Source organism: Gossypium hirsutum, chromosome D11 (genome assembly GCF_007990345.1).
Source record: "Gossypium hirsutum isolate 1008001.06 chromosome D11, Gossypium_hirsutum_v2.1, whole genome shotgun sequence".
Lineage (NCBI taxonomy): Eukaryota > Viridiplantae > Streptophyta > Magnoliopsida > Malvales > Malvaceae > Gossypium > Gossypium hirsutum.
In genome coordinates, this window is record NC_053447.1 from 66,799,505 (window position 1) to 66,871,593 (window position 72,089).

A 72,089-nucleotide genomic window follows, 5' to 3' on the forward strand; every position below is an offset into this window, starting at 1 on the left:
ACCACACTGAAAATAAACACCTATCCAAACAAAAATATAACAGCTTCGACTTCTTATGAGCTTATCCTTCTACATATTAAGGGTGATTCAAAAGGACCCTTTATCTCTCTTATAGGTTCAAGTTGTAGGTAGATCTACTTTATTTCTCTTTATGGAGTTTTTTTTTTTTAATACAATACCAACACTTTGGTTAAATATGAAGCCAACAGTCTAATTCGGTCACTTCAAAATTAACAGTAGAATGAAGCAAAATGAAAAAGAGAAAAATGGAGATGCTGAGGGAAAATCAAGCAGGATAGAGAATAATATTAAATGATAATGCAATTTTCTTTTTATTTAATATTAAAATTTTAAAAATATATATTTAATGAAAATACCCCATGGGAAGTTGTCACTAAACACTCAACTCTCAAAAGTGATTATATATTATTATTTATTGTCAACTATCATTTTTTAATTTTATATATTTTAAAATTTATTATTATATTTTTTGAAAATATTTATGTATTTTATATATTTCTTTGAATATTTTAAAATTATGACTAAATTGATATAATATGTAAAAGTTGAGGGTTAAATTTATTATTATACTAATTTTTTGCGTCGTATTAGGTAAAAAAAGTGTTGTGATAGGGTTGTTTTGTTGTAGTGTGTGTTCACTTCCGTTAACCATTTAACGGAGAGTGATCAAAATAAAAATAAACTATGAAGTTGAAAATTTATATAATCGAATGACTAATTATATAGTTTTTCCTAAAAAAAGACCTAACATGATTCCTCAATAACTAGTCCTAACTCTTAAGTATAGCTTGGGATGCATCTAAAAAGAGCCATAATATATACAGAAAATATTTTAAAGAAAATACCTTGGAGATGACCATCCTAGTCACGAAGAATGCATCCACAGCGCGCTGGACATGGTTTGCCCCAAGCCGATCCATCGGCATCAAATTTCAACTTACTGACAGGAGGAGGGGTCCAAGAAACCTAGTTGCGATGAATTATTTTAGGAGTCGAACGAGGTTCTTCAAAGGGATGCATCCACCAATCAAGTTCAGTAACAGATTCGTGATCAGATACCTTAATCCAAGCAAAGGATCAAAGTTTACAGAGGTTTAATAAAGAACCAACATCCCACGATTATTCTTGAAGACCGTCTAGAAGTTTAACACCTTTCGCTGGGCAAACTATGGAGCCAACCCCCATATCAAAGCAATCTCACAATGAAAATTGCCCTTTTTGGGATAATGCCACTTTCTCTTCTCCAGCCAGTTTCCTGCACATCAGCTATAACTGTTGAGAGTATACGTCTGTTATAGTAGCATTTATGTACAGTTAGTTATTAGTTAACAAACGTATAATTAGCAGTAGGGTTAGTTATGCTGCAGTAGGGTTAGTTACAGTCATGTGTATATATATTTACTACTTTTCTACTTGAATGAAGCAATCCTATCATTAATCTTACATTCATTTTCTTAACATGGTATCAGCCTAAGATCATCTTCTTGATTCTCTTCGATCCAGTTTTTGCAAATGGCTAATCCTTCCTCTTTTCTCTGCCATTTAGTCATCCTCTTTTTTTGCATCCTTCTGATATGCCAGGGATGATTTTAGTTTCCCATCAGCTTACTGGTAATGACAATTATTGTGTTTGGAGCAGGTCCATGCGGATTGCACTACTTTCCAAGAATAAGCTAGGGTTTATTGATGGGTCATGCGTTCGTGATAGCTTTGATGAAGATCTTAAGCCTCATTGGGATCGGTGTAATGCTCTCGTCCTTTCTTGGATTCTCAATACTGTCACTTAAGAATTATCTGTAGGTATCGTTTTCGCATCCAATGCTGCCATTGTTTGGAAGGATCTTCAAGAACGATATGATAAGGTTGATGGTTCTCGTATTTACTATCTTCATCGTGCCATTACTACCCATACACAAGGAACTTCTTCTGTTTCTACTTATTTTACTAAGATCCGATTACTGTGGGACGAATATGATGTTCTTGTTCCTTCTCCTACTTGCGATTGTGATTTTACTCGACGTAATACTCACCTTCAACAACAACGTCTTTTTCAATTTTTGATGGGTTTGAATGAGACTTACTCTAATGTTCATTCTCAAGTACTTTTGATGCAACCTTTACCTACAGTTAACCAGGCTTACTCACTGGTTATGCGTGATGAGACTCAACGAGAACTTGCATCTCCATCACCTATCTCTAAGCCGACTGCTCTTCTTAGTCAGCACCCGTCCAGTTCTTCTGCTCTCAAGCGGCGTTCTGATTTGATCTGTTCTCATTGCCAAAAGAAGGGTCATATTCGAGCAGACTGTTATCGGCTTAATGGTTTTCCTGTTGATTTCAAGTTTACAAAAAAGAGATCACCAACTGCAAACAATGTTGTTGTTTCTTCCTCTGATTCATCTGCTTTACCTGCATCTTCATCATCTGTTATTTCTGCTCCAACATTTACTGTCGAACAGTATCAACAGTTATTGAATCTATTAAACAAGGAATCCTCCGTGCAAGCTGTTGCCCAAATGGCAGGTACATCCTCTAATTCGAGTCTGATTCATTGGATCCTGGATACTGGTGCTTCCAATCATATGACTCATGCTTTTAATTCTTTAATTCATCCTATTGCATGTGCTAACAACTCTTTTGTCAAGTTGCCTACTGGTCATACAGCCACTGTCACTCATGTTGGTAACTATAACCTTACACCTCACCATACCCTCAGAGACGTTCTTTATGTACCTTCTTTTCATTTCAACCTCCTCTCCATTTCAAAGCTTACCAAGGATCTTAATTGTTTTGTTTCTTTTTATCCAACCTTTTGTATTTTGCAGGACCTTTGCAGTGGAAGGATGATGGGGATTGGTAAGGAGCACGATGGCCTCTATATACTTTTACCTCAACCATCCTCACCTCACATTTCATCACTAGTATCTTTTCCTGTAAAATCTTTTGCTTCTATCTCTAAGCATGTTGATTATTCTTTGTGGCATGCTAGACTTGGTCACACATCTTTTTCGACAATGAATAAAATTTCTTTTTTACAACATGGTTCTTTGAACTCTCATAGCATTACTACTTGTCCTGTGTGTCCATTAGCTAAACAAACCCGATTACCATTTCCACATAGTAATTCCCGGCAATCAACCCCTTTCCCTTATTCATGTTGATCTTTGGGGTCCTTATCGCATTTCTACTCACTCTGGTCACAGATATTTTCTAACAATTGTCGATGATTACACTAGAATGACATGGATTTTTCTCTTAAAACTCAAAAGTGATGCCTTTCTTTATCTCAAACAATTCATCACAATGGCTAAGACACAGTTTTCTGGAGTTGTTAAGGTTGTTCGCAGTGACAACGGTCATGAGTTTTTTACTAAAGAAGGATCTCTTTTTTTTCACTCCCTTGGAATTGTTCATCAATCCTCTTGTGTTCACACACCACAACAAAATGGTGTGGCTGAACGCAAACACCGTCACCTTCTAGAGCTTGCGCGAGCTTTGAAGTTCCAGTCTCAAGTCCCGATTAAGTTTTGGGGAGAATGTGTTCTCACTGCATGCTATTTGATTAATAGATTGCCTGTTGGTGCAAGAGGCAGCAGCAGACTGCTTTACAATCTTGCTTGTATGGCAAGCCTCGAGCCTTGCTAGAGAAGCAAACTCAGAAGCAAGAACAGAAACACATGCAAATGGAAAACAAAGAGATTGAGAGAGTAATTTTGAATGAAAAAAGCTGATATTTCATTCATATTTTTTTAGAAGGCATAATGCCAATACATATATGAAATTACAAGAGCAAAAACAAACAAGTTATCACCTAATAACTTACCTAACACCACTAATTTGCCTAGTAACTTGGTAAACTTGTTTGAATACATAAACAGCTACCTAAACTTGTCATTCATCACTTAGTTACATCAAAATGTAGCTACCAACTAAGTTTGATCCTAACTAAATACAAAACATCCAATTAAGGAAACTAAATGGATAGCTTCAGCTTGCTGCACCAGTTTTGCTGTTGAAGCACGTTCTTTGCATGGCCACCTTTGCTGCTACATGGGAGCTGACTTCAACACTCCTCCTCAGCTTCTATGCAGCAGACTCCTAGCTCCCTCTTTAGGCTTAGAAATCTTGATACACCAAGAGGCTTTGTGAAGATATCAGCAATCTGATTTTCAGAACTGCAATGTATTAGCTCGATCTCTCGAGCTTGTTCCATTTCTCTTATCACATGGAGTTTGATGTTGAAATGTTTTGTCCTACCATGGAAGACAGGATTTTTTGCAATAGCAACTGCTGACTTGTTGTCACAATGTATCACAGTTACTTCATTCTGCTGTAGATTCAAGTCGCTCAAGATTTTTCTCAGCCACATAGCTTGATTAACAGCATTGGCAGCTGCTACATACTCTGCTTCTGCTGTCGATTGAGCCACCATTGTTTGTTTTCTTGAGCTCCAACAAATCATAGCTGAGCCAAGTGTAAAAGCATAGCCAGAAGTGCTCTTCATATCATCCTTTGAACCAGCCCAATCGCTATCAGTGTAGCCAATCAGTTTCAACTCTTCAGCCCTTCTAAACTGTATTCCATGGTTTAAGGTACCTTTGATGTACCTCAGAACCCTTTTTCCTGCTTTATAATGCTGCTGATTACAGCAATGCATGAATCGTGACAGCATGCTCACAGCAAATAGAATGTCAGGTCTTGTTGCTGTCAAATACAATAAACAGCCAACAAGACTTCTATAATCTGTTTCACAGACAGATTCATGTTCCTCCTGGCTCGATAGCTTTATGCCAATAGCCATTGGTGTGCTCACTGGTTTACAGTTCTTCATTGAGAATTTAGCCAGGACTTTCAAGGCGAATGTCTTTTGTTTCAAGAAGATTCCTCCTTCTACTTGATTGACTTCCATTCCTAGGAAATATGTCATCAATCCCAGGTCTGACATTTCAAACATTTCCTTCATTCTTGCTTTGAAATCAGCCATCATAAACTTGTCTCCTCCAGTCACTAGAAGATCATCAACATATAGTGACACAATAAGCTGTGTTTCAGCTCCATTCTTCTTAACATAGAGTGTTGGCTCACTAGCACTCCTTTCAAATCCCAAACTGACCAAGTATGAGTCAATTCGAGCATACCAGGCTCGAGGGGCCTGCTTTAGGCCATACAAGGCCTTTCTTAGCCTATACACCAAATGTTCCTTACCAGGCATTATAAAACCTGGGGGTTGCTCGATGTATATCTCTTCTTCTAGGAATCCATTGAGGAATGCAGACTTGACATCCATTTGGTGGATTGTCCACTGGTTTTGAGTAGCAACTGCAATCAGTAATCTGATTGTATCGAGCCTGGCTACAGGAGCAAATGTTTTCATGTAGTCCAGACCATACCTTTGACTGAAGACCTTTACAACTAGCCTGGCTTTTAGCTTGTTTAAACTTCCATCTGTATTGTGCTTCACTCTATAGACCCATTTTACACCGATAGTCTTTCTGTTGGCAGGCTTTTCAACCAACTCCCATGTCTGATTCTTTACAATCATGTTGATTTCATCAACCATAGCTTGTTTCCAACCTTCATCTGCCTCAGCCTCTTCAAAACTGCTAGGTTCTACTATTGCAACCTGTGCTCTTTCATAAATATCTTCCAGGGGCCTTGTGCCTCTCACAGGCACATCATCAACATCCATTTCAGGTCCTAGCTGCTCAAGTTCAGCTTGATTAGGCACTAGGTCTTCTGAAATTGCTTCTGGCTCATTTTTCTCCCAATTCCAGCAGGCTTTTTCATCAAAGATGACATCTCTGCTCACCTGGACTTTGTTTGTCAAGAAATCCAGAACCCTGTAGCCCTTCTTGACTGAGCTGTAGCCTACTAGAACACCTGGTTGAGCCCTTTTAAAGAGCTTGTCTCTCTTTGCTGCTGGTATTTGTGCATAACACAGGCAACCAAACACCTTTAGATGTGCCAAGGAAGGTTTGAAACTGAACCAAGCCTCGAAAGGTGTCTCGGATGTGAGAGCTTTAGTAGGAAGCCTGTTCTGAAGGTAAACAGCAGTGTTTACTGCCTCAGCCCACATAATCTTGGGCAGTTTCTTCTCAAACAGCAGACATCTGGCCATATCCATCAGACTTCTATTCTTCCTTTCAGCTACCCCATTCTACTGAGGTGTGTAGACATTTGTAAGCTGATGTTTAATACCAGCATCATTGCAAATGGCTTGAAACTGAGCTGAAGTGTACTCAGTGCCATTGTCAGTCCTTATCGATTTCTGCTTGCAACCTGTTTCTGTTTCTACAGCATTTTTAAACTTCACAAACACTTGAGCTACCTCAGACTTGTGTTTTAAAAAGAAAATCCAGCAAAACCTTGTAAGGTCATCAATAAAGAGGATGAAATACCTGTTTTTGCTGAGTGAATCAGTCCTCATCGGGCCACATACATCAGAGTGCACCAGCTGCAGTCTTTCAGTAGCTCTCCAAGCTGAATTTGTAGGAAATGGCAATCTTGCCTGTTTCCCCATTTGGTAAACTTCACACACATCATCATGCTCCACTGAGTTGATGAAGTTCTCTGCCAAGCCCTCTTGGGCCAATCGAGCCATTGATCTGAAGTTGGCATGTCCAAGCCTTTGATGCCAAAGCTTGGAGTCTTCAACAGAGGCTGTGTATGCTGAGTTTGAGTCATTTGCCCAGTGAACCTCAAAGCATTTATCAGTCATTGTGACTGTCATAAGGCTTGATCCACTTGGATCAGTAATGTGGCATTGTTTATCCTTGAACACAACAGAATAACCTTTCTCGAGCAGTTGAGCTATGCTGAGAAGGTTTCTGTCAATTTGAGGTACCAACAGCACATTTGGAATGATCTTGTTGCCTGTGGGAGTACATATCAGCACTTCTCCTCTTCCTTCAGCCCTTATAAACTGACCATTTCCAACCTTGACCTTGGTTTTATAACTTCTGTCCAAGGTTTTAAACAAAGAGGCATCTGGTGACATGTGGTTAGTGCAACCACTGTCCAGCAACCAGCCTTTTGAGCATTTTTTCTCAGCAGCTAAACAGGAAACAGCAAAGACCTGTTCTTCTTGGTCACTACTGTCCTCAGCTACTCGAGCTTCAACCTTGACCTGCTGAAATTGATTCTGCCTTGGTTTACTCCTGTTTTTGCAGACCCTTTCAACATGGCCCTTCTTCTTACAGTGTTGGCATACTGCATCTGGCCTAAACCAGCATCTGTCTTCTGGATGGCCAGGCTTCTTGGAATATCTGCAGGGCTGGTCATTGCTCCTTGCAGCATCAGGCTTAGGCCTATTTTTCCAAGGCTTTTTGCCTCTTTGAGCATTGGTGCTCGAGGCTTCTCTGACCTTGGCTTGAAATGCACCTTTTTGGTGATCTTCAGCTCTGCTAGCTCTCCTTTGTTCCTGAGCATAGAAGGTGTTGATTAACTCAGTCAAAGAGATGCTAGCAAGGTCTCTTGAGTCCTCTAGGGAGGATATCTTGGCCTCATATCTCTCAGGCAAAGTGGAGAGGACTTTCTCCACAATTCTTGCCTCATCAAAGTGCTCACCTAGGAGCCTTATACTGTTAACCACTGCCATGATTCTGTCTGCATACTGTTTCACTGTTTCTTCTTCCTTCATCTTCAGATTCTCGAAATCCCTTCTCAAGTTTAACAGCTGCTGTTGCCTTGTTCTCTCAGTGCCTTGAAACTCCTCCTTGAGCTTATCCCAGGCCTGTTTTGGAGTCTCACAGGCCATGATTCTGGTGAAGATGACATCTGACACACAGTTCTGGATGCAGGACATGGCTTTGTGCCTTTTGGTCCTCTCATCAGCATGTTGCCTCATCTGAGCTACTGTGGGATTAGCCCTCAGTGGTGCTGGCTCAGTATCTGTGTTGACAACTTCCCACAGATCGAAGGCCTGTAGGTAAGTCTTCATCTTGACCAGCCATATGTGAAAGCCTTCTCCATTGAAGACTGGTGGGGCTGCTGGTGAAAATCCTGAAGAAGCCATCAAGTTCTTTGTTTTAAAGCAACAGGTCCACTAAGACAAGAGCTCTCGATACCAATTGTTGGTGTAAGAGGCAGCAGCAGACTGCTTTACAATCTTGCTTGTATGGCAAGCCTCGAGCCTTGCTAGAGAAGCAAACTCAGAAGCAAGAACAGAAACACATGCAAATGGAAAACAAAGAGATTGAGAGAGTAATTTTGAATGAAAAAAGCTGATATTTCATTCATATTTTTTTAGAAGGCATAATGCCAATACATATATGAAATTACAAGAGCAAAAACAAACAAGTTATCACCTAATAACTTACCTAACACCACTAATTTGCCTAGTAACTTGGTAAACTTGTTTGAATACATAAACAGCTACCTAAACTTGTCATTCATCACTTAGTTACATCAAAATGCAGCTACCAACTAAGTTTGATCCTAACTAAATACAAAACATCCAATTAAGGAAACTAAATGGATAGCTTCAGCTTGCTGCACCAGTTTTGCTGTTGAAGCACGTTCTTTGCATGGCCACCTTTGCTGCTACATGGGAGCTGACTTCAACATTGCCCTATGCTGTGCTTGACTGGAAGACACCTTTTGAGTTATTGCATCACAAGCCACCAAACCTTTCGCACCTTAGAATATTTGGTTGTCTTTGTTACGCTACAGTCACCGCTTCTCATGACAAATTTTCTCCAAGAGCCACACCATCTATTTTTATGGGATATTCTCAGGTACAAAAAGGTTACATTTTGTTTAATCCCATGTCACATAAATTTTTTGTTAGTCGCGATGTTATCTTTCAAGAATCTATTTTTCCCTTTAAAACACCACCCAAAGATCAACCCCTTTTTCCTTTGGACGTGCATGCTTTTGGTCTTTTGCATGATCCTGACTTTCTACTTATTCCTCCATCCAGTACACCACCACCACCTTCCTCTTCTATTCCTTCTATTTCTCTTGCACCATCTCGCCATAGCACCCGAACCTCTCGGCCACCTGCCTGGATGCAGGATTATATTTGCTCCACTTCATCCCGATCTTCATCATCTTCTACTACTGCACAAGGTCAGTATTCTATCTCTAACTTTCTCACTTATCATCATCTACCCTTCTCTACTCAATGTTTTGCTGCCTCTATTTCTCATTTTTCTGAACCGCGTACCTACCAAGAGGCAATTAAACATCATTGTTGGAAAGCTGCTATGCAACAGGAAATTGAAGCTTTAGAAGCTAACTCTACTTGGGAGATTGTTCCCCTCCCACCGGGCAAGCATCCCATTGGCTGCAAATGGGTTTTTCGCATCAAATATAATTCCGATGGGTCCATTGAACGCCACAAGGCCCGGTTAGTAGCTAAAGGCTATAATCAAAAGGAAGCCATTGACTTTCAAGATACTTTTTCTCCGGTTGTAAAGCAGGTTACAGTCAAAGTTATTGTTGCTCTTGCTGCTCTCTATGATTGGTCTCTCATTCAGATGAATGTTTACAACGCCTTTCTTCAAGGTGACCTTCATGAAGAGGTTTACATGTATTTACCTCAGGGTTTTGACACTCCAGGGAGCAATCATGTCTGTCGGCTGCTCAAATCTCTTTATGGATTAAAACAGGCTTCCCGACAATGGAATTTGAAACTCAGTGAGGCTTTCATCAACACTGGTTATATTCAGAGCCGGTATGATTACTCCATGTTCGTTAAAACATCCGGCAACAAGATTGTAATCATGCTTATCTATGTTGATGATCTCTTGATCACTGGGAATGATAACTCCATGATTGAAGACTTGCAAGTTACTCTCCATCAGAATTTTAAAATGAAGAACTTGGGTACTCTTAAGTACTTTCTTGGAATTGAAATTGCTAGATCAAAAGCAGGTATCATCATGAATCAACGGAAATATGCTCTGGAACTTATTGCTGATATTGGTTTACTCGATGCAAAACCAGCGCATACACCCTTGGAGCAGAATTTAAAGCTGACAAGCTTGGAGTATGATGCTGCACTGGATATTCATGATACTAGTACAGAATTAACGGATGCGAGCGTCTATCAACGACTCATTGGGAGACTCTTATATCTCACCAACACTAGACCAGATATTGCTTTTGGGGTCCAACATCTTAGTCAGTTTATGCAAAAGCCAAAACGGGAACATTATGAAGCTGCTTTACGTATTGTGCGATACCTTAAAAAAAGTCCAGGTCAAGGTATTTTTCTTTCCTCTGAAGGCACCACTGACATCCAAGCCTACTGTGATTCTGATTGGGCCTCTTGCCCCATGACTCGCAAGTCCGTCACCGGATATTGCGTTAAACTAGGCAATTCCCTGGTTTCCTGGAAATCAAAAAAACAGACCACTGTGTCTCGCTCATCTGCAGAAGCCGAATACCGAAGCATGGCCACTACTGTCACAGAGTTGGTCTGGTTAAAGGGTTTATTAGCTGAGTTGGGTTTTCACGTTTCCAAACCTATGTTGCTACACTGTGATAATCAGGCTGCCCTTCAAATAGCTTCGAATCCTATCTTTCATGAACGGACCAAGCATATCGACATTGATTGTCACTTTGTTCGTGAAAAAATTCAAACGGGCGACGTCGTCACACACCATATTTCTACAAATGAGCAAGTGGCTGATTTGCTTACCAAAGGCTTAGGAATTTCTCAGCATCAATACTTAGTGTCCAAGTTGGGACTGAAAGATATTTTTCATCCGCCAACTTGAGGGGGCATGTTGAGAGTATACGTCTGTTATAGTAGCATTTATGTACAGTTAGTTATTAGTTAACAAACGTATAATTAGCAGTAGGGTTAGTTATGCTGCAGTAGGGTTAGTTACAGTCATGTGTATATATATTTACTACTCTTCTACTTGAATGAAGCAATCCTATCATTAATCTTACATTCATTTTCTTAACAATAACATGAAAGAAAATGAGAAAGAAAAAAAAAATTAAAAAACCATTCATACATACATAGGTAGAAGTACCATGGACGCCCTATATTAAGAGTCGGATTACATTTTGCCCATTTTACTAAAAACATGAGCAAATTAATCCCTGTACCATAGATCAAAGAGCAAACTGATTATTTAATTTTATTAAAAATTTCATCAATCTATACTGTTATAGCTATTGAAAAAAAGCTAGATAAGGTAGATTAAGCTTTAGCCAATAGTTATGCCGAATGAATTGTTGAATAAAATTATTCAATGAGTGAGACTTCACAAATGTAATATTGATGAATTCAAATTGCGCTAACAAATATAGTATGTTGTTTTTTCTTTTTCACTTTATCGCTTTGACTCATGTTTTAAATTTGTGTTTATTTCTCTCTTTGCTTTGTTTATTGCATTGATGTGGTTAAATGGTGCTGTCGAAATCTAATATTTTATGAACAAATTAAACTTTCACCCATTAATTCCATAAACTCCATATCCGAAGTTTTAGTGCAATTACACTTAGCAGCACGACATAGACGTGACTGTGAGAAAAACTTATTTCTCCATAATTTAATATGTGACATCATAAGGCACCAAGCAGCCATCCAGTCAAGGGCAGAACGCACCCTGTAATTGGTCCCACCAGGGCAAGTAAATGTGCAAGTTTGATCATCTTTAGGGTAACTATAAACATCGAGGCATCTTGCCTTGAACAACATGGACAAAGTTAGAATTTTTTTTGGTCGAAATTAAATTATATATTTTTATAATAATAAAATGTAATTTTTTCATTTTAATAGTTTATATCTTTATAACTTTTAGAAGATTAAATCAAAATTTTATCATTTTTAAGAGAGCCAAAATACAATTTTATCATTACTAATTTAAAATTTTATAAATTATAAAAATTTAAATAGAAAATTTTTCGTTTTAGGAGAACCAGACTGCTAACCCCTAGATTCATCCCTGTTGAATAACCTAAAATAACCCGTTGGGCCACAATTCCCTGAATTGCAACAATATTGATCGGCTTTGTAGATAGTGCAAGGGTTATTGCACACACCTGAGGCTTTCCAAAGATTATAAATTCCGAACCTGCTAAAAAAATATCAGAATTTGAATTTGCCCCTTCTAAATTGGAACATTTTCTTATTAACCAACCAAAGGGAATGGTTGAACAATGCTGAATTGCCTAAGTCAAGGTCTTTTCAGTTTGCTAAGGCATTGATTGAATACTAACAAAGAATCTCTGTTATTCTCTCATTTTCCCTTTGAAATGATGGATTAAGTCTATATACGTGGAATAACTGGTAATTTATACCATTTCTTTTAATTTTTATGCTTAGTTTTTACTTAATTAATGTTTAAGATAAGATTTGAATCCTTGTAACTTGTCTGAGTGGATTTGCTTCAAGTTACATCGGGTTTCAATAAAGGGTGTAAGGAAGGGGTAGATCGAGTCTCAACATCCTTCACTTCTACATTGTTTTCAATTTTTAGAACTTCTAGTATTTTTTTAATTAAAAATTGGGAAAAAAATTATTTTGAGCCTCAAAAAATTTATAAAAATATAAAATTTAGACAGTGACATTCGTATCTATCTGTAGTATGGACGAAATAGCTAATGAAAAGAGAGAGGAACCTTTGATCGTAACAAAAAGAAAAATACTATTTATTCATACAACACATATGGTAGAGACATGTATATATGCACATAATCTTATGCAATAAGAATCTTTGATTCCTTGGGTTCCTAAGTAAGAAGCAAAGCCCTAAAGAGTGAAAAATATGGCCAATACTTTGATTTAGAATCTTCAATCAACTAAGTTAAATTTCGGATTTAGAACCTTCGATTTCATTGGATTCCTTTTTCTCTTATTTATTATCATCAAGATATTGTTGGTAGATATAAAAATCAAAGACCCAAAGAGTGAACAACATTGCCCATACCTTAATTGCATCCATTTTCTCCTTATAAAACAGAACACCAACAACTGGAACAAATGGCAAACTAAGCATACTCACAGCATTTGAGAACAAAGATGACACCAAATACATCAATCCCACTACTCCCATTGTACAAATCTGCCATGCCAAATCTGTTCCAATCAAACTCACTACATAAATCACCTTCCCTTGTTCAAATTTCTCCATTTCGAACTTTAACTCCATGAAATCCAAACTGAAAAAACAACATGAACAAACAAACAAAACTCGAAACCAATGAAGTGTAAATCTGCATTTCAAACACAACACTAAATGTGCCCTTTTTCAGTATTTTGTCAAATAAGAAATGTGTTAGAGACAACAATAAAGCATAGCATGCTGAAGCACCAACTATTGCTATAAACCCAATGGTGTGTTCATTCTTTCCTACTGGATTTTTCTCATCTCTTTTGGTCTCAAAACTATCGAGATGAATTGCAACCATTGAAGCTTGTTGGAATTTCGATGTTAAGAAAGGGAAAATTACAGAGAAGAAACGAGTAATTTAGCAACAAAACTGTCTGCTAAAGTTTTCATCTATTTTCACTCAAATTTTGAACAATGAAACAAGAGCTATTTATAACAAGAAAAACTCCTACATATGGAAAGAAATAAAAAATATTTTATGCTAATAAATATAAAATATATTATACTAATAAATACTAAACATCCTAAAAAATTAGAAAACATAATCTAAAAACATAACTTGCACGCAAGTTCTTTAAATCCAATTGCTAATTCGCAGCTTCATGCTTCAAACTGCTCACATCTTTATAGCAACCCTAGTTCGCATTTTACCCATGACCCCAATTCGCATTTTAAATCTAGTTCACCAAAGTAATCAACTCACGAATTACTGTTCATTTGTAAGAGCTCGCCACTTAATGTTCATTTGAGGTAGCTTCCCAATCTTAAAGGGTTTGCCAATCCTGCATGTTGCATGAATGGTCATCTCGCAACACTCCTCCTTGACCTTCATATTGCGAACACTAATTTTATCTCTCATCTTCTCAAACATTGTCTTTCCAAGTGCTGACATTTCAAACATATTCTCCATTTGCAACTTAAACTCCTTTACTAAATAATTGATGCTTCCAATCACAAACAGATCGTCAACATATAATGAAATAATCAGCGAAGTGACTTCGCTAGTTTTCTTCACATACATGGTGGGTTCGCTAGGACACTTTTCAAATCTCAAGCTCGTAAAGTGCTCGTCTATCCTCGCATACTAGGCTGGCAGAGCCTGTTTCAATCCGTATAAGGTTTTCTTAAGTCTATATATCTTATTTTCTTTTCCTCTAACTGAAAACTCAGGAGGTTGCTCCACATAGATTTCTTCCTACAAGTATTCAGAAAAGTTGATTTAACATCCAGTTGATTTTCCAAATCATTTATGCTGCCAAGGCTAATAATAATCTAATCGTGTCCAGTCTTGCTACTGGTGCAAAAGTCTCCCAGTAATCAATGTCATATTGTTGCCTAAAACCTTTCACAACAAATCTCACCTTCAACCTATTGAGTGAAACATCAGCATTGAGTTTGGTTTTGAATACCCACTTGACGTCAATAACCTTTTTGTGCGATGGTTTGTTAACAAGCTCCCAAGTCTGGTTCTTGTGAATCATATTCAACTTCTCCCACATGGCTTCTTTCCAGCCTTCTATGGTTTCAGCTTCTTCAAAGCTCGTAGGTTCAAGTAGTGCTATGTCAGCTCAATGATAGATCTCATCAATTGATCGCGTTCCCCTTACCGAAGTTCTGTCAAAGTCTGCTTCAATTAGATCATCACCAAATTGCGATCCCAACTTACTTCCATCATTATAATGTTGCAAACCTTATTCGCACTTCATTTGTTCAAGTATTCAACTTTAGTAGAATCCTAATTCTATGCTTTTCCTTCTTCGAACACAATATCCCTGCTCACAAAAATTTTATTAGAGGAATGATCATAAATTCTATAACCCTTTTTATTGCTGCTATACCCAACGAAAATACCTTACTGCAACCTCCTCTCTAACTTGCTTATTTTCACATGTTGCATATAAATAAAACAAACGCAACCAAAAACTTCCAAGTGAGAAACATAGGGTTTATTCCCAAACCATTATTCGAATGGAGTCTTCTTTTTTACAGCCTTGGTTGGTAGCCTGTTCAACAAATAAATTGACGTGTTCACTACCTCAGCCCAAAATTCTTTTGGTAACTTGTTTTCAAACAACAGACATCTCAATATGTCCATTACTATCCTATTTTTCCTTTCGCACACCTCATTTTGCCGCAGAATGTAAATGTTGGTGAGCTGATGATGGATTCCAACTTCTTTATAGTAGCTTTCGAATTTATCAGAGGTGTACTCAGTTCCATTATCAGACCTGATCTTCTTCAGCTTGCTTTCGGTTTGGTTCCGAACTTGTACTTTAAATTTCCAAAATACTTCAGCTACGTCAGTTTTTTGTTTCAAAATATAAACCCAACAATACCTGGTACAATCGTGTTAAGTTTAGTTCCCATGCAAAGGTGGCCATGCACGACATGCAAAGGTGGTCATGCTTCAGGAATCGCAGCAGGCAGTGGTGCCATGGTGTGCAGCAAGCTGAAGCTATCCATTTAGTTTCCTTAATTGAATGTTTTGTATTTAGTTAGGATCAAACTTAGTTGGTAGCTGCATTTTGATGTAATTAGGTGCTGAATGACAAGTTTAGGTAGAAGCTTTTTGTTCTTCAATCAAGTTTACCAAGTTACTAGGCAATTTAGTGGTGTTAGGTATGTTATTAGGTGATTACTTGTTTGTTTTACTTGTTGACTGATATATGTAATGGCTTAATGCCTTGTTGGCTTGCTTAATGAAAGATATCAGCTCATTTTCATTCAATCTTTTTCTCTCTTTTTCTGTTTTCACTTGCTAGCTTCATCTTTCTGTTTTCTGCTTCCGAGTTTGCTTCTTCACCAAGCCTCGAGGCTTACTACTCAAGCAAGACTAGAAACAGCTTGCTGCTGCCTCTTGCACCAACAATTGGTATCGAGAGCTCTTGTCTTAGTGGACCTGTTGTTTAAAAACAAAGAACTTGATGGCTTCTTCAGGATTTTCACCAGCAGCCCCACCAGTCTTCAATGGAGAAGGCTTTCACATATGGCTGGTCAAGATGAAGACTTACCTACAGGCCTTCGATCTGTGGGAAGTTGTCAACACAGATACTGAGCCAGCACCACTGAGGGCTAATCCCACAGTAGCTCAGATTAGGCAACATGCTGATGAGAGGACCAAAAGGCACAAAGCCATGTCCTGCATCCAGAACTGTGTGTCAGATGTCATCTTCACCAGAATTATGGCCTGTGAGACTCCAAAACAGGCCTGGGATAAGCTCAAGGAGGAGTTTCAAGGCACTGAGAGAACAAGGCAACAGCAGCTGTTAAACTTGAGAAGGGATTTCGAGAATTTGAAGATGAAGGAAGAAGAAACAGTGAAGCAGTACTCAGATAGAATTATGGCAGTGGTTAACAGCATAAGGCTCCTAGGTGAGCACTTTGATGAGGCAAGAATTGTGGAGAAAGTCCTCTCCACCTTGCCTGAGAGATATGAGGCCAAGATATCCTCTCTAGAGGACTCAAGAGACCTTGCTAGCATCTCTTTGACTGAGCTAATCAACACCTTTTATGCTCAGGAACAAAGAAGAGCTAGCAGAGGTGAAGATCACCAAGAAGGTGCATTTCAAGCCAAGGCCAGAGAAACCTCGAGCACTAATGCTCAAAGAGGCAAAAGGCCTTGGAAAAACAGGCCTAAGCCTGATGCTGCAAGGAGCAATGACCAGCCCTGCAGATATTGCAAGAAGCCTGGCCATCCAGAAGACAGATGCTGGTTTAGGCCAGATGCAGTATGCCAACACTGCAAGAAGAAGGGCCACGTTGAAAGGGTCTGCAAAAACAGAAGTAAGCCAAGGCAGAATCAATTTCAACAGTCAAAGGTTGAAGCTCGAGTAGCTGAGGACAGTAGTGACCAAGAAAAACAGGTCTTTGCTGTTTCCTGTGTAGCTTCTGAGAAGAAATGCTCTAAAGGCTGGTTGCTGGACAGTGGTTGCACTAACCACATGTCACCAGATGCCTCCTTGTTTAAAACCTTGGACAAAAGTTATAAAACCAAGGTCAAGGTTGGAAATGGTCAGTTTATAAGGGCTGAAGGAAGAGGAGAAGTGCTGATATGTACTCCCACAGGCAACAAGATCATTCCAAATGTGTTGTTGGTACCACAGATTGACAGAAACCTTCTCAGCATAGCTCAACTGCTCGAGAAAGGTTATTCTGTTGTGTTCAAGGATAAACAATGCCATATTACTGATCCAAGTGGATCAAGCCTCATGACAGTCACAATGACTGATAAATGCTTTGAGGTTCACTGGACAAATGACTCAAATTCAGCATACACAGCCTCTGTTAAAGACTCCAAGCTTTGGCATCAAAGGCTTGGACATGCCAACTTCATATCAATAGCTCGATTGGCCAAAGAGGGCTTGGCAGAGAACTTCATCAGCTCAGTGGAGCATGATGATGTGTGTGAAGTTTGCCAAATGGGGAAACAGGCAAGACTGCCATTTCCTACAAATTCAACCTGGAGAGCTACTGAAAGACTGCAGCTGGTGCACTCTGATGTATGTGGCCCGATGAGGACTGAATCACTCAGCAAAAATAGGTATTTCATCCTCTTTATTGATGACCTTACAAGGTTTTGCTGGATTTTCTTTTTAAAACACAAGTCTGAGGTAGCTCAAGTGTTTGTGAAGTTTAAAAATGCTGTAGAAACAGAAACAGGTTGCAAGCTGAAATCGATAAGGACTGATAATGGCACTGAGTACACTTCAGCTCAGTTTCAAGCCATTTGCAATGATGCTGGTATCAAACATCAGCTTACAAATGTCTACACACCTCAGCAGAATGGGGTAGCTGAAAGAAAGAAAAGAAGTCTGATGGATATGGCCAGATGTCTGCTGTTTGAGAAGAAACTGCCCAAGACCATGTGGGCTGAGGCAGTAAACACTGCTGTTTACCTTCAGAACAGGCTTCCTACAAAAGCTCTTGCATCCGAGACACCTTTCGAGGCTTGGTCTGGTTTCAAGCCTTCCTTAGCACATCTGAAGGTGTTTGGTTGCCTGTGTTATGCACAAATACCAGCAGCAAAGAGAGACAAGCTCTCTAAAAGGGCTCAACCAGGTGTTCTAGTAGGCTACAGCTCAGTCAAGAAGGGCTACAGGGTTCTGGATCCCTTGATAAACAAAGTCCAGGTGAGCAGAGATGTCATCTTTGATGAAAAAGCCTGCTGGAATTGGGAGAAAAATGAGCCAGAAGCAGTTTCAGAAGACCTAGTGCCTAACCAAGCTGAACTTGAGCAGCTAGGACCTGAAATGGATGTTGATGATGTGCCTGTGAGAGGCACAAGGCCCCTAGATGATATTTATGAAAGGGCACAGGTTGCAATAGCAGAACCTAGCAGCTTTGAAGAGGCTGAGGCAGATGAAGGCTGGAAACTAGCTATGATCAATGAAATCAACATGATTGAAAAGAACCAGACATGGGAGCTTGTTGATAAACCTGCTGAAAAGAAGACCATTGGAGTAAAATGGGTCTATCGAGTAAAACAGAATGCAGATGGCAGTCTGAACAAGCTAAAAGCCAGGCTTTTTGTCAAAGGATTTAGCCAAAGGTATGGTCTGGACTACCTGGAGACATTTGCACCAGTAGCCAGGCTTGACACAGTTAGAATGATAGTTGCCTTGGCTGCTCAATATCAGTGGACCATTCATCAGCTTGATGTTAAGTCTGCATTTCTCAATGGCTTCCTGGAAGAAGAGATCTACATCGAGCAGCCTCAAGGATTTGTGATCACTGGCAAAGAACACATGGTGTACAGACTGAAAAAGGCTTTATATGGCCTGAAACAGGCTCCTCGAGCCTGGTATGCTCGAATTGACTCTTACTTGCTCAGTTTGGAATTTGAAAGAAGTCCCAGTGAACCAACACTGTATGTGAAGAAGAACCAAGCTCAAACTCAGCTTATTCTGTCACTCTATGTTGATGATCTACTGATAACTGGAGGAGATGGAAGAATGCTGGAAGATTTCAAAAGAAAAATGATGGAAATGTTTGAAATGTCTGATTTAGGCAGAATGAACTACTTCCTTGGAATGGAAGTGAACCAAACAGAAAAGGGAATCTTTCTTTGTCAGAGTTCTTTTACTATGAAGATCCTGGACAAGTTCTCTATGAAGAACTGCAAGCCAACAAGCACACCAATGGCTGTTGGAGTGAAGCTTTCGAGGCAAGGGAGTGGTGAACCAATTTGTGAGACCATGTACAAGAGTCTCATTGGCAGTCTGTTGTATTTGACTGCCACAAGGCCCGATATCATGTTTGCTGTTAGTATGCTATCAAGATACATGAATTGCTGCAATGATCAGCACTTTCGAGCAGCTAAAAGAGTGCTGAGATACATCAAAGGCACCATTGGTCATGGTGTATTGTTCAAAAGGGCCAAAAACATGAAGTTAATAGGCTATGTTGATAGTGACTGGGCTGGATCAAGTGATGACATGAGAAGCACATCCGGATATGCATTCAGTCTTGGCTCAGGTATGTTTTGCTGGAGTTCTAAGAAACAAAGTCTGGTGGCACAGTTAACAGCAGAAGCTGAATATGTTGCTGCTGCATCTGCTGTGAACCAAGCCATATGGCTTAGAAAAATCTTGACTGATTTAAACCAAAACCAAAAGGAGGCAACAGAGATTTATTGTGACAACAAATCTGCTGTTACAATTGCAAAAAATCCCATTTTTCATGGCAGAACCAAGCACTTCAATATTAAGTTGCATGTTATAAGGGAGATGGAACAAGCTCATGAAATTGAGCTGATTCATTGCAATTCAGAAGTGCAAATTGCTGATATCTTCACAAAGGCACTCAATGTGTCTAAATTTGTTAAATTCAAAAGGGAATTAGGTGTTACTAGCATGGAAACTAAGGAGGAGTGTTAAGTTTAGTTCCCATGCAAAGGTGGCCATGCACGACATGCAAAGGTGGTCATGCTTCAGGAATCGCAGCAGGCAGTGGTGCCATGGTGTGCAGCAAGCTGAAGCTATCCATTTAGTTTCCTTAATTGAATGTTTTGTATTTAGTTAGGATCAAACTTAGTTGGTAGCTGCATTTTGATGTAATTAGGTGCTGAATGACAAGTTTAGGTAGAAGCTTTTTGTTCTTCAATCAAGTTTACCAAGTTACTAGGCAATTTAGTGGTGTTAGGTATGTTATTAGGTGATTACTTGTTTGTTTTACTTGTTGACTGATATATGTAATGGCTTAATGCCTTGTGGGCTTGCTTAATGAAAGATATCAGCTCATTTTCATTCAATCTTTTTCTCTCTTTTTCTGTTTTCACTTGCTAGCTTCATCTTTCTGTTTTCTGCTTCCGAGTTTGCTTCTTCACCAAGCCTCGAGGCTTACTACTCAAGCAAGACTAGAAACAGCTTGCTGCTGCCTCTTGCACCAACAAATCGCCAATGAACAAGACAAAGTATCTACACTCTTTTAATGATGATATTTTCATAGGTTTGCATACATCAGAATGAACCAACTATAACTTTTCATGAGCTCGCCAAGTTTTGTTTGTTGGGAATGGTAACCTTGTCTGCTTCCCAAGTTGACATACTTCGCAGATGCCACTTTGCTCCTCAATACTGATTATTTCTTCAACCCAACTTGCCTCACACGTTCAACTTAGGGACTTATAGTTCACATGTCCCCATATTTTGTGCCAAAGGTTCACGTCATCTACAGAACTGGTATCGGTTTTTGGGTTCGCCAAATTCCAGTCTAACATAATTTCTATTTTTCATCGAACCTGTTACAACTTCCTATCCCAATAAATCAAATATACTGCAACCACAATTTTTAAAAGCCACGTTATAATTTTTCTTAAGTAGTTGACCAATGCTAAGGAGATTTTGATCTATTGCAAGTACTCATAGAACATCTAAAATTACTTTAGTACCTTATGGCAAGCTAATCACCACTTCGCCTTTGTCCTTAAGTTCTAAGAGTTCGTCATTACCAATCCTCACCTTAAGATCACAACTTCTGTCAATTTTCTTGAAGATGATTTCATCTGAGGCCATATGGTTGGTACATCCACTATCAATCAACCAATCTTTCGCGAATCTATTTTTTGATGCAGAATATGTGGCTGTGAACACTTGCTACCCCTGAATATGATCTCTTTTAGCTGTGAGTGTGCACATTTTATTACCTTTTCTTTTTGCATACCTTCTGCACGTGTCTCAATTGCTTGCATGATATGCATTTTATATCTGGTTTGAACCAAAAATATTTCTCAAGGTGAGTTTTTCTCTTGCAGCGCGAGCATGGACGATATTTCTTTTTCCACCATCTTGCATCAACTTCTATTTCATCTTTGTCCAACCTTTCTTACTCTTATGTTTCTAGGGTTTCACACTTTCAATACTCAAGGCTAGTAATGCTTCTTTTGTGTGTTCCTCTTGCCTTGATGCTCTTATTTGCTCTTGAACATATAGGGCATTTATCTACTTTGGAAAATAAGTGGCTAATAGGTCCCTTAAGTATTCAATTGAGAAAATCTTAGATTCATACCCCTCAGGAAGTGTTGTAATGGCCTTCCCAACGACAATGCTATCTGCGGATTGTTCCCCAAGTAACTTGATGTTATTAACTACCAACATAATTTTGTTTGCATATTACTTCACTGTTTCAACCTCCTCCATCTTCAAATTCTCGAAATCTCTCTTGAGATTAATGAGTTGTTGCTGTTTGGTCTTGTTTGAAGCTCCCTTTTAGCTTATTTCAACCTTGTTTTAGAGTCTCGCGTGCCATAATACGTGTGAATATTACATTTGAGAAGTCATTCTGAACGCAGGACATTGCCTTTTTAGCTTGCTCGTCACTTTGGTGCTTGATTTGAGCGACTATTACATTGTCCCTTAATAGTGCGAGCTTGATATCAATATTCACAACCTCTTACAAGTCATAAGCTTGCAGGTAGGTCTTCATCTTAACAACTCATATATTGTAGTTTTCACCATTAAAGACTAACAGTGAAGGTGGACAAAAACTTGCAGAATGCATGTTTAATTAAGAAAGAAGCAACGATTACCCTTAAGAATAGAAGTTCTGATACCAATTATTGAAATTTCGATGTTAAGAAAGAAAGAATTGCAGAAAAGAAACAAGTAATTTAGCAACAAAATTATCTACTAAAGTTTCTATTTATTTTCACTCATTTTTTGAACAATGAAACATGAGCATTTATAACAAAAAAAAAAATCTTAAATATGAAAAGAAAGAACAAAAATTTGATGCTAATAAATATAAAATATATTGTACTAATAAATACTAAATCTCCTCCAAAGCTGGAAAACATAACTTGCAAACAAGTTATTTAAATCCAATTGCTTCGTAACTTCATGCTTCAGTTTGCTGCATCTTTACCATGACCCTAGTTCACATTTTAATTCTAGTTAGCCAAAGCAATGAGCTTGCCAATCACTATTTATTTGTAACAGCTTGCCACTTACTGTTCATTTGAGGTTGAACTTGAAGGTTGTTTTGTGATATCAAATTCCAAGCTATCATTCCCTCGTCTATCAATCTCTTTGCCATTTTTATTTGATGCCTTAGAGTAGGCAACAACTTTTTCAATTAGCAAAAGGAAAAGAAAATTCAACAATACTCGATATAGATCTCAAGAACAATTGACAGTGTTGTATATTTTCCCTATATTCACAATGTAGAGATACCATGATAGGTACTATTACATTCCTCGTTATAACCAAGCATGAATACAATGATCACTAACAACGATGTCTGAAAGCAAAGCATTGTAAATTACCTATGGTGAGAACATCCGGAGTACATGGAAACCTGCTCTACTAATCCTGAAATTTCTTCATCCGAAACAGTTGTTGAAATTTCCATGAGCAAAAGAGACCTATCAGTCAAGCCCCCGGGCAGTACCTAAAAATTGTTACATCCGGAGCTGAATGTCCCCTGCATGACACAGTTATTAAAGCAGAACCTCGGGCCCCAGTGCTCTCTGAATCGGATAGGGAAGTATTCATTTCTTCAAAATTCTCAGGCCTTGCCTCCAATCTGACCCAAAACCATTCTCAACCAGATTGTAAATGATGATGCAGTTGTTTATAGTTCAAAAGTGATTTAAGATCCTCTCGTATTCATGGTCAATAAAAACATAACATGATGTTATGAGAAAAGAAAAAGGAGAGGAATCTCTATATATACCTGATTCTGCTTCGAGGCAAGAGAATTGCATTCATTCTTCACTGTGTTGGTCAACTGCAGAAATCTTTGCTTCTCCCAATCTAACCCTCTTTGATGTTGGACTGAGTTTTGCTTCATGTACAGTATTGTGTTTAGATTCACAAGACCTATCATCTAAGCCAAATGGTTGAGATCCATTGACTGGATGAACTGCAGAGATTTTTTTCCAAATAATAGTAGGTATCCTTGGAGTACCATCGCGAGAGATGCACCGAATTGAAGGGGAGAAGTCCTCAAGGAAACAATATCCCTCCAACTTGATATACCAAACTTAAAGCAGAACTGCCTATTATCATGCTTGGACGAGAGCTGAGATAACATCAGAAGCAGACCATGGTGAATCCAATATGTGAATTGATAACAAAAAAACCCGAAAACGTTACAGAAAGTCAAATTCTCGTAGCATTTATACAATTAAATATGTTATGTTTACATTATACTTTGCGTAAACTACATTTAAGGTCACTCTAAAATAAAGTTTGTTCTATTTTGGTAACTCTAAATTTTTTCTCAATTTAGATAAAAACTTTGCGGACCTTTCTATAATTAATCCAAAATATTTCTTTTCCTTCTCTGCTCTCTGTAACTCAAAATGGAGAAACCAAAACAGGGCATCACAAAGCTACCTGTCTTTCACCATTTTCTCAACAATAAATCTGCGGCAACTACCAATGATAACCCATCATACATCCTCAAATAATTAAAGAAGAATAAACATATATAAGTAAGAATTGAATGAAGATGTTTTCAAAGATTTATCATTGAATTGGTTCAATCGACTCGCCCAAATTATAAATGCTAAAGAAATAAATTACAAACAATTGAACGAAGATGGTTTCAAAGAAAAGACACGACCTATGCTACCCTCCATGAATGTTGACCAACACCATAAGAATTCACTCTTAATCGCCACGAATGTTCAACCCTTTACGAAAGTTGTTTCAATTTATGTAATTAGATAATATTTTACACAAAACATCAACAAAATTCCTAATGATTTATATAATTAAATAATATTTTGTCTAATTAAAGCTTAGTGAAAGCTTATTTTAGAAATTACATCCTAGGACTCCACTATTTTTGTGACTTAGAATTGTATTTTTACTAGATTTGGGGCTACGTTTTGCTGTGGCTTTTTATAAGCATATTTGAAACAGAAACATATAAATATGAATGGTGGATGAACTTGAAAGGAATTTATGCAATGATAATTGCTGTCGAAACCTTTTTGAGATCGTTTTGAAATTGACTTTTTATTTTAAAAAAATGAGAATGGAGTCGCCACCAATCACTTTCAGGAGGTGTGATCGGGCCACCTCGTATTTTGATCGTTTTAATAAGAGGTTTGATTTACTAAAAAAATGTTTTTCGGTCTACAAAAATCCAGAAAATGGGTTCAGGAGTTTGTTATGCACGAGGAAGGATTAGCACCCTCGTTACCCCCAAAATTGGTACCCAATTGATTACTTGATGTCTTAATGTCGAAAATTGAAAATTTGAAGAGAATTTAAAATACTATCCCTTTGTATTAAGATATTTTAATATAAAGGACTTTATTTTGAATTAATCGAGAAGAAGGATCATGCCCAGTGAGTTAGGCCATGACGCCTTTAGTTTTCGAAAACCAGAATAATTATCGTTCAAATCGTTGCTTAAATCTCGTTTTTATATTTTTGAAATGGATATTCGACTATTTTGGTTTTAGAAAGAAGCCATATCCCGTAAGTTAGGAGCACGACTCTTCTAATTTCAAAAATAATGAACATTGCTATGGTTTAAAAATTTTATTTTTTATGCGTCGTGCGAATAAACAAACATAACACTTAAAATGATATGCATTTAACTTATTTGGGCATAATATACACATGGATAAATGCTTAAACTTAATGTATGATATAGTGATAATGAAATAATTTAAAATGATTATGTGGGTAAAATGATAAATAATAAGTAAATAAAGGAATATAATAATAATGACATAATTATAATAATATTAATAATCATATTATAGTAATAATAAATAAATGAAGTAATTTAAGATAAATAAAAATGGAAAATGCATGATTAAAAAGATAAATGTACATGACATGGAAGTGCCGAAAATAATAACAGAAATAATAAAATAACAAGAACACACTAAAAATAAAATAATAAATGACAATAATAAACAAAAATTGTACCAATAAAAGCATGTATACAATCTAATTTTTAAGGATGTATAAAAAATAAAGAGGTAATAAATAAATAGATAAATAGATAATAATAAAATAGTAATAATAATAATAAAGACACAAAAGAAGAAAACAAAAGAAATAAATAATCGATAAAAGAAAATAAAAAATATAATAAATAAATGAATAAAAGGATTAAAATAAAAAATAACTGAATAATATATAAATAGATAAGTATATGAGTAAATAAATGAATAACGTAAAAGGAATAATGAATAAATAAATAAGCGAATAAGTAAATAAATGAATAAAAGAATTAAAATAAAAAAGGACTTAATTGCAACTTAAATGAAATTAAAATTGTAAATCGGGATAAAATAAATAATAAGGGGATAAACTGTAATAAAATAAATGAATAAATAAAGGACTAAATCAAAATTAAATGAAATTTAGGGGGCTAAATTGTAAATAAAAATAATAAAACAGAATAAAGGACCAAAATGAAATGTACGAAAAGAAATAGGGACTAAATGGGAAAATATCCCAAACCTTATTAAACCCACTGTTTCTTTGGCAAATCGAGGGGAAATAGGACCAATTGAAAGGCATTTAAAAATGGAAGGACTAAACCGACAAATATCCCCCATACAAAACATGCGGATCCTAGGGATGGTTCTGGTCAAGTCAATGGATTGACTAAAACGACATCGTTTCAGGTACCCACCTCTTTAAATGGTCTAAGGACCAAAATGAAAATAAAATAAAATAAAGTGAAAAATAAAAAAAATAAAAAATAAAAAATAAGATATGACTAGATTGAAACAAACCGCAAAAGCGGAAGGACCAAGGCAGAAATTAGACCCCCTTTTAAAAACACGCGGATCCTAGTAGGGTCGGGTTAGTGGTTTTTGGCTTCAAAACGACGTCGTTTTGGGGCACGCCGGCCAAAACGATGTTGTTTAACCTAGCCTATATAAACAAAAAAATTATTAAAAAATTCATTCTTTGTTTACTATTTTTTTTAAAAAAAACTTTGAAAACGTTTTTTCTTTTTTTTTCTTTGAAAGGGGTCTGGGTTCGGCCATTGGAGCCACCCGCCGCGGCCACCGGCCATCAGCAATGGTGACTGCCATCTTCGATGGCTGAAAAAATCCAGAAAATCCCTGTTTAATCCCCTTTTTTTCTTAAAAACCTCATTTTGGGAAAAAAGGTCAAAACATTAGAGAAATTGGGCCGATGGTCACGAAACCTTTCGGTTTCTCTTCCCTCCGGCGAAGCCTTCAATTGAGCCCTAGGGGGACTCTAAGGCTTCTCGAGCCGGACACGGGCCTCCGACGACCGAAAACAGGTAAGAAATCTCTCTTTTTTATTTTTAATCTTATTTATTACGAAAAAATAAAAAATAAAAAAATCGAAAAATTACCTTTTAACTTTTCTTTTCTTTTTTTTATTGCTTTTTCGTCTCACGGAGGCAGTTGACGGTGGCAGACCTCGAGGCGCGAGCGTGCTGACGTGGGTGCGGCGCCAAAGGGGGCTAGGGTTTCTATTTTTTTTAAACTGTTTAGGTTTTTGGGCCATTTGGGCTATTAGGGTTTTTATTGTTTTGGGCCATTTAGGCCTGTAAATTTGGGCTTGACATTTTCTGTAATTGGATTGTTTTTTTTAGTTTGGACTTTTTTGTATCATTTTTGTTTAATTTTTCGTTTTATTTGTTTGTAATCTGGGCCTGGGCTAAATTGGGCCTTTACAATTGCAAAAGAAAGGACCTAAGTAGAACAAATTAAGTTTATTCACTTATAACATTCATAGTGTATATTACCTTAACCCTGAATGGATGATGGGTTATATATGTGTGACTTGTTTATTTTGATTTAAATGAAAGCTTGAATTCTAATTATAGATAAGCAACTAAAAGTTGATGCGTTGGGTGTATACTTCTACATTATATAGCTTCTTCCACAATAGTGGAATTTATAACCAAATAAATGGATCCTCTTATTGACATTACATGATAGATAGAAAGTAATGTGGTCATGAGTCATTTGTCTTAATTATAAATGACTTAATTACCATTTGTTAGTAATTATCTTTTCATGAAGGAAGATATAATAGTTATCATTAGGTAAAATAAGATCGAAGAGCTAAGTCATGATATTTTAGTAGTTTGTAATTAATAGATAAAGAGTCGAAATTTAATTACAAATTATTTGAACTCATATTATAAATGTCCAGTCAATTCCCTAGTAGCTTGAGACAACCAGAAACGATAAATTACATAAACTTTTACCCATTAATTCCATAAACTCCATATTTGAAGTTTTAATACAATTTCACTTAGCTGCACGGCATACACGTGCTTGTGAAAAAAACTTATTTCTCCATTATTTAATATGTAACTTCATAAGGCACCAAGCAGCCATTCAGTCAAGGGCAGAACACAACCCTGTAATTGGTCCCACCAGGGCAAGTAAATAGGCTTGTTTGATCATCTTTAGGGTAACTGTAAGCATCGGGGCATCTTGCCTTGAAGAACCTCGAAAAATCCGTTGGGACACAATTCCCTGAATTGCAACAATATTGATCCGTTTTGTAGACCGTGCAAGGGTTATTGCACCCACCTGGGGCTTTCAACTCATTAGGGCACTGACCTATGATATCAGCTGTGCATCGAATACCCCTGCTGCACCGGCCAGATGTCGGACTAAATTCCATGGGAACATTAAATCCATCAACCAGAGAGATATCAAAGAAATCCAAGTTGTTGAACTGGTTTAATGCGAATTCAGCCAAGGTGTTTGGGGCTACACCATAGGCGTTGCACTGAAGTAGGCCCCCACAGTCACCGGTTTGGCATCTGCCTCGTCCGGCTCTGTCAAATTGGCAATTGGTTCGACCCCAGATACGGGCTCCTGTAGTGCCAGGATTCACTTTCAGATTCCAAACTCCGCCTTTGCTCAGCTCTCTGCCACCACCAGGAACGGCTGCTGCCCAGACCTTGTAAGGACAGTTGTTTCGAATGTCAAAACTGGCAGCACTGGCCACCGTGAAGCAGAGAGCAATAAAAGAGATTGAAAATAGAGAGAGGCTTTTGAAGTTCATCTTTTATATTAGCTTTCTACTTGTATGTAGTGTGTTAGGAAATGGTGGATTTATAGAGTTGTGAATGCGGTTCAGACCAATAGCTAATGTAATCATATAAATGTTGGTGGAGGTAGGAAATTATCGTTGTATTGGCATTAGAGGTAAAAGTCATATAGGAAATTGTATTGGCATTATAAGTATATTGGTGGTCCATTTGTAAGTGTAATTAATGTGAATTCTATTAATTTTTTTACTTAAAAATATCAATTTTATTTTCTTTTTTTAATCTATGTATCTTAAAATCTTATTTTAAAAAATAAAATATGACTTTTTTAAGGAAAACAAAATATGAAAATTAAACTTTAGGTTAACTTTTTTTTTTTCAATCACATGATTTTATCTTTACGATATAATGAAAGGAAAAGATAATATAAAGTTTAAATCCATATCATCTAAATACCAAATGAAAATTCATATCATTACTCTAAACAAGTCTTCACCAATCAAATCATTTTATTATAACCATATTTGATAAACTTTTTTTTAAAACTCTTATAATTGATAAACTTTTATAATGTACAAAGTAATAAATGAAAAAAAAAATGTTGTCCTAATATCCAATGACTTCACGAGTTCTAACTAGTATCAAGAAAAACAAGCTTTCAAAAAGACATAAGTTATGGATAAAAAATTATTTGAAGGGTAGCTCTCTTTTCTACTAAATCGTCCATTTTAGGGGGAAGGGGGGGGGTTCATGTTCTTCAACACCTCACCTTTGTAATCAAATTTAAACCCATTAATGATGAATATCCATTTCGTGGTGATTCATTTTTTAGGAAATCGAATCTGATTCAAATGAAGACTTAATATAGGAACCAAGGTGAAGGGTTTGATGGGAGGGAATACCAGGACAAATGGTGTCCTCTAGCTCTTTGGAGTGAAAGATTATTAAGGTTGATTCAAAGGTACCCTTTATTTCTCTTATAGGGTTCAAGTTTTAGATCCACTTTATTTCTCTTTAATGGGTTTTCTTATTTTTGAATACAATGATTTTTTGTGCATTTTTCCATCTCCATCCAATAATCATCTGAAGAGCCACAATTCAGCTTCACCAGACTCCAAAATACCCAAATTCACGAGGAGAGGGCCATACAGTCCCCAACCTAGGTCCCACCCCTTTCGAACACGGCACACACAATCTAGGATTCATCCACCATTGGGATTCAGTCACAATCCACCCTTCCTTGGATGCTTTTACAAAGAGAACGAAGCTTAGCAAGAAACAATTTTTTTTTAAATTTATTATTTTTATATATTTTTGTTGAATTGTTTAGATTTAGGATCAAATTGAGAACACTTGTAAATTTTGAGGGCTAATTTTTTAAAATCATGACTAAATTGATATAATATGTAAAAGTTGTGGGCTAAATGATTGAACTATACAATGTGGGTGCTTATTATTTTGGGTGCCTAAAATAAAAAAAATTTGATAGTTGGGTGACTATCAATGCAGTTTCCCATATTATTATCAATAATATATAAATAACTTTAAAATATAAACCCTGAATTTTTTTTAAATGAAAAAACTTTAAAGAGCTTATGAAAATAATGATCTACTCTTATTTATAAGGTAAGTGTGAGCTATGATAATATTTTAGTTAATGTGGGATTGAAATTAATCTTTTAATTTTGTAAAATGCATATGAGAGTATGTATATTTTTTATTTTATTAATTTATTTGTAAATTAAAAAACCCTCAATTTGTAATAAAAAAAATTATTGAGGATAAATTACATAATAATTTTTATTTAAGAAAAAAAAAGAGCAAACGTTAATGCTTATAAAAAAAATTTAGATAAAAAAATAAACGGTTAAAATATATTTTTTTACTCATAAATATTCTTTTTAACTAATCATAAAAATTAAAGAAATATTAATTAATTTAAAATATAAATAATTCATGTGGAAAATTTGGGTTTTCCACATCAATTAGGAGCCTAAGACCTTCTAATATATAATATATAGGATATATTTATATTTTAAGAATATTATATTATATTTCAAATTTCTTATTTATAAATTTTATAAAATTAGGTTAACAAGTGCGTAAGGGACATGAACCTCTTTCAGAACATGGTGCAATATCCATATTTCATAAATAATTCAAAACAAGACCTCTATGGTTTAAGAAGAAATTCAAATTAACTAAGTCATTCGTTGCATATTTGGGTAGTCCAAAATCAAAGTGATATGGGGGTAACATCCAATCTAAGGTAATTAATAGATCAAAGCAAAAAAAAATGTTTTGGATTAATCATAGAGAGGTCCCTAAAAAAATGTTTTGGATTAATCATAGAAAGGTCCCTAAGTTTTTGTCACAAGTTAAAAGAAAGTGCCATGTGTCATCAATCAATTGGCTAATAGGTCATATAAAGAATCCGTTAGTAGATTAATGAAAATTTTAATGACAGTGACTAATTTGAACAATTATATTAATTAGAGTAACCAAATTGAGAAAAAAACCCTATTTTAGAATGATCTTAGGTGTAGTTTACCCTTATACTTTTATGTGTGTCTAAAATTACTAATTTTTTTAGAAAAAATAAATTCATTAATGAGAAAGTCACAAAACAAAAGCAAACACAAAGAGGAGTCGGACTACTAAACCCGAGCCAACAGGCTCACCCCATACACCCGATCTTACCGTCCGCAATCCTCACTTGTATCAACATAAAACATAATTTCAACATTATTCAAAGAAGATGCCATGTGGTTTGCATATAACAAAGCCACTCACGCAAGTGAGTGGGCTGCCCTATTGGCCTTTCAGCACCAAACAATCATGTAGCAGTGAGCCTAGCTCAGATGCATCAATTGTACATGCTTTTTTTCCATCAAACTACATACCCATAGTAGCCCAAAACACATGCAGTTTACCACATATGTGGTCCAACTTCCGATAGTACGCAATCCTCCAAGATCTAATGAAAAACAAGGGAGCCACTACACCCCAAAATCCCATTACAAAGCCAAGAACTATACTGACATAAAGCCAATTCACTTTACTTCCTTCATTGCTACTTCCATTATTTGCAACATCAGTTGGAATACCTTTTGAGGTGCAGTTCTTAGAGAGAGGAGGTCCGCAAAGATGATTGCCCACATAAGACAAGTTTTCAAAGCTTTGAAGTTGAGTGCTTGTTGGGATTTGTCCTGTCAAGTTGTTGTAGGACACATTGAAGTGATTCAAGAAATTTAAATTGGAGAAACTTGGAGGGATTTCACCATTTAGTCGATTCATGGACAAATCAAGAGATTCCATTAACTCCATGTTGCCAATGCTGTTTGGTATATTTCCTGTTAGGAGATTCCCTGAAAAATTTAAAGACAATAGTCCAACGAGACTACCAATTTTTTTGGGGATCTCTCCTGTGAGACTGTTAGCTGAAAGGTCCATGCTCGTAACAAGTCCTAATGTGCTACCATATTCATCCTCTCGTCCTTTCAACACCAATAATGCTTTCAAATAAAATTTGTAAAAATTTGAAAGCGACAAAGAAAATTCATTATTGGTTTTGATTTTTGTGGCCATTGCACTTAAATTATTGAAACATTTTGGAATAACTCCTGAAATGTTGTTGTTGGCAAGGTCCAAGTTTTGAAGAAATTGAAGATCACAAATTTTGTGAGGAATATGACCATCAAAGTTATTTGATCGAAGGCTTAGAACCACAAGGTTCGAGAGCTTATCACCAATCCATGCTGGTACACTTCCACTGAAATGATTTTCACTAAGATCAAGCATAACTAAACTCCAAGAATTTCGCAATGTGTAGGGTAATTCTCCAAACATGCTATTATTTCGAAGGTTTATCAAAAAAGGATATGTATATCCCAAAGTAGGTGGGATTTTCCCTGTCAAATTGTTGTTTGCTAAATTTAAATAAGCTAAAATCTCCCAATGATTCCAACAATCTGGAATTTCTCCAATGAGTAGATTTGTATCAAGGTAAAGAGCTACCATTCCCGTTAATGATGGATTACAAATTAATTCGGAAAGGGATCCTGAAAATGAATTATTTGACAAATGTAAAATACATAAAGTTGAGATTACTCTTGGCAATGGACCTGTAAAGCGGTTTGAACTCAAGTCAACAGAGTCTCTCACATTCAAATATGAAATCTCTCCTGTAAGTTGATTCGAGGAAAGATTTAAATATTCAAATTGAGTGGGAAGGTTTAAAAACCAAGTGGGCATGACATCTGAAATTCCTACATGGAAGATATCCAAATAAGACAATTTCTTTTGAAATTTTAACCACTGGGGAAACTTTGGGCCAAGATGCCAATGACCCAATTCGATTCTTTCACATTGAAATGGGGGAATCCAATTTGAGTTTGGTTCAAATCTAAGCCTATTATCAGATGCCTTTAGAGTTGTCAATCTCGTGAGATTAAAAAAATGGGCTTCGAATACAACTCCTTCCAATAGATTATGCCCAAAATCCAGTGTTTCCAAAGATGATAACTCCCCTATCGATGATGGAATGGGACCAGAAATTTTGTTTTGAGCAAGGGACAAGTAAGATAGATTTTTAAATTGTCCAAGTTGATCAGTTAAATGACCAGAAAGTTGGTTATTGGTCATATCCAATGACTCTAAGGAATCCAAACAACATCTAGACAAACTCTGTAGGATTTCTGATATTCCACCTTCAATTTTATTATTCGAAAGATCAAGGTGAGTAACAGAGCTCAAGTTTCCAATGGCACTCGAGATTGTTCCTTGTAACTGGTTTGAACTAAGACTAAGGAACTGAAGACGGTTTAGACTATACAAGGAATTGAGTATGGATGAATTGAGATGATTCCAACTAAGATCAAGAACTTCAAGAAACGAGGTGTTCCCAAAGTAATCTGGAATTGGGCCTTCCAAAAAACAAAAGCTAAGATCAATGGACACAAGACCATGGAGACTAGATATCCACTTAGGTACTGAAGAAAAGTGGTTGGAAGAAAGATCAAGAACAACCAGTGATTTTGTAGAATTAACACTAATCGGCGATGGATAATCTTCTAAGCCACAAGCTGACAAGTGCAACTCTAATAAAGAAGGAAGTTTGAGTGTTACCTGTACCCAATCATTTGCTTTGTGAAGATCCGCAGAACTCAAATCAAGGTACTCCAAGGAAGAAAGTCCAGAAACCCATTGAAGACTTTTTGGTTTGAGATAATTACCACCAAGATCAAGATAATGCAACTTTGAGAGATTCCCAAGGTTATGAGGAATTGCTCCCTGGAATTGTGCATTAGAGAGATTAAGATATGTTAAACTCTCCAGCATACCCAAAAATTTTGGTATCGGTATGCTACCAAAATTGTTATTGCTTAAGTCCAGAAAACTGAGATGCTTCAACTCCAACAGTGAAGGATTTATGGCCGACTGGTCGTAAGATGAAAGAGCAGCCAAGTGCAGTTGGTGGACGTGGCCTGTTGAGTTATGGCAGACGACACCAATCCATTTACAGCAATCCCCTCCTTCAACCCATGAAGATAGGCTGTTTGAAGGATCAATAAGATGATTCTTGAATTTCAAAAGAGCTTCTCTCTCACTTGGAATGCAAAGTAGGTTGGAATTGGCATGACAAATGGTAAAACAGATAGCGGGAATGAGAAGAAGAGAAGGGAAAAAGGAAATTGGAAGAGTAGTCATGGTTGCAATTGCATGCTACCAACCATTGCTCACAACTCCAAATATAAACTATACGCAACATCATACTAAAATATAATTTGTCTTATTTTGACCACGTTAATTTTGTATTTCAATTTAGTTATTGTTGTTAAAATAATTGTTCAAAGTAGTTAATCTTGTTAAAATAACTCATTTTTCACTAACAGATTATTGATATAGCATATTAGCCCATTGATTGACAACACATGATACTTTTTTTGTTAATTTTTGACTAAACTTTAGATACCTTTTTCTAATTAATCAAAAACATTTTAAAAAAAACTATATTAAAACAAAAAAATTAAAATATAATTTTTTATCAAATCCATACATATTTTCCCGTCAACTTTGACTTCAATGTCACTACCACCCCAAGACGACAATGATACCTGCAAAAATAATAAATGAAGGATTCGGGCTTTAATTATGGAAGAACCAACTCAACCAAGTAGCTGCTTTTGCTTGCTTACACTGTGGTCTGTGGCTAAGACAACGAGGGTTGTAGTCGCAGTTGTAGTTATAGACACAAGGGAAGGGTTGGGGTATATCCATGTTGAAGCAATGATCGTTGACCATTAGAGCTTGGGTTGTGATGCTTTAGACAAGGACGACTCTATTAGTTCCAGAGTTGTTTCGCTTTTGGTCTAGGGTTTCCATTTTCAGATCCTTGTGCTCGTAATCTATATCCAAATATGAATCCTGTTAAGTATAAAATCAAGTGGAAGCTAGAAATAAGTGTCACATTTATTGAAGATAGAGCCTTACAAATGACAAATATATAATCACAACTAACACCTATATCATGTATAAATAATGATCAACACTAGTTTAAACAAATGTAGAAAGTTGTTCCTAAAGAATAGGACTTATTGGAACAGAAAAACAACTTTGAAAATACTAAATAATTCAAACAATTCCTCCCATAAATTGTTCTGCATATTTGCAGTCAGGTTACTTCTCTACAAATTCCAAGTTTTTCCCTAAGCTTTTCAAATGTCTCTAGCTTCAACGCCTTAGTCATGATGTCTGTTGTCTACTCCTTTGTTCCACAATGGATAAGCTCAATAACTTTATCATTAGATAATTCATGAAGGAAGTGGTACCTTACATGAAAGTGTTTGTTCCTTCCATACAATATGACATTCTTTGATAGTTTGATGGTGGATGCATTGTCACAATATAATGTGATACTTCATTTTTGAGGATGATTGAAAGCATCCAAGATTCTTCTCATCCAAACTGCTTGACAAGCACATGATGTTGTTGCTACGAACTCTGCATTGGTGGTAGATAAGGTCACTACTTGACAAGCACTTTCTCCAAATAGAAAAGCCTATCTTGAAGTGCTCCTTCTGTCATCTTGATCCCTAGCATAATCACTGTTTGTGTAGCCAACTAACTCGCCAATTCCACCTTTTTTGTACAAAATGCCCAGTTCCGAGGTTCTTTTTATATATCAAAGGACCCTTTTTGCTACACTAAGATGAAGTTCAGTAAGTTTTTCCATATATTGACTCACCAGTCCAACCAAATACATTAGATCTGGTCTGGTCGTAGTTAAATATCGAAGATTCCCCACAAATTGCTTATAACCAGTGACATCTTCTTTGACTCTATCTTCATCTTTCACAAGTTTTGTTCTTGGAACAATTGGACTTCTAACAGAGTTGCACCTTAACATACCAAATCTCTCAAAAACTTTATTAGCATACTTCCTCTAACTAATAAATATGCCTTTATCATTCTATAACACTTCAACTCCAAGAAAGTATTTCATCTTTCCAAGATAAGTCATTTTAAATTCTCGCATCATAAAATTTTGGAAGGCTTTAATTATTTCCTCATCATTTCTCATGAATATGAGATCATCAACATGCAAACTCTTCCTTTTGAATCAATTTGAATAATAATAGTAGGTTCAGATGGGCACCTTTCAAAACTATCTTTTGTAAAATAGGACTCAATGTGACTATACTATGCCTTTGGAGCCTGCTTCAAACCGTCCAAGGCCTTCTTTAATTTGTAGACTTTATGCTCCTCCTCTTCTTTCTCAAAGCCACATGGTTGATCAACAAAAACTTCCTCCACCAATTCTCCATGAAGGAAAGCGCTTCTAACATCAAGTTGTTGGATATTCCAACCTTTTTACGCAACCATTACAATCACCATCTGGATTGTATCCCATTTTGCAACTGGTGCAAAAACTTCATTGTAATCAATTCCATATTTTGCGCATATCCCTTCACCACCAATTGTGCTTTGTGTTTGTCAATCTCACCAAGGTCATTTAGCTTGGTTTTGAACACCCATTTTACTTCGATCTTCTTTGCACTAACCGATAATTCCATCAATTCCCATGTTTCATTTTTTTTCAATGGCTTGAATCTCTAGTTTCATAGCTTCAAGCCATTTTTCGCATACAACAGCTTCTTCAAAAGTGATTGGATCTGCTACGATGTATAGAACCAAGTTATTGACTTCTTTGTCTTCATCAGAAAGGCCTAGTCTTACGCCACTCAGATAATCTTTTTGCCACTCTAGTGCTATTCTATTCTCCCGTCTAATCCTCTATTGATCTATAGCTGGAATGTTCAGACTTGGTGGTTCTTCTCCAACTACTTCCTCTATGTTTGGTACAATGATGTTATCTTCACTCACATCATCCTTAAGAGTAATATCTTTCCATTCCAACTCTTTGTTTGCATCCTCTGAAATTTGACTCCAATCCCAGCCTTTATCTTTTTCAAAAACAACATCACGACTTACCACATTACTCCTAGAAACTAGATCGTACAATTGATAAGCCTTTGATTCATTGCTCACACCAAAGAAAACACACTTGTAGCTTTTGTTGTCTAACTTTGTTCTTCTTTGTTCAGGTATATGTACATGGGCAACACACCCAAACACTCAGAAATGGTCCACAAAAGGTGTAACATTGCTCCATACCACTTCTGGTGTTCGTCTATTCATGGCTACTGTCATGCTCCTGTTCATCACATGGGTACACCATTCAATTGCTTCTGCCTAAAACTCTTTTGGGACATTTTTTTCAGATAACATGCTTCGAATTGAGTTCATAATAGTTAAATTCCTCCTCTCTGCTACTCCATTTTGTTGTAAGGTGTAGGCTATAATCAATTGCCTACAAATACTATTCTCCAATCAGAAATTATTAAATTCATAGGACGTGAACTCTCCACCCTTGTCTATGCATAAGCAAGCTATACACTCACCACTTTCATTCTCAACATATTTTTTAAAGCTCTGAAATACCTCAAACATCACTGATTTGTAATGCAAGAAATAGACCCAAAATTTTTGACAAAATCATCTATAAAACTGAGTGAGTACCTCTTCCCACCTATAGTAATCGGTGTAATTGATCCACAAATGTCAAAATGTATCAACTGCAACTTTCTTGATGCTCTCCATGAACTTTTCTTTGGCATTTCCTCCCTATGTTGCTTTCCGACCAAACAATGGAGACATACTTTGTTTGGAATGTTGATTGTTGGTAAGCCATGAACTAACCTTTTAGACTGCATCATACGTAAGCTTTTGTAGTTCAAATGACCAAACTTGCAGTGCCATAGATGAGAGATATCTTTTGTGGTAGTTTGGAAGCATGATGAAACCAGCAGTTGTGAACATGGTAAAACAATATCTGAAAGTACAAAACGTTCGATTTCTAGTCATTTTGGTTGTTACAATGAGCCCTCTTTGTGGATAATACAACTTGCACTCATCCCCTTGAATCAAAATATCTATCCCTTTCTCCTAGAGCTGTCCCATGCTCAACAAATTATTTTTTAGATCTGGAACAAAGAAAACTTCAGAGATTACCTGTTTAGTGCCTTCAATCTCTAATCTAACACTTTTTTTCCCATTACTACCATTTTCGTATCATTTCCAAGCTTGATGGAGTGTCGAAAGCTTTGATCAAGATGAGAAAACCAATTTATTGTTCCCACATATATGATTCGAGCATCCCGAATTAAGAAATCATACGCCATCTTGTTGTGAGTTATGTGTCTCCACACATGACATTAAGAGTTTCTCTTCCTTTTCATCAAGTCCTACAAAGTTAGCTTTACTCTCACACATTGGACATTTATACTGAAAATGCCTCAGTTTGTGACATTTATAGCTTTCTACCCGTGTTTTGTCAAATGATCTCCCTCTGTCTCTTCCATGTCCTCTATATGAATTTGCGCCACATCCTCTACTTTCAAACCTTTCGTTACTAGCAACAACTTTTAAGGCATGATCTTCTTCTCTTTCCATTCTCTTAAACTTTTGTTCATGTACAGATAATGAACATTTCCATTCATCAACTGACATGGTATGTGTATCTTTTGCCTCTTCAATAGATATTACCACATAGGTGAAACATTCTATCAAAGTCCACAAAATCTTCTCCACGATCACCAAGTCAGACATGATCTCCCCATTGCTTCGTATCTAGTTTGCTACAACCATCACTTTAGCAAAATAATCTTTGACCATTTCTCCTTTCTTCATTTCCAACACCTCAAATTCTCTTCTTAAGGTGTTGAGAAGAAACCTTTTCACTCTCTCATTTCCACCAAACTTAATCTTCAAAGAATCCAACATGATCTATAGCTTGATATAGATAGTGTTTGACCCTGTGATCCTTCATCATTATCTTGTCCATCAGTACTTGTTGCACGATGGTCTGCACAATCATTGTTTCAGGCTCCTCGAAGCCTTTCTCAACTAGATTCCACAATCCTTTGAACCTCAACAAATTCTCCATCTGCTCACCCCAATGGTCATAATGAAGACCATCAAAATGAGAAATCTTTGTAAGACTACCTTCACTCTTTTCTTCACTCATATCCTTTTATTTCCTCAACAACTTGGCTACCAGAATGTTAAGTATAAAATCAAGTGGAAGCTGGAAATAAGTGTCACATTTATTGAAGATAGAAAGCTGACTTTTATAGCCTTACAAATGACAAATATAGAATCACAACTAACACCTATATCGCCTATAAACAATGATCACCACTAGTTTAAACAAATGTAGAAAGTTGTTCCTAAAGAATAGGACTTATTGAAACAGAAAAACAACTTTGAAAACACTAAATAATTCAAACAAATCCATCTCAGAAAACACATACAAAATATGGGTATAAAGGCTGCCCCATAGTAAATGGCTAAGTTAATTATGTTTTAGACCTCCTCATATTATTTTCAATTTTTTTCATATTAAAATTTTAAATATAGACAACTTAACATTTTTTTTTAAATATTATGGGCCGGATAAATTATTTTATGAACCTTCCTTATCACATCAGTCATGATCCTTACCAATTAAAAATAAATATATCATCTTTTTTTTTGCATCATATGTACAGCTGGTAAGAAGAGATCGTGGATGATGTGGAAAAAAAAAGATTAAGTACTTATTTTTAATTTGTAGGGACCATGGATGATGTGTTAAGGAGAGCTCATAAAATAATTTTTCTTGTTATGGTAATTATTTGATACACCACCAATGGAGTTTCTTGGACTCCATAAGCGGATCGAGAGTTTCACAAATACGACAATTTCAGATAATTACTTTTTTGATTTTTTTTATTACGCCCTATAATTCTCATGTCAAACTCAAATTAGTGAAATGAAAGAAACGGAAACAGATTCTACAAAATTAGTGAAAGTTAAAGAAATTGGCACAATTTCCTTTAAGCATGTAATAATTCAGACTATGAGGCAATGAGTTGGAAGTAACTGGATACAGATAAAGAAGTTGTTTTTCGTTTTTTTTTTTTTGTTTTTTTTAATGAAAGTTGGAGAATACTTTTAATGGAAAATGAGTATACCTATTCATGGGCCTGGCCACCTGACACGACCAGAAGATCTGCTTGAAAAGTGGTAAGATTTGACAAAAATATAGGCCTAAAAAATGGGTTTGGCAAAATCTAAACGGTTTGGAAAAATCTTAAAAATTTTATTTTGTTGTTAATTTTGCTACTATTTTAGAGGCATTTGTGTGTTAAGTTGCACCTATTTTAGTGTTGTTCAAGTATAAAGATTTTTAAAATTTTATTTTCAATTTGTTGAGAAACATTTATTTTTAATGTATTATATTTTTTAAAAAATACTATAAAAATTTTAATACAAGTGTGCCGGACCCGAGTTTTAGCATGTTTATCCGGGTTGAGATTGGACAAAATTTTAAGTCAATTTTTCGAGCCAAACCTAAGCCTGAAATTTTATCAATGCCCACCCCAAACCTGACCTAGTGTATGAATAGATTTAGAAATGAGTAACGAAAATCATGGGGGGGGGGAGTAGGGACCGTTGCTTTTGAATTTTGATGCTCTTCATTTCTCTTGCTTTTTGTCATTATCCCAAATTTCCATGTAAAGTACCTGAAATTTTATGAAAGCCCACCCCAAACCCAACCTAGTGTATGAATAGATTTAGAAATGAGTAACGAAAATCATGGGGGGGGGGTAGGGACCGTTGCTTTTGAATTTTGATGCTCTTCATTTCTCTTGCTTTTGGTCATTATCCCAAATTTCCAGGTAAAGTAACATTGACCTTGACCTCCATAGCAATACAGCTAACACCAGTACTGTTTTTGGGATTGAATCACAAATATTTATAGCATTCGGCATATATAGATTTGTAAATTCTTGCTCTAATTCACTTGAATCAAAACTCGACCCAAATTGAACGTTGATTGTAGTTATATTGTTATTTAACTTAATGTTTATATTATTATTATTTAAGCTAGTCAGGTTGATGTCACGAGTTAATCGGGCAGCAATTCGATGAAGAAAATTATGAAAATATCATTCTGTAATTAAAATAAGTTAATATTATTCGAGGGTACTTTAGTCTTTTTATTTAAAAAACCAATAAAAACATAGGCATAAGATAAATTCCACAGATACTCTTACTAGAAGTTGGATTGCATTTTATCCATATTACTTTTAAAATTAGTAAATTAGTCCTTGTATGTTAGATTAAAGAGCAAAGTAATTCTTTCTGTTAAAAAATTCATCTATTTCAACTATAAAAATTGATGTAGCTAACAAATTAATCAGACAATTACTTGTGACATGCCAACGTACAATGACCAATTTTTAAAAGTAGATATGGATGCACCTTTTAACAGAAGGACTAGTTTGCTCTTTGATCTAAGGTGTCACTAATCGCTCCCATATAGCTAGCTTCAAATTAAGTTTTATTTATTGCTAAGTCTATATTATCAAAGATGTTAATGGGTTGGATTGGTTGGGTTTATATATGATATTAGTACATTTTATATTTGCTCAAGCCCAGTCAAACATAAAATATAGGCTTAAAAATTTGTCTAAGACTGTCCATATTTGTAAATCACTAACTTAAGCCTGTTTTAAGAGATTTGTAGAACCGGCAAATTCGTTCATCATGTTCTTGAAGAAAAATGTTCTATGTTTGAAAATTTTTTGTTGATGTTCATCCATGAAGCTTTTCGGAGATCATGATGAGTTGTTAAAAAAAAAAAACGAGTGAAGAAAATAGTACTATAGTTGAGAAATTTTATTCAAATATGTAGAATGAGTTGCAGTTGGTTGGGTGGACCTACACTGGTGTTTTTCATGCATTGGCTTGCTTTTTACACTTTCTTCTATTCAATCATTCTCCGTCTCGTGCCTATAAATTTTGTGTTTAATAAGGCCGCTTAAAAATTATTTTGCATTGATAATATATATATATATATATAATATTATATTTTTCCACAACAAATATATAAAATAATATTATATGTTGTACTTTTTGCATAATTATATAATAATCTTTTAATTGCATGTGTTTTAAGGATCAAATTGATAAAATATGTGAGCATTGAGAAATAATGGTGTTATTATAGCATTTAGAAAAGGATAATGTCTTCACTTTTATTAACAGAGAGTGATCAAAATAGAAACGATCTAAAACGATCTAAAACGTTATGAAAAAACTAAAAAAATTATATAATTGAGTAATAATTATATAATTCCACAATAACTAGTCCTGACTCATAAGTATAGCTTGGGACACAGCTAAAAAGAGCCATAAAATATACACAAAATGTTTCAAAGAAAGGCAAAGATAGGAATGAAACAAAAACAAATCAAATTAGTGCTTTTATAAGATGGAAAATTTTACTAATTTTATTTTTAGCATTATAATGTCAACTTTTTATCTGAAAGTTGTGAATTTCGTTCTTGTTTTGCGCAAAATCAGTTTTTTTTTTTATTTTTTTATTTAAAATGTTGTCGATGTTGTTTGGTATATTTTCTGTTAAGAGATTCTTTGATAAATTTAATGATAGTAGTCCAACGAGACTTCCAATTGGGATCTCTCTTGTGAGAGTAGTAGCTGAAATGTTTATGTTGGTAACAAGTCTTGATGTGATATTGTATTCATCTTCTCATCCTTTCTGCACCAATAATGTACTCAAAAAGTAAGAGGCAATCAGATGAAATAGCAGGACCACCACGCAGCATCATGCTTAATTTTTGTGGCCATTGCACTTGAATTAGTGAAACATTTCGAAATAGCTCTTGAAATCTTGTTATGGGAAAGGTCTAAGTTTTTAAGATTTTGAAGAGCACAAATTTTATGAGGCCATCAAGTTTATTTAATCGTAGGCTTCAAACCACAAGTCTAGTGTCTTGAGAGCTTGTCACCACTGAAATGATTTTCATTGAAATCAAGAATGACCAAACTTGAAAATATTGCAATGTGGATGGTAATTTTCCAAACATGCTATTGTTTTGAACGTTTAGCCTTAGAAGATTTGCATATCCCGGATAAGGTGGGATTTTCTAATCCCAAAAACGGAAGATTCCATCAATTTGGAATTTTTCCAAATAGGAGATTTCTATCAACGTAAAGACCTGTCATTTGTCGATCTCCTAATGAGTTACAAACCAATTCAGAAAGGGTGGAAATCCCCCCAGTAGGGAAACTTCCAAGATAAGATACCATTGACTCAATTCAATAATTCCACATTGAAACAAGGGAATCCAACTTAAGTTTGGTTGAAATCTCAAACATGTGTTTTGGATGCCTTCAATGTTGCAAAATTCGTGAGATTAGAAAAGTAGGCTTCTAAAACAACTCCTTTGAACAGATTATGCCCAAATGGAAAAGTACCACTTAATTGATTTTCTAAAACATCAAAGAACTTCAAAGATGATTACTCCCCTATAGACAATAGAATTGGACAGGAAAGCTAGAATTTTTTTTTTTTGAACAAAGGAAAGCTAGATTTTTAAGTCAATTAAATGGCCAGAAAGTTGATTATCTACGTATTCATCGACTTTAAGCAATCTAAACAACATCTAGACAAACTCTGCAGGATTTCTGATGTCTTGATCAATTTTATTATTCGAAAGATCAAGATGAATAACAAAGCTCAAGTTTCCAATGGCACTTCAAACGTTATCTTGTAAATTGTTTTTTTTTTTTGAGTAAGGTTATCTTGTAAATTGTTATAGTGAAGACTAAGGAGTCGAAATTTGAGACGATTGGAGCTAAGGACAAGAACTTCTAGAAACGAGATATTCCCAAAGTAATCTGGATTTGGGCCTTTCAAATAATTGACACTATGATCAATAAGACTAAATATCAAGTTATCTTCTAGAATACGTTTTATTTGGAGGGGGTATCCTCACATTTATGAGTGCCATGTTTAGTGATAGTTATTGCACCGTCAATTTTTTCATACCCTGTTGAAATTAAAGTGGATTTTAGGCTCTAATATATATTTAGGGAATTGTTCTATTTTAGATGTTGAATTGTGATGCATCTTGGATGGTTTGATCCTCCTATGTGATCATGGCTACGACAACATTTTAATTCTAACTTAATCAAGAAAACCTATCAATTGCTGTTACAATTTGAGCACTGGCACGTTTGGCACAAATCCAGAAATGACAATCAAGATGCTAATAGACTGGTTAAACTAACTCACCATAAATTATATGATTCATGCTTGTATGAGACCTCCCCGGAAGGCGGTTTAAATTTTGTAACTAGTTTAGGTATTCTTTCTGTAAAAAAAAAAAAAACAAAGTAATTATTTTTATCATGCAATATTAAATGAAAGAGATTATAGCAATACTTCTTCTAGAGGCACGTGCACATGGACATGCTTTTAACGTGTGCACGTCATTTATATATTTATCTTCCATCGAGTGTCATCAGTTTAATTGGAGATTAAAAAAAATTCCAAAAAGAAAACATGAATAACTATCATTCGATAAATTTGTTCTGAGAGTCGAAGCATAACTATACCATTAGATATAACGGGCACATTGTAGTATTTGTTTTCATACTTTTTTTTTTAACTTCAAATTATTCTAACAAATTTCAATGCCTATAAGATTTTCCTTAAATTACACTAAAAATTATTAAAAATTATTAATAAATTTACGCTTTTAAAAATTATAGAATCACTTAACTTCAAATTACTTGAGTTACGTCCACCAATGTTTTTTTATTAGATTAACTTTAACAAAATAATCCCAATTATATTTACAAAATTAAAATGTGACATTATAATAAATATATCTGGACGAGGTAGAAATTTGACTCTAAAATTTTTATTGAAAAACTCTATCCAACTTGCTCCAAACTCAATTTTTAAAAACAAAAAAACAATCTTTGTTTGGCCGGGGTGGATGGAATCCCAGCAACTTAATGGACTTTTGACAACCTCAATTTCAAATATAGGTATGTATTTGATATGAGTATATTAAAATAATCCTCACGTACAAATCCGAAAGAAAACTTATGTCAAAACTCTCCGCATGAGATATATCCACGGGAGATAATTACAAGAAATCTTCAAGTATAAGTTTATTTTACTTGATGATAACGGGCGAATGGTTGAAATTAAGCTCAGGGTCAAAATTGATTATCTAATGGAACTACATGACTTGGTGTGGGTCTAATGCTATAAGAATTTTGTATTATATTGATCGACAAAATAGCCCAAAAATTGCAAATAGCTGCGCAAACATAAGGTTGCAAAGAATTGCGGCCTTTAATTTTATTTTTAAGTTATCAATTCTTTTATTAGTATGAACAATAAATTAAAGGTATGGCTAGTGACATTGATATGGTGACCTACTTCAAGTGAACTGGCTATTTATATTATTTTAAATGAAAACATAACTATTGAATATCAGAGTAATATAGGACAAACCATGACCCAACATCATAGCAAAACACATGACAGTAAACAAATCTTCACCCAATGCTTTAGCAATAGATTCAGCCACAACATTAGTTATATTCTCAGGATATATTAACCAAATCCACACTCTCAATTATATCTATGTATGAAGAATCTAATTGAAGACATGTAACAACTTATTAATAGAGTTAGAATTTTTTTTTCTTTTCATTATGTATCAATCATTTTTCTTATTGCATAAAAAAAATCAATTTTATAAGTTTGTAGGGAATCAGAAGGGCATAGACATGAGTTTTGGCCTCTCAAAGTTAGAAAATTTTTAATTTTGTTTTTTATAAATAAAAAAATTATAAGTCAATATATAGTGAAATTATAATTTCATCTCTAAAATAAAAAAAAAATCAATTCTATCCTCTTATGAATAAAGAAATTATAAACTAATATATAGTAAAATTGTACTTTAGCCCTCATAAAAATGAAATAATTTTTGCTTAATCCCTTTAAAAATGATAAAATTATAAATTAATACGTAATAAACTTCTATTTTGATTCATGAAAAAACTATAATTATATTCCTACTCCTGCTATTTTTTTTTTGATTCACCCCTTTCTTGATTGGAACATTTTCTTACTAACCAACAAAAGCAAATGGTTGAGCAACCCTGAAATGTCTAAATCATGGTCTTTGCAATTTGCTAAGGCATTGATTGAATACCACCAAAGAATCTCTTTCTCATCTTCCCTTTGAAGTAATGGATTAAAACTATATACGTGGAATAACTGGTAATTTATACCATTCCTTTTCATTTTAATGATTAGTTTTTACTTAAATAATGTTTAAGATAAGATTTGAATCCTTGTAATTTTCTTGTCTCAATGAATTTGCTTCAAGTTACATTGGGTTTAAATAAGGGTGTACGGAAGGGTTTTAAAAAATCAGATCCAGACAATGACGCTCGTATTTATCTATAATTTGGACGAAATAGCCAATGAAAGGAGAGAGGAACCTTTGGTTTTCTTAACGAAAACAAAATACTATTTATTCATACAACACGTATGGTAGACATGTACATATGCACAGAAGCTTATGCTATAAGAATCTTTGATCCCCTGGATTCCTAGATATGAACCAAAGCCCTAAATAGTGAAAAATATGGCCATTATTTTGACCGTATTCCTTTTTCTGTGAATTGTTATCATCTAGATATTGTTGGTAAATATAAGAAGCAAATCCCCAAAGAGTGAACAACATTGCCAATACCTTATTTGCATCCATTTTCTCCTTATAAAACAGAACACCAACAACTGGAACAAATGGCAAACTAAGCATACTCACAACATTTGAGAACAAAGATGACACCAAATAGATCAATCCCACAACTCCCACTGTAAAAATCTGTCATGCCAAAGTTGTTCCAATCAAACTCACTACATAATTCACCTTCCCTTTATCAAATTTCTCCATTTCGGACTTTAAATCCATTAAATTCACACTTGAAAACAACCCCAACAAGCAAACGAAACTCGAAACCAATTAAGTGTAAATATGCATTTCAAACACAACACTAAATGTCTCCTTTTTGAGTATTTTGTCAAATGAGAATTGTGTTAGAGACAGCAATAATGCATAGCTTGCTGAAGCACCAACTGTTGATATAAACCCAACGGTGTGTTCATTCTTTCCTACTGGATTTTTCTCATCTCTTTTGGTCTCTGAACTGTCGGGATGAATTGCAACCATTGAAGCTAATATGGTAATGTAGATGATCGACTTAAGCGTTAGGATACCAAGCTTTTCGGAGTTGATAACCACTGAAAAGATGGCGTCGAATACAATTGGCTTGCACAAATGAGGGAATATGTTGAAATGGAAAGTGGTTTAACACCAACTGTATACATGAAGTTATCAATGACTAGCAGACAACCGTGGGAAAAGTAGACCACATAATGATTATGTTTGTTGAAGTTAGTTCCAATGCAGCTAGCTGATCACAAAGGTGGCCACGCACAAATGACAGTAAGCAGTTGAGCCATGGTGTGCAGCAGCTGAAGCTTGAAGTTGCTGAATTACTTGGTGCATTTAGTTGTTTTAATTCTTTTGTAATTTAGTTCATGTTGAACTAAGTAGGTGAATGTTTTGATGTAATTTTGATGTTGATTGACTGAAAAATCAGCAAAGTAATATGTGCAAGCTAATCTTGTAAGTTTCAATGCATATTAGTGGTGTTAGGTAGTTGATTAGGAGATTACTTGTTTGTTTTTAAAAGTTTGCTGATATATGTAATGGCTTAATGCCTCATTCTCTTGTTAATGAAAATTATCAGTTGATTTCCATTAAAATTCTCTCTTTTCTTTTCTGGTTTTCCACTTGCAAGCTTCTTTTCTGTTTTCTTTCTTGTTTGTTTCTTCTCCAAGCCTCGAGGCTTGCTGTCCAAGCAAGACCAAAAGCAGTCTGCAGCTGTCTCTAACACCAACAATTGGTATCTAGAGCATTTGTCTTAGTGGACCTATTGTATCAAACCAAGAAACTAGAATGGCTTCTTCAGAATTTTCACCAGCAGCCCCACCAGTCTTCAATGAAGAAGGCTTCCGCATATGGTTGGTAAAGATGAAGACTTACCTGCAGGCCTTTGATCTGTGGGAAGTTGTCAACACAGATGCTGAGCCAGCACTACTGAGGGCCAATCCCACAGTAGCTCAGATCAGACAACATGCTGATGAGAGGACCAAAAGGCACAAAGCCATGTCCTGCATTCAGAACTGTGTGTCAGATGTCATCTTCACCAGAATTATGGCCTGTGAGACTCTAAAACAGGCCTGGGATAAGCTTAAAGAGGAGTTTCAAGGCACAGAGAGGACAAGGCAACAACAGCTGCTTAATTTGAGAAGGGATTTTGAGAATCTACAGATGAGGGAAGAAGAAATAGTGAAGCAGTATGCAGATAGAATCATGGCTGTGGTTAACAGCATAAGGCTCCTAGGTGAGCACTTTGATGAGGTAAGAATCATGGAGAAAGTCCTCTCCACTTTGCCTGAGAGATATGAGGCAAATATATCCTCCTTAGAGGATTCAAGAGATCTAGCTAGCATCTCTTTGACTGAGCTAATCAACACCTTTTATGCTCAGGAACAAAGGAGAGCTAGCAAGGTTGAAGACCACCAGAAAGGTGCATTTCAAGCCAGAGCCAGAGAAGCCTCGAGCACCAATGCTCATAGAGGCAAAAAGCCCTGGAAAAACAGGCCTAAGTCTGATGCTGCTAGAAGCAGTGACCAACCCTGCAGACATTGTACAAGGGTTGGTCATCGAGAAGATAGATGCTGGTTTAGACCAGATGCAGTATGCCAACACTGCAAGAAGAAGGGCCATGTTGAAAAGGTTTGCAAGAACACAAACAAACCAAGGCAAAGTCAATTTCAGCAACCAAAGGCTGAAGCTCGAGTGGCTGAAGACAGTAGTGACCAAGAGGAGCAGGTCTTTGTTGTGTCCTGCTCAGCTGCTGAGAAGAAATGCTCAAAAGACTGGCTACTGGACAGTGGCCTAACCACATGTCACCAGATGCATCCTTGTTCAAAACCTTGGACAGAAGCTGCAAAACCAAGGTTAAGGTTGGAAATGGTCAGTTTATAAAGGCTAAAGGAAAAGGAGATGTGCTAATATGCACTTCTACAGGCAACAAGGTCATCTCAAATGTGTTATTGGTGCCTGAGATTGACAAAAACCTTCTCAGCATAGCTCAATTGCTCGAGAAAGGCTATTTAGTTATGTTCAAGGACACACAGTGCCAGATTGCTGATCCAAGTGGATCAAGCCTCATGACAGTTAAAATGACTGACAAATGCTTTAAGGTTCATTGGCCAAATGACTCAAAGTCAGCATACACAGCCTCTACAGATGATTCCAAGCTCTGGCATTAAAGGCTTGGACATGCCAACTTCTGGTTGATGGCTCGAATGGCCAGAGAGGGCTTGGTTAAGAATTTTATCAACTCAGTGGAGCATGATGATGTATGTGAAGTTTGACAGATGAGGAAATAGGCAAGACTGCCATTTCCTACAAACTCAGCATGGAGAGCCACTGAAAGATTGCAGCTGGTGCACCCTGTTGTATGTGGACCTATGAGGACTGAATCACTTAGCAAAAATAGGTATTTCATCCTCTTCATTGATGATTTTACAAGGTTTTGCTAGATTTTCTTCTTGAAACACAAGTTTGAGGTAGCTCAAGTGTTTGTGAAGTTTAAAATTGCTATTGAGACAGAAACAGGCTGCAAGCTGAAATCGATAAGGTTAGACAATGGCACTAAGTACACTTCAGCTCAGTTCCAAGCCATTTGTAGTGATGCTGGTATCAAACACCAGCTAACAAATGTGTACACACCTCAGCAGAATGGGGCATCTGAAAGGATGAACAGAAGCCTGTTGGATATGGCCAGGTGTTTGCTATTTGAGAAGAAACTGGCCAAAACCATGTGGGCTGAGGCAGTAAACACTACTGTTTACCTTCAAAATAGGCTTCCAATCAAGGCCCTTGCTCACAAGACACCTTTTGAGGCATGGTTTGGTTTCAAACCTTCATTGGCACATCTAAAGGTGTTTGGTTGTCTGTGCTATGCACAAATACCAGCAGTAAAGAGGGACAAGCTTTCAAAGAGAGCTCAGCCTGGCATTTTAGTAGGCTATAGCTTAGTCAAGAAGGGCTACAGGGTTTTGGATCCCTTGACAAGAAAAATTCAAGTAAGCAAAGATGTTATCTTTGATGAAAATGCATGCTGGAATTGGGAGAAGAATGAACCAGAAGCTATTTCAGAAGACTTGGTGCCTAATCAAGCTGAACTCGAGCAGCTTAGTCCTGAAATGGACATTGATGATGTACCTGTGAGAGGCACAAGGTCCCTAGATGAAATTTATGAAAGAGCACAGGTTGCTATGGCAGAACCTACCAGTTTTGAAGAGGCTGAGGCAGATGAAGGCTGGAAACAGGCTATGGTTGATGAAATCAACATGATTCAGAAGAATCAGACATAGGAATTGGTTGATAAGCCTACTGGAAAGAAGACCATTGGAGTGAAATGGGTCTATCGAGCAAAACAAAATGCTGATGGCAATCTAAACAAGCTGAAAGCTAGGCTTATTGTAAAAGGCTTCAGCCAAAGGTATGGCCTGGACTACCTAGAGACTTTTGCACCAGTAGCCAGGCTTGACACAGTCAGAATGATAGTTGCCTTGGCTGCTCAAAATTAGTGGACCATTCATTAGCTTGATGGGAAGTCTGTATTTCTCAATGGTTTCCTAGAAGAAGAGATCTACATCGAGCAACCTTAAGGATTTGTAGTCACTGGCAAAGAACACACGGTGTATAGGCTAAAAAAGGCCTTGTATGGCCTGAAGTAGCCACCTCGAGTCTGGTATGCTCAAATTGACTCCTATATGATCAGTTTGGAATTCGAGAGAAGTGATAGTAAACCAACTTTGTATGTGAAGAAAAATCAAGCTGAAACTCAGCTTATCTTGTCACTTTATGTTGATAATCTATTAGTTATTAGAGGAGACAAGGGTATGTTGCATGACTTCAAGAGAAAAATTATGAAAATGTTTGAGATGTCTGATCTAGGCAGAATGAATTACTTCCTAGGAATGGAAGTGAAACAGACTGCAAATGGAATCTTTCTCAGCCAGAGTTCCTTTGCTATGAAGGTCTTAAACAAATTCTCTATGAAGAACTGTAAACCAACAAGCACACCAATGGCAGTTGGTATGAAGCTATCAAGACAGAGCAGTGGTGAACCAGTTTGTGAGACAATGTACAAGAGTCTCATTGGTAGTCTGCTGTATTTGACTGCAACAAGGCCTGATATTATGTTTGGTGTTAGTATGCTATCTAGATTCATGAATTGCTGCAATGATCAGTACTTTCAAGCAGCTAAAAGAGTGCTGAGGTACATCAAAGGCACCATTGATCATGGTGTGTTGCTCAAAAGGGCTAAAAACATGAAGCTGACAAGCTATGTTGATAGTGACTGGGCTGGATCATGTGATGACATGAGAAGCACATCTGGATATGCATTTAGCCTTGGCTCAGGCATGTTTTGCTGGAGTTCTAAGAAGTAGAGTCTGGTGGCACTGTCAACAGCAGAAGCTGAATATGTTGCTGCTGCATCTGCTGTGAATCAAGCCATATGGCTTAGAAAAATCTTGGCTGATTTAAACCAAAACCAAGAAGGAGCAGCAGAGATCTACTGTGACAACAAATCTACTGTTGCAATTGCAAAGAATCCCATCTTCAATGGCAGAACTAAGCATTTCAATATTAAGTTACATGTTGATGCGGTTGTTGAAAGCACCAAAAATATCCTATCCCTAATAAATAATGAAAAAGAATAGTAAAAGGGAAGTAGGGTCAAATCCTCAAGGACTGGACTTGCAAAATATCTTGTTCTGTGAAATCTCAGGCAGAGTATTAGCCAAGACAACCTACGTTCCGGGAAAAAAAATAAAAACAATAACAGAATTAAAGGGTTGGATTTGGAAACGAAAAATAAAATAAAAATAGAATTAAGAATATTGAATCAAAAATTAGAAAAATTAAAAATAGAGTTGAGAGAAAGAAAATTCTTATGGGAGATTCTAGCCTCCAGTTGTCTCGTTCCACCTTGGGTTTAATCCTTGGCTTTTAGATGATCCTTCTCAAACCGAATAAGCCAGTTATAGTGGAAGAGGACGCCTACGACCATTAGCTCCATGGATTTAGACTTACGATGTGGTGGAACCTGACTCTAGCCAACAATCGCTTCTGTGGGATCGTCTTATGCTAGATCAACGCTTCTCAATGGCGAATCCCACGCCATTTTGTCTCTTTGGCTCACCAACCTCTGACGCAGTAAGCTAACGAACCGACTATGCAACATTCCCAAAACATACAAAGCGGCCGCCTTTGCATACGTTGAAAAGCTTACTTCTTAAGGGACATGGACGGAAGCGTCAGCCCCGTAGTGTGGAGAAACGATGAATACTCAGTGAGGAGGCTAAGTACGAATTCTAAGCCTCATGAACTCTTTTGGGGATTTTTGACAACCTTGGGCTAGATGGGTTTAGTGGCTCATGGTTGTGATAGAAAAGAAAAGAAATAAATAAATAAATAAATAAAAAGATTTTATTAAAAAGAAGAACAAAAGCCTAAACTTTTGGGGAGAGAGTGTTTTCAGAAAAATATAGGGATCCCCTTTTGAGTCACTTCACCCCCTATTTATAGTGCTAGGGGAGATATTATAATCCTACTTAAATTCCTAAAAGATAAATACATTTAATTGAAGATAAATAAAGATAAAATAAAATCCTAAAAATAATCCTTAATAATTATCTCAATATTAATTATCCTAATATAATTAAAATAGAGTTTAATAGAATAAAATCTCTTCTTTTTGTATTTCAACCCTTGTGTCCTCCATGCTTGCAGTTTTGGCACCAACTTTTCCTTGTGTCGCATATTGGCCCATTTTATCTCTAAATTCACGCTTTTGGCCCTTAATTTCACTTTTGCCTCAAATTCAGTCCCTATGAGATAAAAGATCATAAATAGCTCAAATTAGCAGGATCATACTCAGAATAAATACATAATTAATACATAAAAATACGTTATTCTAGAGTGTTATCAAATCCCCCTACTTAGCCCATGCTTGCCCTCAAGTATGGTTCCTATCTACTGTGAAAGTTAGATTCTACCATAAAAGAAATACTACTTCAAAGTTTTATAAAAATCAGTCAAAAATGTATATGAAAAATAAAGAAAACCCTAAGCTTGCTTTAAGTAAAATAAAAAAAGCTTTCCAATTAATACACACAAAAATTAGAATCGACTTTAATTATTTAATGAAAATTAGGGAAATTACCAAACCTACCAAGACACCCTATTTGTTTCCTCCTTTAGTCCCCAATATATATATATATATATACCACTCTAGAATAACGTATTTGAAGTGGTATTTCTTTTAAGTATGGTTCCTATCTACTGTGAAAGTTAGATTCTGCCATAACAGAAATACCACTTCAAAGTTTTATAGAAATCAGTCAAAAATGCATATGAAAAATAAAGAGAACCCTAAGCTTGCTTTAAGTAAAACAGAAAAAGTTTTTCAATTAATACACACAAAAATTAGAATCAACTTGAATTATTTAATGAAAATTAGGTAAATTACCAAACCTACCAAGACACTCTATTTGTTTCCTCCTTTAGTCCCCAAATTATTATTTTTCTTTTTTTTTGTTTTTTTCTCTTTTTTTTATGCTTTAGGAATATACTGAACCTTTTGACGCGAAGAGAGATGACAGCCAAGCACCCCACCCCGGTTACTCAGCCCAGCAAACTCCTAATTTATTATAATTTTTCTTAAGAACACATCAAACCTTTTGACGCGAAGAGAGATGACAGCCAAGCACCCCACCCCGGTTACTCAGCCCAACATGTTCTTAAAAACTAATTCTGGTTAGCGGAGTTTTACCTAACACGTCACACAACCTTTTGACGCGAAATAGGATGACAACCCAAGCACCCTACCCCGGTTACTCAGTCAGTCACGTTTTTAAACTGCACTCATAACCACAGAAACATTAAACGACATTTTAATAATAACTTTTTTTATGAGGACTTTAGAGAAATAATAATAATCAAGTGTCAAAAATAAGTTTCAGTAATTACATTAATAGTCATCAACATATTTTAGCATGCAAACATATTAAGTGTCCACTTTGTATTTAAACTTGATCAATTTTACGAAAAGCAAGATAAAGTTAACTTTATGAATCACAATTATTTTTAGTCTGATAAGAATAAAACAGTGGAGATGGCATCAATTATGGAAAATTCATAATTTTCTCAGATAACAAGAATCATGCTTGTAAGTCAAACCATAGGCAATTCTTGGTAAAAATCTTGGGCATGAAAAGAGGCAGGAGATTCTAAAAAAAATAAATATGGACAAAATGGAGCCTCAAGTAGCAACACCAGCCAAAAAAAATAATCACAGCAACAACCAAAATCACAGCAGAAAATGATAGTGATAACGAAGAGTACCTCCCCCCTACTTAAAGCACATTGTCCTCAATGTGGATGAAAAGAAATAAATAGGTAGAAAAGTTTAGAAAAACTCCCCGTGTTGTTACTGTCGATCGCAAATGATGGCAATGAGCTTGGTCAGTTGCTGGCCAAAAGTTTCAAGTCAGGCCTCAATGCGCTTTAAGCGTTGCTCAACGGTTTTTTTCGCATTTTCGCTCTGTTTTATCTAAGCAAAAGAAGAAAAATTTATTAATATCCAAATAAGTAAAATAAAATAAAAGAAAGTAATAAATAAACTAAAAATAAAAATAAAAATTGGGTTGCCTCCCAACAAGCGCTTGTTTAACGTCGTTAGCTCGACGCCGTTATTGGTTCTATGGTGGTTCCAAATGGATTTTTTCAACTGTGTGGGCTTGAAAATTCTCATAAAACGGCTTCAACCGCTGGCCATTGACTACGAACCGCTTTCCAGATTCTTTACTCTCTATTTCAACTACTCCATGTGTGAACACTTTAGTAACAATAAAAGGTCCCTACCATTGTGATCGAAGCTTACCTGGGAATAACTTTAACACGGAGTTATAAAGTAAAAGTTTTTGTCCTACCAAAAAATGCTTCTGAGCTATTCTCTTATCGTGAAACAACTTTGTCTTGTCTTTATAAATGTGAGCATTCTCGTAGGCATCATTGCGAATTTCTTCTAACTCTTGGATGTCTAATTTCCTTGCCTGTTCTGTGGGTTCTAACTCCAACTCTGGTGCCTTTATAACAGAAGGTAACAATTTAGTATTTGAAGATGATAACTCGTTAACAAATTCAAATTCATTAAGTTCAGAATTATCTCCATAAATTGACTCAAAATTCTCTTCCACCAAAGAGTCAATTATGTCAATACGATTTACGCACAAGATTTCGCTTGGATGGCTAATGGCATCGTAGACATTAAACTTTACGATCTCCCCATCAAACTCCATCGTGAGAGTTCCACTTCGAACATCAATTTTAGTACTAGCTGTACTAAGGAACGATCGACCCAATAGGAGATCTGAAGATCCAGGAGTGCTATCCTCCTCCATTTTGATCACATAAAAATCTGCAGGGAAAATAAGCTTGTTAACTTTTACCAGAACATCCTTAAGGACTCCTTCTGGATGCACAACAGACCTGTCTGCCAATTGAATGATAACACCTATTTTTGTCAAGAAACCCGCGTTAAGTGATTCATAAATAGAATATGGCATTACATTTATAGAAGCCCCTAGATCACACATAACCTTCTTAATTCCCAGATGGCCTATTTTGCATGGTATTGCAAACATGCCCCTATCCTTACATTTTGTTGGCATTTTCCACTGTAACACTGCGAATACATTCTCACCAACATTCACCCTTTCATAACCTGTTAATTTTCGCTTGTTGGTGCAAAGCTCTTCAAGAAATTTAGCATACCGCGGTATTTGCTTGATGGTGTCCAACAGTGGAATGTTGATCTCGACATTCCTAAATGTTTCAAGAATTTTCTTATCCTCTTTACCTCCTCGAAATTGGTTGAATCATTCTGGAAATGGAGGTTGAATTTTAGGAAATAGAGGCTTCGGTCGGACCTGTTCATCTTTTTCAGGTTTTTCCTGGGTGATTTCTTGGGCAAGATTCCTGTCAGGAATTGGTTCCAGTACCTTTCCACTTCGCAACGTCACTGCATTTGCATTTTGTCTAGGGTTTGGTTCTGTTTGTGACGGCAGCTTCCCTTGAGAGGTTAATTTCTCGATCAATGTGGTCAACTCTCTAATGGACGCCTCAGTTTTCTGTTGGAAATCCTTCATCTCTTTTTGGAAATTAAGATTTTGCTGCTGAAAATCAAGAACATTAGTTGCTAACTTATTGACCATGGTTTCTAGAAAATTACCTGAACCTTGCGGCTGTTGCGGAAACTGATTTTGGTATGGCTGGTTATTTCGTGGATTTGCACCATAACTTAAGTTAGGATGATCCCTCCACCCTGGGTTGTAGGTATTAGCGTAGGGGTCGTATTGCCTTTGTGGCGGCCCAGGGAAATTTTCCACAACATTCAGATGGGCCATGGTTTCATCATACAAACTGGGACATGCATCAGTTGCATGATCAGGTGTAGCACATATTCTGCATAATCGAGCTGTCTTCACTTTTTCTGCAATAAGAGAATTCATCATATTAGCAAGTCTATCAACTTTATCCTCTAAGGTTGAATTACTTAGTTGGTGAACCCTTCTAGGGGGTTCAATATTGGCTCAGAACTGCTGAGAATTTGCAGCCATCGTGGAGATCAAGTCTCTCGCTTGTTGGGGAGTCATGTTGACCAATGCTCCTCCACTAGCAACGTCTACCATATTCATCTCCATGGGCTTCAAACCTTCGTAAAAGTATTGGAGGAGAGATTGCTCTATTATACCATGTTGTGGACAGCTTGCACACAACTTTTTAAATCATTCCCAATAATCGTAAAGGGACTCAGCTTCTTTTTGTCTTATTCTAACGATCTCTCTTCTTAGCTCAGCTGCCCGAGATGCTGGAAAAAACCTGTTCAGAAATAAATGAGATAGATCAGCCCAAGTTGTAATAGATCCAGGGGGTAAATAAAATAACCATTCCTTAGCGGAATCTGCTAGGGAGAAAGGGAAAGCACGCAATTTAATCTGATCCTCAGTTACCCCCTGAGGTTTCATGCTAAGACAAACCATATGAAATTCTTTCAGATGCTTGTGGGGATTTTCATTTTGTAACCCACGAAAAGTTGGCAATAACTGGATTAAACCTGTCTTCAACTCAAAATCAGTATCCATAGTAGGATACGCGATGCACAATGGCAGTTGTTCTATCAGAGCTTCGGCCAGTTGCCGAATTGTTTGAGCCATTGGTTGGTATGCTAGATTCGGGTTTTCGTTAACCCTAGCGTTAAGCACTTCTTCTGGTGAGTCGACTTCTACTTTTTCGCTTTCAAGTGTTCGAGTAGGGTTTTCGTTAACCCTAGACTCAGCTTCGTCGTCAACTTCGATTTCTGGCGGTGGGTTACTTTGAGTTCCAACCACCGCTGACTTCTTTTTTCGTAACTTTGTCTCCTTGCGATTGGCTCTAGCAGTCTTCTCAATTTCTGAATTGAACTCAAGAGTACCTGGAGCAGATCTGGTCATAAGAAACAAAAAACAAGATTAGTACGTTGCCAGTCCCCGGAAACGGCGCCAAAATTTGATGCGGTCGTTGAAAGCACCAAAAATATCATATCCCTAATAAATAATGAAAAAAAATAGTAAAAGGGAAGTAGGGTCAAATCCTCAGGGACTGGACTTGCAAAATATCTTGTTCCGTGAAATCTCAGGCAAAGTCTTGCCCAAGACAACCTGCGTTCCTGGAAAAAAATAAAAACAATAATAGAATTAAAGGGTTGGATCTGGAAACGAAAAATAAAATAAAAATAGAATTAAAAATATTGAATCGAAGATTAGAAAAATTAAAAATAGAGTTGAGAGAAAGAAAATTCTTATGGGAGATTCTAGCCTCCAGTTGTCTCGTTTCAATCCTCAGCTTTTAGATGATCCTTCCCAAACCGAATAAGCCAGTTATAGTGGAAGAGGACGCCTACGACCACCAGCTCCAAGGATTTAGACTTATGATGTGGTGGAACCTGACTCTAGCCAACAATCGCTTCTGTGGGATCGTCTTATACTAGATCAACGCTTCTCAATGGCGAATCCCACGCCATTTTGTCTCTTTGGCTCGCCAACCTCTGATGCAGCAAGCTATCGAACCGACTGTGCAACCTTCCCAAAACATACAAATTGGCCGCCTTTGCATACGTTGAAAAGCTTACTTCTTAAGGGACATGGACGGAAGCGTCAGCCCCGTAGTGCGGAGAAACGATGAATACTCAGCGAGGAGGCTAAGTACGAATTCTAAGCCTCATGAACTCTTTTGGGGATTTTTGACAACCTTCGGCTAGATGGGTTTAGTGGCTCATGGTTGTGGTAGAAAAGAAAAGAAATAAATAAATAAATAAAAAGATTTTATTAAAAAGAAATATGAAAAGAACAAAAGCATAAACTTTTGGGGAGAGAGTGTTTTCAGAAAAATAAATGGGATCCCCTTTTGAGTCACTTCACCCCCTATTTATAGTGCTAGGGGAAATATTCTAATCCTACTTAAATTCCTAAAAGATAAATACATTTAATTGAAGATAAATAAAGATAGAATAAAATCCTAAAAATAATCCTTAATAATTATCTCAATATTAATTATCCTAATATAATTAAAATAGAGTTTAATAGAATAAAATCTCTTCTTTCTGCATTTCAACCCTTGTGTCCTCCATGCTTGCACTTTTGACACCAACTTTTCCTTGTGTCGCACATTGGCCCATTTTATCTCTAAATTCACGCTTTTGGCCCTTAATTTCACTTTTGCCACAAATTCAGTCCCTATGAGATAAAAGATCATAAATAGCTCAAATTAGCAGGATCATACTCGGAATAAATACATAATTAATACATAAAAATACGTTATTGTAGAGTGTTATCACATGTTATAAGAGAAATGGAGTAAGCTCATGAAATCAAGCTGGTTCATTGCAATTCAGAAGAGCAAATTGCTGATATCTTTACCAAGGCACTTAATGTGTCAAAGTTTGTTAAATTGAAAAGGCAGCTAGGTGTTATTAGCATGGAAACTAAGGAAGAGTGTTGAAGTTAGTTCCCATACAGCTAGCTGATCACAAAGGTGGCCATGCACAAATGACAATAAGCAGTCGAGCCATGGTGTGCAGCAGCTGAAGCTTGAAGTTGCTGAATTACTTGGTGCATTTAGTTGTTTTAATTCTTTTGTAATTTAGTTCATGTTGAACTAAGTAGGTGAATGTTTTGATGTAATTTTGATGTTGATTGACTGAAAAATTAGCAAAGTAATATGTGCAAGCTAATCTTGTAAGTTTCAATGCATATTAGTGGTGTTAGGTAGTTGATTAGGTGATTACTTGTTTGTTTTTACAAGTTTGCTGATATATGTAATGGCTTAATGCCTCATTCTCTTGTTAATGAAAATTATCAGTTGATTTCCATTAAAATTCTCTCTTTTCTTTTCTGTTTGTCCACTTGCAAGCTTCTTTTCTGTTTTCTTTCTCGTTTGTTTCTTCTCCAAGCCTCGAGGCTTGCTGTCCAAGCAAGACCAAAAGCAGTCTGCTGCTGTCTCTAACACCAACAATGTTGTTGGAGGAGCTTGGGGACTGCTTGTTAATGGAAGGGAATAAGAGAAGTGGGAGGTAAAGGAGAGGGAAACCAGCAACCCCTAAGGTGTACCACCTCCTCTTAGTAGAGTGGAGGCTGTATTTTTTATTTAATTATCATTATTTAACTAGATCAAGAGAACTCTTGTATTGATTCTCTAGTAACCGTATTTGAGCTATTTACACCTTTCATAAACCTCATTATTTTGTTGGGAAATAGTGGTACTTTATTTTACAAAATAAATTCTAATATTTTTAAAAAAATTATAATTTAACTGATTTACATTGAAAGCAATTAGAAAGCAAAGAAAATATCCTAAACAGAGAATCTCTATTGCCTTCTTTAAAAGCTCCTGGAATTTCAAATTGCCTGCATATAACGAATTATAAAAGTTGAAGCTTTTACCCTTGCCCTATCCATGCCATAGATCCATTCTTATTTATATATGTTCACTCTTCTTTAATTATTTGTGTATGTATGGTGGGTTATCCTTGATAGTTGCCATAGATCCATTGTTGAGAAACTAGTGAAGGGCATGTAGATTTTAGATGCCCTGTTCTGATTTTTCCTTTTTGAGTTGCGTAGAGAAGAAAAAGGGAAAAAAGTGACTTGGATTAATTATCGAGAGGTCCTTAAGTTTTTGTCAAAAAGTCAAAAGAAAGTGTCACATGGCATCATTCAATTGGCTCATATGCCACATCAACAATCCGTTATTGGATTAACGAAATGTTTAACGGCAGTAACTAATTCAAACAATTATATTAATTAGAATGTTTAAATTGAGAAAAAAAGTTTAGAGTAACTAAAATAGGACAAACTCTATTTTAAAATGATCTTAGGTGTAGTTTACCCTATACTTTTATGCTTGTCTAAAATTACTAATTATTTTAGAGAAGAAATTCATTAAAGATTAAGTCGCAAAACAAAAGCAAACACAAAGAGGAGACGAACTACTAAACCCGAGCCAACAGGCTCACCCCATACACCCGAACCTACTGTCTGAAATCCTCATTCTTATCAACATAAAACATGATTTCAACATTCTTCAAAAAAGATGCAAAAGGAAAAGTACGACATTCCGTATGGTTTGCATATAACAAAGCAGCTCACGCAAGCAAGTGGGCTGCGTTGTTGGCAGTACCACATCAACGAGTCCCATTAAAGGACAGACGCTAAAACTAATCTTTTAGCACCAAACAATCATGTATAGCACACCTAGGTCAAATGCATCAATTATACATACTTTTCCCCTTTCAAACCACATACCCATAGTAGCCCAAAATGCATATAGTTTACCACAAATATGGTCTAGCTTTCTATAGTACGCAATCCTCCAAGACCTAATGAAAAATGAGGGAGCCACTACACCGCAAAATCCCATTACAAAGCCAATAACTATGCTGACATAAAGCCAATTCACTTTACTTCCTTCACTGCTACTTGCATTATTCACAACATCAGTTGAAAAACCTTTTGTACTGCAGTTTTTAGTGAGGGGAGGTCCACAAAGATGATTTCCCACTTAAGACAAGTTTTCAAAGCTTTGAAGCTAAGTGCTTGTTGGAATTTGTCCTGTCAAGTTGTTGTAGGACACATTGAAGTGGTTCAAGAAATTCAATTTGGAGAAACTTGGAGGGATTTCACCATTCAATCGATTCATCGACAAATCAAGAGATTCCATCCACTCCATGTTGCCAATGGTGTCTGGTATATTTCCTGTTAGGAGATTTCCTAAAAAATTTAAAGACAATAGTCCAACGAGACTACCAATTTGTTTGGGGATCTCTCCAGTGAGACTATTAGCTGAAAGGTCTATGTTGGTAACAAGTCCTAGGGTGCTACCATATTCATCCTCTCGTCCTTTCAACACCAATAGTGCTTTAAAATAAAATGGGAAATCAATGACTAACGGCGCAGAAACTTCATTCTTGGTTTTTTTTTGTGGCCATTGCACTAAAATTATTGAAACATTTTGGAATAACTCCTGAAATGTTGTTTTGGGCAAGGTCCAAGTTCTGAAGAAATTGAAGATCACAAATTTTATGAGGGATATGACCATCAAAGTTATTTGATCGAAGGCTTAGAATCACAAGGCTCGAGAGCTTATCACCAATCCATGCTGGTACGCATCCACTGAAATGATTTTCACTAAGATCAATCATAATCAAATCTCTAGAGTTTTACAATGTGGATGTCAATTCTCCAAACATACTATTGTTCGAAGGTTTAACATAAAAGGATCTGTATATTCCAAAGTAGGTGGGATTTTCCCTGTCAAATTGTTGTTTCCTAAATTTAAATAAGCTAAAGTCTCCCAATGATTCCAACAATCTGGAATTTCTCCAATGAGTAGATTTGTATCAATGTAAAGAGTTACCATCCCTCTTAATGATGGATTGCAAACTAATTCAGAAAGGGATCCCGAAAATGAATTATTTGACAAAAATAAAAATCTTAAACTTGAGGGTACTCTTGGCAATGGACCTGTAAAGCGGTTTGAACTTAAGTCAATAAAGTTTGTTACATTCAAAAATGAAAACTCTCCAGTAAGTTGATTAAAGGAAAGATTTAAATTTGTAAATTTTGTGGGAAGGTTTAAAAACCAAGTGGGCATGACATCTGAAATTCCTGCACAGGAGATATCCAAAGAAGACAATTTCTTTTGAAATTTTAACCACCAAGGAAACTTTGGGCCAAGATGCCAGTTACCCAATTCAATACTTTCACGTTGAAATGGGGGAATCCAACTGAGTTTGGTTCAAATCTAAGCCTATTGTGTGACGCTGTTAGAGTTGTCAATCTCGTGAGATTAGAAAAATAGGTTTCTAATACAACTCCTTCAAATAGATTATACTCAAAAGCCAGAGTTTCCAAACTTTCCAATTGTCCAAAACATGGAGGAAATGTACCATTTAATTGATTTTCTGAAACATCAAATAACTTCAAAGATGACAGCTCCCCTATAGACAATGGAATTCGACCATTTAATTGATTTTCTGAAATATCAAAGAATTTCAAAGATGATAAGTCCCCTATCGATGATGGAATGGGACCAGAAATTTTGTTTTGAGCAAGGGACAAGTAAGATAGATTTTTAAACTGCCCAAGTTGATCAGTTAAATGGCCAGAAAGTTGGTTATTGGTCATATCCAATGACTCTAAGGAATCCAAACAACATCTAGACAAACTCTGCAGGATTTCTGATATTCCACCTTCAATTTTATTAAATGACAAATCCATCTCCTTCAATTTGCACAGATATTCCAGTGAGGTTGGTAATCTTCCTTCCAACATATAATTTAAAGAAAGATCAAGGTGAGTAACAGAGCTTAAGTTTCCAATGGCACTCGAGATTGTTCCTTGTAACTGGTTACCCCAAAGACTGAGGAACTGAAGACGGTTTAAACTATACAAGGAATTGGGTATGGATGAATTGAGATGATTCCCACTAAGATCAAGAACTTCAAGAAACGAGATGTTCCCAAAGTAATCTGGAATTGGGCCTTCCAAAGAATTGCGACTAAGATCAATGGACACAAGACCATGAAGACTAAATATCCACTTAGGTACTGAAGAAAAGCGGTTCCCAAAAAGATCAAGAACAACCAGTGATTTTGAAGAATTAGCATTGATCGAAGATGGATCATTGTCTAAACCACAACCTGACAAGTGCAACTCTAACAAAGAAGGAAGTTTAAGTGTTACCTGCACCCAATCAATTGCTTTAGAAAGATCCGCACCACTCAAATCAAGGTGCTGCAAGGAAGAAAGTCCAGAAACCCATTGAAGACTTTTTTGTTCGTGATGATTACCTCTAAGATCAAGATACTGCAACTTTGAGAGATTCCCAAGGTTATGAGGAATTGTTCCCTGAAATTGTGCATAAGAGAGGTTAAGATATGTCAAACTCTCCAGCAAACTGAAAAATTTCGGGATATGTATGCTGCTAAAACTGTTATAGCTCAAGTCCAGGGAATTGAGATGCTTCAACTCCAGCAGTGAAGGATTTATTTTGCCTCCTAGGGCTGAAGGTGAAAGAGGGGGAGCAGCCAAGTGCAGTTGGTTGACGTGGCCTGTTGAGTTATGGCAGACAACACCAATCCATTTACAGCAATCCCCTCCTTCAACCCAAGAAGATAACCTGTTTGAAGGATCAGCAAGATCATTCTTGAATTTCAGAAGATCTTCTCTCTCACTTTGGATGCAAAGTAGGTTGGAATTGGCATCACAAACGCTAAAACAGATAGCGGGAATGAGAAGAAGAAAAGGGAATAAGGAAATTGGAAGAGTAGTCATGGTTGCAATTGCCATATCCCACAACTCCAAATATATAGACTAAGCTTAGCTAAAAAACAAAAATACATGAAGCTCATGGAAGTTTCTTCCAAAACCCCAAATTTCCACAAAATACATTTTATTGATAATAGTCTGTAGGAAATTTGCTATCAAGGGAAGTTTCTAATTAATTGCATTAAAAATTTTGACTTTTTACTAACAATGAAAAGAGAAGAAAGATGAAATCATCGGAGGAAAAAAAAACTTATATTAATAATTAAGATATAAAGTAACAAATTTAATATGAATTTCATTTATTAATTTAAAGAAATAATTTACTTTTTACTTCTTCCAACAAAATTTGAGCTTTAGAAGAAGAGAAATAAAGTTGTCAATAAATAATTCCCACTCCCACGGTATTTTTGCTGTATGTTTTGCTAATATTAATCAATTTGTGGAAAGAGAATATCAATTCAAATATGCATAACGATATTTGTGGCCCTTAAACATTTTTGAAAAAAAATCAATTTAGCTCTTACTGTTTTATTGAGTTCTTATTTAGTCCTCAAACTTTTATTTTTTTTGTCAATTGAATAAGTTTGGACGGAAAACATAACAGAGCTATTTGTTAATTTAAAGTAATTGTTGACATATAAGCTATGTGTTTGGAAGGAGTGACTAAGGGAATGAGCACTCTTTCAAGCACTACAATAAAAAAGTAAAACAACGGACACAAAGATTGTTTATGCAATTCGGATTCTGTACGTCAGCTGATCCTAATTCAGTAAGAAATATTCAGTATCTTCAACATTTACAAGAAGTAATCCTAAATCTATCACACACCAATGACAATTTTCTCACTTTTGCATATTGAAGACTGATACTCTCACCACTAAATTGACCCATTTGAATTTAGCAAGTAAAACCACAACACAATTGGTTTCACTATCACAATTCACTCATAAAATTAAGTTCCACACTTAAACAAACTATGTGCTATATCTCACTCAATACATAATATATACAAGTTTCTAAATTATATAGAATATTTCAAGACTTGCTAACATAAAGAAGATTTATCACAATTCTTATTAAACAACAATAAGATAAGCTGAACGCAATAGGATAATAATAAACAAGGTAAACATGGACTCTTGACAGCGAAGAATGACACGTTCCAATTCAATCTAATATCCACGATCGAAAGAATTATATAAATATGACCAGTTTTGATCCGATCTTTCAATTATGTTCCCAAGTGATATGATTTTCTTTGATGGGCTAGATATATATACAATCCACATAAACAATATAGACCATAATTTTGGTTTAATAAATTGCCAAATTTGTCACACATATTCAAAGACTCAATCAATCCTTTTTTACTTTTCATATTTTTCAACACTATAACTTGTGTTTGGATGAAGAATTTTCAATATTTTGATATTTTTAAAATGCTAGAATTTTAGAATTCATAAATTCAAAATGTTAGGATTTGCAATTGCTTTGTTTGAATAAATAAATAATTTAGAAAAAAAATTAGGTTAATAGAATTTTAAAAATTAAAAATAATTATAAAAGAAGAATAATTATATTAAAATAAAAATATAAAAAATATTCAATATGGACATTATTAGACAATGTGTATTAAATCAAATAAAAATTTGGAGGAATTTTGAAAAACCACCTACATAAGTGAAATTTGAACTACTAAAATTCCATCTTGAAATTATCTAAAAATTTTGAAATTCTTCAAAATATTTACCTGTACAAATAAATTCATATTTACAATTTTGAAAACCTTGACACAAATGAAATCTCTCCTATAAATTCTTTACCCAAACATATCCTTGTGCCACTAATGCAGGATATGCTAGATGCTAACTTGTCATCAGCACCACAATTGTAACACCCCAAACCCGACCTAGACGTTATGGCCGAATCCGGGAGTGTTACGAAGAAGGGTTTTGAAACTGTTTTTACTTTGACAAAAACCTTGTGAAGTTATTTGATATAAAGTGTCCAAATTTTGCAAAACATATTCATTTACTTATTCATTACCAAAATTGTCGTTATTTTCCAAAACATAATTGCAGCGAAAATCTTAAAAATCATTATATTTTAGAAATCTAACTCATATTTACAGAAAAACCTTTATTTTCGTAAACTGTTTCTCACAATCATCACAGGATAGAAAACAACCAAAACCAATAGTTAAAACCATACAATCCAAAGAATCCCAAAAGTTACAAACTCTCAAATAAATCCAAATTTTTTTAAAAAAAATCAGAAACTCAAAGGCAGTTTTAAACTAGTGGTCACCCTGAGCCTTCGTCACACTGACCCGCCTATGTCCGAAGGTTACCTAAACAGAACAGACAAACAGAGGTGAGTTTTTGTAAACTCAGTGTGTAACCCAACAGAGATAGTCATGCAATTTTACACAGAATTCTCATAAGCAGAATAGATACAAATATGGACTTAAGTCCTTAACAGATTCAAATATCAGAATTAGATAATCCAGACAGTTACATAGAATCCTACCCTCATCCTTTACCCACTATCCCCATCCATCCCATCACACCATATGAGGTTAAAAACACCCTCCTATCCCTACACACCATATAATGTCGACGCGACACATAACAGATAATATACAGTCAAGCTGCCAGAATATAGGTGTAAGGTCGCATTACAGATCACTTCCTCCACATATACAAATCTCATCCCCACATACAGATATAGAATACAAACAATAGATATAACAGAATTACATGTCTAACATTCTCGTATATAGATATCATATATGCTCACACAGACAATCAGACATATACATCAGTATCCTACTCAGATCAGACTATCCACATGCTAGATCTCATATAATAGGGTTTTGTTAGCTATTACTGACCCTACAGTAGGCCCATAGTCAATCGGAAAGACCCGTGCAATCCTAGGAAAAATTGTAGAATTTTGGGTCCATATTCCCATGTAGGCCGACACGCCCAATTTGGCATTGCTCGTGTGGGCCACACGGCCTGGCCCAAAACCCACATGCCTAATCTGGCCTAGCTCTTGTGGCCTACACGGCCACACATTCACTTTCACATAGCAGTGTCTCACGCACAGCCACACCTTCAGCAATCACACGACCGTGTATCGTACACGGCTGGCCACACGCTCGAGTGGCGTTGACAGTCCCCCTTTTCAGCTTTTGTCGAACCTCATTTTCTCATGTTTTAGGTACACACCTGGTACGATTTTAATTGTACTGCAATCCCGAGCCCACCAGAACCTAAAAATCAACATCACACACTCCCACAATCAGTTTTAATTCTCAATTAAACCAAACCAACAAAATCGACAACGGTGTAATTTAAGTGTTCAACACTTACCCACTTCCCTGAACGGTTTCGACTATGATTTCGCAAGAGGAGAGCCCCGTTCTTTACGATTCACTGCTACCAATACCCAAAATCAACTAACGAAAAGAAAAGAATAGAATCGATGTAGAACGACTTAAGAACAATTCCCAAACCCATACGAAATTCACCCCCTACACTTACCAAACCGCACAACAACACCGAAGAACTGGAATACATTGCCAGAATTCAGAAAGCAAGGGAAATAGAGGATTTTTCTAGTTAACAGGAAAAAGAGTCAAAAGTTTGAGAAATTTTGGAGGAGAGAGAGAAAAAGAAATAATAAAAAAATAAAATAAAAACAAAATGACAACATATCCCCAAATTTTCTCCCACTCCCCACTAAACCACAACTACCTCAGAATTTCGGTTCCACCAAACCTCTATCAGACACTCGAAGCAAAAATTAACATACTTATTCACACAGGGATTCAAACACAAAACCTCCAACAAACTAACTCTTTACCACCAGACGAGTAAGCCTATTCTAATATAAATTTACAAACAATACTACGTAAGCCTACCTAACAGAGATAAGGCTAGGATAAAAAATAATAGAATTTCCAAAGAGTGGGATTTGAACCCAATACCTCATACACATACCCAAAACACTTAACCACTAAAACATGTGTTAAGATTCATAGAAACAAAAATAAATTATTCAGGGTGTTACAACAATTCATATGTACTTTATGCTAATGTAGTATTATTTTATCTCATATCTCATATCTCATATTAGCAAATAATTTAAAAATTAAAACAAAATGAAAAGTTAAAATAAAAAGTCAAAAATAATTGAATTTTATTTCAAAGGGAATATATATTTTATTAATAAATAAAAGTTAAACTTTCTTTTTCTTATTATCATGAACTTAATTCTTGTAGAAAAATAAAACTTTAAATGAATCAAATTAATATATAATATATTATAAAGACCCCATATATCCATTGGCAACAGCTAGAAAATGACAGAAAAAAAAAATTGGCTAATCCTATTTACTACTATTTTTGTTACTCCTAATTTGAAGGATCAAGGAGGAAGAAGACCAGATCTATGGCTGCCACGTCTACTCATTTATTAAGCTAATCAACTGTTGGAATTTACCAAACAACATTTTTTTGCTGAAAATTATTTTCATTGTAAATTATTGAAATACAACAAAACATATTAATACATAATCAAAACACACTTTGATCCAATCTCCAGTAAATTATACCAACTTTAGACCAACATGTTTACACATGTTTTTTTCCCATCAAACTACATACCCATAGTAGCCCAAGACACATAATCTGAATCCAATGCCCTCCATCAAACTACATACCCATCAAACTATATTTAACACTTTTCCATTTTCATTGTCTTTTGCCCATTAACAACCACTTGGTGTCCATCTTCTTTATCACAATCCAATGCCCTCCAACTTATAATCTGAATAATTAGATGCTTTAAAAATAGTGCCATGTTCTTCAACTTCCTCTAATTACCTATAATCCATCTCTGTTTCTTTCTATTTTGTTCCCTGAATTTCCATTTTGCTTCTTTCTCATAGTTTCATCATGCCTGTCATTGGAGAGACAGCTCTTTCTGGGTTTTTGAAGCTGCTGGTGCACAAATCACTCAACTCTGCACTCGACTTTGTTGCTGATCACAAGCAAGTCGACCAACAGCTGAAGCAGTGGCAGTCCATATTACTTGATATCCAAGTTTCCCCATGGTTAAATTTTCAAAAGAATTTATCTGTTTTAGATATCAATTTGGGTCAACAGCACACGTCCACCAACTGCACTTGGCCGCTCCTCTTTCACCTTACGAGATATCCAAAATTTCTGCATCAGAAATATCTAAAACAGATAAATTCTTTTGGTCAAATTATAATATTAAAATTTCTAAATTAAAAATATTCTAATTTTATATACTCTTTTGTATATTTAAAATATAAATCCTTATATATTTTTTTAAATTTATATTTAATTATTAACACCATTAAAATTCTCCTATTAAATATACTAAACATATTTTTTATTCATGGTGAATGTGGTATGATGGATGGACTTACATTGGTGTTTTTCATGCATTGGGGGTTGGGTTTTACACTTTCTTCTATTCAATAATTATTTTAAGACTGCATTACCCACGTTTTAAGAGTGCATTATTCACGTGAATTATTTTCCATCTCTCCATTTCTTCCACCCACTATCCTTTTCAACATTTTGCATATTTAAAATCAATTTCTTAGTTTTAATAAATTATTTCAACTTAAAATATATCTTATATACATCTAGAATGTTTCCCATTGATAATCAAATGCTTAAACTAAGTTGGCAGCAAAGAACTTCTCGGAAATTTCAATCATTCTCAGTCTCGTGCCTATAAATTTTGTATTTAATAAGTCCGGTATATATTGTACTTTTTCATAATTATATAATAATAATTTAATTATATGCATTTAAGGATTAAATTGATATAATTTGCAAATATGAATAATTAAATTTATTAAATTATTCTGAATTAGGATCAAATTGATAAAATAAATAAGTTTTGAGGAATAATTATGTTATTATACCAATTAAAAAAGAAACATGTCTTCACTTCCATTAACCATTCAACGGAGACTGACAATATAGAATCGATCTAAAACGTTATGATAAAATTGAAAATTTATATAATTGGGTGGCTAATTATATAATTTGCCCTAAAAAAAAGACCTAACATGATTTCACAATAACTAGTCCTAACTCTCAAGTATAGCTTGGGATACATCTAAAAAGAGCCATAATATATACAGAAAATATTTTAAAGAAAATACCTTGGAGATGACCATCCTAGTCACGAAGAATGCATCCACAGCGCGCTGGACAAGGTTTGCCCCAAGCCGATCCATCGACATCAAATTTCAACTTACTGACAGGAGGAGGGGTCCAAGAAACCAAGTTGCGATGAATTATTTTAGGAGTCGAACGAGGTCCTTCAAAGGGATGCATCCACCAATCAAGTTCAGTAACAGATTCATGATCAGATACCTTAATCCAAGCAAAGGATCAAAGTTTACAGAGGTTTAATAAAGAACCAACATCCCACCATTATTCTTGAAGACCGTCTAGAAGTTTAACACCTTTCGCTGCGCAAACTATGGAACCAACCCCCATATCAAAGCAATCTCACAATGAAAATTGCCCTGTTTGGGATAATGCCACTTTCTCTTCTCCAGCCAGTTTCCTGCACATCAGCTATAACATGAAAGAAAATGAAAAAGAAAAAAATTAAAAAAACCATACATACATACATAGGTAGAAGTACCATACTAAGAGTCGGATTATATTTTGTTATTTTTACTAAAAACATGAGCAAATTAATTCCTCTACCATAGATTAAAGAGCAAACTAGTCATTTTTATTAAAAATTTCATTTCATCCATTTATATTGTTAAAGCTATCGAAAAAAGCTAGATAAGGTGAATTTCAAACAAAGATAGCAACCAAGTAAGACGAGTTTTTTTTTACTAGCTCATGATGCTTCAACTTGATTTTTATGTATATACACTCACTTAAACTCAAATTTTGTTTAATACTTTAGCCTTCTATTTTGACCATAACCCTTAAAAGATCTAATCCCATGACCATTCATATGAAAATTTACGTAATGTAGATGTCAAAAAAGAAAAAAGAAAAAAGAAAATTTACGTAATGTTTTATATTACGTTAGCTTTTACAGAATTAATCCGAATTAATTATATTTTACAAAATAAAAAGTGATATTTTAATGCGCGATACAAAAATTTGACTCTAAAAATTTTAACGAAAAAGTCTGATCCACCTTGCTTCAAACTCAAATTTTAAAAATAGAATACCATCTCTATATGGCCGAGGTGGATTGAATCCCGACAACTTAAATAGAACTTTTGCCAATCTCAATTTCAAATATTGGTATGTGTTTGACATGAGTATATTAAAACTTTTATAAATTGTTTCATAATGTTAAAAATTGAATGTTGATAATGACAATGTAAAAAGATGGCAAAGAAAAGAAAGAAAAATAGAACATATAGATTTTATATGGAAACCCTTTCAGGAAAAAACTACAGGTAGATGTGAAGAAAATTCACTAATGTCGAATTCAAATGATACAATAAGAGTTTTGACTATATCTATTTATAGGTTGAAAAAGTCTTATTCTAATCAATGTAAAATATATTATGCTGATAATTGCTAATATATTATACTACTAAATCTTCTAAAAAGAAAATATATTTTGTTTAACTTGACTTGCAAGTAAGATTTTGTTTAACTTGACTTGTAAGTAATGTCTTAGAATTTGAGTCATAGAACTCTAATAATCTCCACCTTGATATGAATTCTCAACAAATAAGTTCTTCACCATGAACTTTTAACAAACAAGTTCTTCACCTCTTTCACGAAACCCCTTAAAGGTATTCTACAACAATGAACACCAGCCAAGTCCAAATAATGCTCGAACAAGAAAATATATTATGCTTAAACACTCCTTGTTTACGGATTTTTATGGAGAGATATTGTACGTAATGCAAGGTATTTGGGGGAGTAATTTGTAATAATTTGGGTACGATTTTAAGGTTGCAATTA

The 72,089-nt window shown here is 35.7% G+C and overlaps 3 protein-coding genes and 1 long non-coding RNA gene across 4 annotated transcripts; 1 reads left to right on the plus strand and 3 right to left on the minus strand.

The window, feature by feature from the left end:
* Positions 1-22,341: 22,341 nt before the first annotated feature.
* LOC121223455 (uncharacterized) lies at positions 22,342-22,963 on the minus strand. Its single transcript, XR_005920793.1, has 3 exons — positions 22,855-22,963; positions 22,541-22,638; positions 22,342-22,461 (listed from the first exon to the last, which is right to left on the minus strand). It is a non-coding gene; the product is annotated as an uncharacterized lncRNA (long non-coding RNA).
* A 4,773-nt stretch (positions 22,964-27,736) lies between these two features.
* On the minus strand, positions 27,737-28,636 carry LOC107930912 (thaumatin-like protein). Its single transcript, XM_016862674.2, has one exon. It carries the CDS (start codon positions 28,571-28,573, stop codon positions 27,899-27,901), a length of 675 nt encoding a protein of 224 aa, XP_016718163.1. The 5' UTR covers positions 28,574-28,636; the 3' UTR covers positions 27,737-27,898.
* A 2,517-nt stretch (positions 28,637-31,153) lies between these two features.
* On the minus strand, positions 31,154-34,274 carry LOC107930924 (receptor-like protein EIX2). Its single transcript, XM_016862683.2, has one exon. It carries the CDS (start codon positions 34,266-34,268, stop codon positions 31,455-31,457), a length of 2,814 nt encoding a protein of 937 aa, XP_016718172.2. The 5' UTR covers positions 34,269-34,274; the 3' UTR covers positions 31,154-31,454.
* A 16,648-nt stretch (positions 34,275-50,922) lies between these two features.
* LOC107930889 (uncharacterized mitochondrial protein AtMg00810-like) lies at positions 50,923-51,603 on the plus strand. The gene has a single exon (XM_016862651.1). The coding sequence runs from the start codon at positions 50,923-50,925 to the stop codon at positions 51,601-51,603; it is 681 nt and encodes a 226-aa protein (XP_016718140.1).
* Positions 51,604-72,089: the final 20,486 nt, after the last annotated feature.

Excerpts from the sequence above, each read along its gene's own strand:
- LOC107930924 (XM_016862683.2), bottom strand. The coding sequence starts at position 34,268 with ATGACTACTCTTCCAATTTCCTTTTTCCCTTCTCTTCTTCTCATTCCC.
- LOC107930889 (XM_016862651.1), top strand. The coding sequence starts at position 50,923 with ATGATCAGTTTGGAATTCGAGAGAAGTGATAGTAAACCAACTTTGTAT.
- LOC107930912 (XM_016862674.2), bottom strand. The coding sequence starts at position 28,573 with ATGAACTTCAAAAGCCTCTCTCTATTTTCAATCTCTTTTATTGCTCTC.